Here is a 62,674-nt window from a genome sequence, read left to right as displayed (position 1 = left end):
TCAACTGAAGCCTTTTAAGAATCCCCGACAGTATCAGTTTCTCTGAGAAAAAAAAATCCTATTGAAACAAAGAACTTCCCAAATACATAATAAATGAATATAAATGTGAATTTTTAGTCCATTTTGTTTTCTAGTAAACCATTAAATGTAGCACATAGAAAAAAATGCACATAGGAAGCTCCTATTGCCTTACCTTTGGGGAAATTAAATTCATTACATTGAAAAGTAATTAGTCATGTTTACAGCGTTCAACTGGAATATAGTTTCTTATTTTATAAAGATGGTAGAAAAATATGAACGATTAAGGACTAAAATCTCTCATGGGAATAAAAAATAGAAAATATACACCCGATATATTGCAGTTGAAGGCAATATTCTAAACAAACAAAAATGTGACTTACCAAGAATTGTCATTCTGATCAACAAAAAAACAAACGCTATTACATAGTGAAATGTTTTGTATGAATGAATATATAAACCCAAGTTAATCATAGCCCTTGATTTTGAGTAAATATCTGGTTATATACATTTTTTTTAGCTTAAAGAACTGTTTTCATTGCAAAAGATGAATCGTCAAAGATACCAGTGAAGATATAAAGCAAGCTTCTACTAAATATTGGGTGCTTTAATCACAATCGAGGGTTTACAAGGTGATATGGTGGTTCTGGACAACATTTACATGGGAGGCCAGAGTGGAGCTCAGTACATAATAACAAACACACACACACACAAAACATGCAAGAATTTATAACTTAGCATTTTATCACTTATGTTTTGTCGTTATAAAAAATTCCTTTAGTATCATACAACAAAAACTTATCTATATGTAAAAATAAATGAGTTTATTTGCCCTTTATTTCAGCATGTAAATATGATGATCGACCAAAGGAATGAGTATTTATGCTCTTAAAAATAAGCTAGATGTTGGAATCCACTAACTCATTTGAAATACATTAATGGAGGTTTTGCTTCTTATTTTTAAGGAAAATCGTTTTATTCTATTACCAAATTGTCTACATTACCTCCTCAAATCCAGGGCATGTTATTTCAGCTGATTTACTTATATATCAATTCTTTCTGTGTATGCTTGCAGTAAAGGGGCCATAACATCCAGAAGCACCTGTGCTAGACTGGGGCCAACAGGGGCCCCTGTAGAACAGGCCCTGGCCCCTGTTATAAAGACATCATACTAAACCTAAAAAATAAATCTAATGAACACAGGGACATAATGACCATGGGTGGTTCTAGACAGGGGCCAATGGTGGCCAGTACCCCTGTAGATCATGTCCTGGCCCCTGTTATGGCCCCTGTACTGAAGACATAACATTTAAAGAGATTCTAATGATGATATGTGCTGGAACAGACATGGTTACTTATAGGTTCTTTGAATCTATTTCATTTTTTTTCTTTCCAAATTTTGTTTTTCTAATTATCTAAAAACAATAAGGTGATAGCTTCAGTGGTATTGAGATATGGCCCCAGTTTTCATCTGCTAAAAGATTTTATTTTTATTTTTACAGCCAAATGTATCAGTTTTTCTCGAGTTTTAATTCAGATTTTAAGGAAAACATTAATTTTAACTTAAATTAAGTCAAAAATAAGTCACATTCCTAAACTATGAATGTATATTGACTTAATAAGAAATAGAGTTTTAATTAAACCTAATTGAATGAAAATTTCACTTCATGCAGCTCTCTTAACATATTTGAATCCCTTGCCCTGTTTTTTATTTCATGCTTTTCTGTGTCCCCATAAAAAACACGCTGGCCCCCTCATGGCCCCTTGGTCTAGAACCACCACTGATAATGACTGATGGTCCCTTAAACCCATTTCCTTTTTTTTTCAATACAGATCTTTTTAATTAGGATTAAACAGTAATATTTAAACTCAGTTTATTTCTATAGCACCAATTCACAACATGTCACCTCAAGGCACTTTGCTGTTCACCAGAACATATAGTCATCCAGTTTTCTATCTAAGGAAAACCAGCTGATTGCATTGACTCATTGACTGGAATGCAATCCCTCACACTAAGCATGCTTATATCGACAGTGAGTAGGAAAAACTCCCTTTTAACAGAAAGAAACCTCCAGCAGAAACAGGCTCAGTGTGAGCGGCCATCTGCTGAGGCCGACTGGGGTTCAAGGAGACAGAAGCGGAGATACAAAATGCAACTGTTAAAGGCGGCACCGTCCAGGAAACACACTGCCAGGCAAAAGAGAGCACATCCAGCCAGTCACAATCAGAGAAACAGGACTACACTGAAAAACAGGCTGATCTCCAACATTTATAAACAAAGGTGTTGATGGCAGCAGCACAGCTGATATTTCTCTCCAGGATGGAGTCACAGCCAAACGGGAACAGACCGGATGAAGCTACTATGAGAAAAAGCAGAGAGAGCAGAACGTTAGAGATTGAACCAACAGATTCTGTAGAATGGAAGAATAGAGATAGAATGAAGCAGAATGATGAAATAGGGATGGGTAGGACCATAGTTTTCATATGCCAAATGTTATTTTGATCCAATAAAAAAAAAAAGACGTTTAAATTTCCCTTCACTCAATGCAGAACCATAAATATAGTCTAGAATCGCTCCTGACAGAGTATAAATATTTTTTTAAAGCTTATTTTATGCTTTCTGTGCCCCCCATGAAAACACACTGCCCCCCTCCTGGCCCCCTGGTACATTTGGTCTAGAACCACCACTGGGTACAATGTAAACTGTGTGTGTGTGTTAAAGGTTTTTAAAGCTTAAAAATATAAAAATGTCATTCATAATTAAAACTTTTTCTTTTAATACATCTGGTAGATTAAATGTAGAATAGTTTTTGTTCTACATTCAGCGTTTCCTCTCAGCGCACCTGTAGATTATCTGGATTATAAATGCACCTGCATAGCGGATTAAACTAGTGGATCATTTGTGTTTGGGGTGACTGGATGGGAGCAGATCCGCACCGAGGCTTCAGCCGCAGCGAGCTGCCGCTCCAACCGCTTGCGTAACACCACAAAGCGTAGAGCGCTCAGGCTACCCGGCTCATTTGCATACAGAACACCGCCCAGGGGGACGAGCATGATAATCCACCGCCGAGAGAAGCGAAGCCGAGGTGCGAGCAGAGCGAGAGGAAAACCTCCGATTATTGATATTTGTAAAAGTTTGGACGCGTCATTGATCAGGCGGAGGTTGAGGAGACGGACGGGCGCGCGGTGGGCTCTTCGCCCCACTTCTGGCTTCAGACATGGACGCTTTGAAATCCGCTGGAAGGGCGATCATCCGGAGCCCGAGCATTGCTAAACAGTCGTGGGGAGCAGGCAGACATAAAAGTAAGTGTGATCCTGTTGTGCTCCGCGCTGCTGTTATCTGAGCTGCGCTGCGTTTTTTCTCATCTTCACAACTTCTGATGTCGGCTTAAAAAAAAACAAAACAAAAAAACGCGTGACAGTGAGGAGAAGAGATGCCACCAGAGCGGAGCTTCACTCCAGGAAACATACAGACTTGACATTTAATCACTAAGCTGATCTTTTTAGGGCTTTTTTTTTTTTTTTTAAGTGAACTCCTTAAATGAGGTCTAACGTTAAGTTGGAGCGCGCGCAGCCGTCACGTCATTTTTCCCAGCCTGGTTTGGTGGCAGTGATCAGAGATCCAGACCTGAGAGACACAAGGAGGGAGAAATGTGTGAATGCCTTGGTGGCAAGCCTGTGCAGCCCTGTTGCCATGGAGATACGCAATGTGAAACAATAAAACACGAGGCCGGAAGGAGCGTCGGTAGAACTGAGAGACATTTCTGAGCAATTTAACTAACCTGAGGTGTATTTTAGTGCGTCATGTCAGAGTTTGACTTTTAGGCACCCCCCTCCCTCCAAAACACACACTCCCCAGGGGCGGTTCTACACCAAATGTACCAGGGGGCCAGGAGGGGCCCAGCGTGTTTTCATGGGGGCCACAGAAAAGCACTACATAAGCTTTTTTTCGCCCCCCAAAAACAAGCAATAATTTAATCCGCTATGCAGGTGCATTTATAATCCAGATAATCTACAGGTGCGCTTAGAGGAAACGCTGAATGTAGAACAAAAACTATTCTACATTTAATATACCAGATGTTTTAAAAGAAAAGCTTTAATTATAAATGACACTTTCTTATTTTTAAGCTTTAAATAATATTTATACCACCATATTTATGGTTCTGCACTGAGTGAAGTGAAATTTCCACATCATTTTTTTTAATTTGGATCAAAATAACATTTAGCAGATAAAAACTATGGTCCTTTCTCTTTATTAAAGTTTAAATCCTAATTAAGAAAAGATCTGTAAAGAAAAAAAAAGAAATGGGTCCAAGAGACCATCAGTTATTATCAGTGGCGGTTCTAGAACAAATATACCAGAGGGCCTGGAGGGGGCCAGCATGTTTTCATGGGGACATAAGGGATTCAAATATGTTAAGAGAGCTGCATGAAGTGAAATTTCCATTCAGTTAGGTTTAATATTAGTTCCTTATTAGGTCCACTATACATTAATAATTTGGGAATTGTATATATTTTTGACTTAATTTCAGTCAACATTACCGTTTTCTATAAAATCTGAATTGGAATTCAAGAAAAACTGATAAATTCAGCTGTAAAAGTTAGCATATTTTTCTATTTGTTTTGAAAAAACATTTAGTTAATGAAAAAAATGATCCTATCTCAATACCATTGAAGTTATCACGTTATTGTCTTTTAAATAATTAGTAAAACTCAATTTGTAAAGAAAAAAAAAGAAATGGATCCAAAAGACATATCAGTAACCATGTCTGTTCCAGCGCATATCATCATTAGAATTTCTTTGAGTATTATGTCTTCAGTAAAGGGGCCAGGACATGATCTACAGGGGCACCGGCCCCCGATGGCCCCTGTTTTGAATCGCCCATGATTGTCCCCCCATCTTCACAGACCAAACAGCATCTGGCTGCAAGGTGTGTGGAAAGCAGGTGATAATTTTCTCTGGATGCTCCTGTTTGCGGTGACTCTGCATAAAGTTGACACCGTCAGTCATTAATATCACATGCTGATGTCATCTTATTTATGCATGTCACTTAGAAGCTTTTGATCTTCCCCTTTTTTTATTCTCTTTGACGGTTTCAAAGTAATGATAGGCTTAAATTCCTGTCTCAGCTTGTTGTGTCATTCTTCAAAGTGCATATAACCCATTTGGGGTTTGTTTTTTCTTGCCCTCTGCATTAGATTGCTCTATTTAAGCTTAGGTAACTGTTTTTAGTGACACTGTTCTGCTGCAGTCCTTCAGTGTTCCCATCGCATGCTGCTACAACTAATAATTTCCCCATGTTAGCATTGCTTTATAACATGGTCATTATCCTTTATCTCCCTATTTTAAGTAGGGGTGGTGGATCTGTTTCCTGTTTGTTTTTGACTATCTGGAGCCATTGGAGAATGACTTTTTTTTTTTTTTAAAGGGGGGGAGAAGGTTTGTATCATCAGCGAAAATTTTTTTGAGCTTCTGTCTGGTTAAACTTTCTAGTAAGGGAACTGTGGTAGATAGAAAAGCTCTGTCTGCATTTATGTTGTGTTTTTTTATGTTGTCAGCATTAAAGCAGCTTTACAGACAGCTTTGTTGGTTTTGTGGAATGGTTGAGTTGACTCATTTGAATTTTCTACGGGGCTGGGAAATTGATGGCATTTGCATCATTTTTTGCAGTTTTTAAATTGCAGAAGAGCTCGTTTTGGTTGCATTGTCTTAAATAAGAGTAAAATGCTGCCTTTTTTACTCCATCCCTTTAGGGGGCAGTAGTAAGAATAATATGAGCTTTCCTTTGTCATGCATTGCAAAAAATGTAAAAAAAAAATCCACTGGACTTGGTTTCCAAGTTTGAAGATGTTTCGCTTCCCATCCAGGAAGCTTTTTCAATTCAAAATGTCAGAAATAGCGTTGAGTTTGAGGCTTGCATGCTTATCTTAAAGATACAGTGGAGGATGTTGTTTTCTAGTGATATTCTAGTGATATGTTTACGTAAGGTCGTCCTACGTGCTCGTCCCTATTTTCACTTAAAGGTGGTGAGTCTGACAAAGTGGAAAAATTGCAAATCTTCTATTGGAAAGTAAAGGCTAGTTTATGCTCAGAAACTAGCCCCCCGCGCCCCCGCCACAGACACTCTGCTGCACCTCTCCAAAATTGTAGGTGACTGCAGACAGGAGGCCTCTGATTGGTCAAATCTACATCCGCTCTACACCATGCGTATTTCCTGTTTGGTACCTTACCGGCTGGTTTTGTTTGGATGACTGCCATTGTGGAAAACAACTCGTGAAGATGGACCAGCTAGAAGAGTGAGGTGTGAGAGAACGCTGCCTTTTTCGCCCTCATGTCCCTCCGTTGCCCCCCACTTCCTGACCTCCTCGGCCGTATCTAGACCCACAGCTAGTTGGTGATACTCCCTCTCGCCTTGTGGAGTGGAATAACATCAGTGTATACAACCTTAAAGCTGTATAAGCGATGCAAACAGCTACTTTCAAGCAGAGCGTGCACAAGGAGAAATAGGCTTGTGCATGCTCTTGCACGCGTTTTATAGGCGATTCCTCATAGCGGTTATTTGGGTTTGCACGTGCATTAATTTTTTTTAACTGGAGAGGGTGGGTCGCAAAAACCCTCCACAATACCTTTAATTTTTCTCTGAGAGGTGTCAGGTTCTTCTTTATCTATGTCCATCTACCTGTTTGGCCCTGCAGTGTGGGCCCCTGTGTCCCCTAAACAAAGTCACCCAATAAGGGGAAAGCGGATGTAATGGAGATTGCTTCCTTCAGGGTTGCTTTATGGTGTAGTAAAATCCTTACAGATTTACGGCACTGTCGCCGACTGTTTGAAGAGTCGGCTGTGGTGTCATGTGGCAAAATCCTGCTTTGTCACAGTTTTTTTTTTTTTTTCCTGAAGGGCATTTTTAATCCTTAGAGGGGAAGATGAATGTTTTCTCTTCCTCTGGTTCGAGCTGACACAGCTGTCAAAATATGACACTCCATTATGTCATAATAGTCATTTTAGATCATTTCTAATAAGCACTGTGATGCACAGTTGTCGTATAATGATTATTACAGGCAAGCAGCTGAGGTCTGCGTCATGTTGCGTTTGGCTTTTTGAGTCTAGAGGGAAAACTGTTATATTCCGGGTTATAATAAGAGCATCTTGGATGTGCTTCACGTTTTCTACACTCTTTCTTCTTCTATTAAAGTTGGCAGGAAGCAGACTGGTTTGCTGCTTCTCTTTCATGGTGGGAAATAATTGATGTAATCTTCTTTAGCCATATGTCGAGACATATGCTCACGGACTTTATCAGCTCCACTGTCGGGGGATTTTGATTAGTGGAAGAAAGGAGAACTAAAACGTCTATGTTACTGCCCTAAATGCAGACTGTCTCCCCGGTATTCGTCACAGTGTTGGTGATTCATTGTTCTACAGATTTATACATCCTTCCCTTTTAACACGTTGGTGTATATTGATTAGCTGTGATTGTTTTTGTTGGTTTCTTCTTGGTGTTTTTGTTCAACAAGTTGGAAAGAAGCTTGGATTGTTCCTGTTTCTTTTCCTAAACCCAGATGATCAAACGTTTGGTGAAACTGTCTAAAAGTGGTCGACAGGTCAGAGGAAATCCCTCAGGCTACATGCTCTGTGTATGCTGAACTAATCATGTGTATGATGCTCATGGGAGTCAGAGATTTTTACACAGATAATTTCAGCTTTTTTTTTCCTTTTCCGCTTATTTACTTTAGCCAAAGGTAGCAGAGGTTGGGTGCAACTATCTGAGTCAGTGTATTTTTTTCCTCTCTGGAGCTGCTCCCGTCTCCCAACTCTCGGTGTAACATCATCAGATCTGTAACTTTGAGACATCTGATCTTCGGTTGCATATCACTGCTTAGAGAGTAGCTACATGGTTGGAGGAGAGACACACAGCAGCACTCAGTGAATATTATCCAGCAGCTACTTTAATGTTTAAATAAAAGTTGGGAGACAGGTTGGTTAAAATAATTACAGATGCCACCGAAATATCTGTTCCTTAGACATGCAAGATTTTTCAGCTAAAAATGGCAACAGATTGTAAGTTTAAAAAAGTTGGTATTATAATTCAAGAAGCTTGAGAAAACATAGTTTGTTCTTCTTTATTAAAAAAGCTTGGCTTCTCAGAGAACCATGACTCCCAGTTACAGGTTAAATTTTTTTTTCTTATTGTATAGATAGAATCAGACTGCAGAGCTTCCACATATCTTGAAATTTTGTTTCTGGCATCATTATATTAGCAAAGAGGTTCTTAAATATTTTAAGCAGAGCACAGAGAGAAGTAGGGAGAGCTGCAGATTTAAAGGTGAAACAGATTTACTGTGATATGCAACATGCTATATAATATATAGCTCCAAGTTTACCACAAAGTTTACAAGTAAAAATATGCTATTCTATTTTGAAAATGCAGCATATCCATATTTTTCTGGATGGAGTTGAACTTGTGCTTCTAGGGATGCACAATTTTAGCTTCGGAATCGGCTGTTATTCTTTATTTTTATATAAATGAATGTTTTTGGGCCCTATATACATAATGCACTAAAAGACATCTCTCTTACTATCTATAAATATAGATATCAGTGTATTACGATTCTCTTGTGTTCTCAACAACAAGAAAGCATTCAATAAATATATGTTTGAGCTCATTTTTAGAAAATACAAAAACCTAATAAAAGCAGTCGGGTGGAGTAACTGTAGGTCCATCAGCCCCCACCCTTAGTGTCCCCACCAATTTACATAACAAAGTTACACCCTTGGATTTGAGACCTTTTTTTGTGTTTCCTTTCCTCAATCAGTGTTTTTGGGCTGGCAGAAGTCAAAGGGTGTCGCTGTAAAGATGCATACAAGCATGTCTGAGTAGATTAGCAGAGGAACATATGACAAGTGTGATCCTTCCTGTCAACTGGTTCATCTGCTTTTTTTATTTCATAAATCTGTCCTTAAAAACAGATATTAGATCTTAGATGCCTTACAGCAGACCCCCCCAGCAAATTATTTAGACCCTTGTTAAATCTTTCATTATAACAGTAACACAAAAAGCCTAGTCGCAATAACAAATGTTGCAATAAACAATGAGACGGATATTTTGTAGTCAATTTGATAAGTAATATAACAGTTATGGCAAAGCAATGCAAGTACCCCTCACTTCAAGGTAAACAAGACCGTGCGCCTGGCAAGTGCCTGACGCAAAAATTCACCTTAAGAAAACTAGAAGGGTAGGGAGAGGAAACCAATGCCACGGTGTGAAACCTTGTTTTATCGAGTCTCTTTAGTAGAAGAGATGCAATGCAATGCTAAACAAATGAGCATTAAAGCACAAATGTTTATGAAAGACCCCAGGCCTGGAATCGAACCCGCAACCTCCTTTGCTGCAAAGCAACAATGCTGCAAACTGTGCCGCTGTGCAGCCCCATTGTTAGATCCAGCTGCAAACTGTAGATTTTTGCATATTTCAAAGTGGGATCAAGTTTGGCTGAATCAATTAATCGGATTAATTGATTATTGAAAAAAATCGTCATAATTTAGTAATCGATTAATCGTTAACTGGAATATAGAGAGTTTAAAACATGCCTTTAGCTGACAGAGCAAACCTACTTGGAGCAGTAAATATATCAAAATTGTGAAAAAGAAATAAATATTGTGCATTTAAGATAAAGAAAGCTTTTTCATCTGATTATATCCTCCATCCAGAACTCCTAGAGTGGAAAAAGTTTTAATTTTACCTGGTTTAATTTTGTAAAAAAAATCTTTGGCTAACCTTTGGCTATCTGATTATTAATGGATTAATTGAAAGCATAAATAAACGATTAATCGATTAGCATAATAATCGTTAGTTGCAGTTCTACTCTTAAGATTTTGGTCATGATGATGTCATGTGAGTGGTTTTTTTTCTCCATCCATCCATCCATCCATCCATCCATCCATCCATCCATCCATCCATCCATCCATCCATCCATCCATCCATCTAGAGCTGGGCGATATGGCGATATATATCGGGAGGACGAGAGAAACATGTCTATCGTGACCTTTCTCCTCTATTTTTTCTATCGTGATAAACTATTTTATTATTATTATTAGTGCTGTCAAAATTATCGCGTTATTATCGCGTTAAAGCGAGGCCATTTTAACGGCGATAATTTTTTTAACGTGAGATTAACGCTATGTGGTTTTATGGTACAATTTTCCAAGTACATCCCGCTGCAGCCTGCGAGTTGGCGGGGCTATTTTCCCCCAGTGTATGCATTTCTCATTGGCTTCAAGAGCGGAGCTCCTCAAGGAAAAAAGACGCTCATACACTGGGTAGCGCTAGTGCCTTTTCTTTAAGCCCCACCACCAACAAACAAGTTGAGTGTCTGGTAACTAGTAGCAACCTGAAATACGCTGAGAAAACAGATTACTGAGGTGAAATGGAATCTGCTACGGCACTTGCTGTCTGTGTACGCCACAGGTCGGTATCGTGTGTGTGTGTGTGTGGGTGGGTGTGTCTGTGTGTGGGTGGGTGGGTGTGTGTGTGTTCTCATTTTTGTTAAGAGGCTGAAAAGTAACTTTCTAGAGCATAGACTACCTCCATCTAGTGATGTCGGTCTATTGATTTTGATGTATTGATTGAAAATTGTTCATTATTATCTTGGTTAATTAACATCTAATGTTAACTGTACTACATTTTATAGCAGTAGGGTAAAATGCTTGTCTTTGTTCAAAAGACTGTATTAACTGTAAAGACTGTCTTTTACATCAGCCTGTTTTCAGGGCCTTTTTTTTGGCTACATATTTGTTATTTTTTGCTACATGCCTCCCCATCTTCTTGCCATATGTTTCTATGGCATAAATCAGTATCTGTGACCTGTCTTCATTTTAAAAAAAGAACATTGGCACAAACCTAGCCTGTATGTATTTTTTGCATGTCATCGAGAGTATTTAAATGATTTTCAATCAGAAAAAAAAATTGCGATTAAAATGCGATTAATCGCGAGTTAACTCAGGCATTGATGCGATTAATCGCGATTAAAAACATTTAATCGATTGACAGCACTAATTATTATTACTGCTAATATACATTTTAATATAATTTGTTAATATAACATTTTGCGTTTTTGCTATGCAAACTCTAAGTGTATATAACGAAAAAAAAAGAGAATAAAAAGATAATGTGTAGAGAACGTGGTTTTGCGACACTACACCGCTTTACGTCACGCGGCTTTGCACCATACGTTTGCGACATTACTGACGGAGAGAGCCCGCGAAATTTCTTTCTGGCTTGAAAAAAAATGAATGATGGACACCCAAGAAGATGTTACCACAGCAGCGGTTACAGAGTCCGAAACAGTAGCCAGGTCAAAGACACAACAAACACCACTTTTGCCCAAAAGGGGAGGCAGCTCGGTTGTTTGGTTATATTTCGGATTTCAGCCATCTGATAAAGAACAAATGCAGCCGATATGCAGCAAAGCCGTTCCAGCGGCTGATGCAAATACTTCCGGCCTCTTTTACCACCTGAAGAAAAATCATGAACAAGAAGACGGGAAACTACAACCACTCCGATCAAAACAAACAAGGGATGAAAATACAGGAAGCACTGGAAAGAAATTCTCACAGCCGAAGCTTAAGGAAGCATTCGCCCAAGGATCACAATATGAGAAGACGTCTCAGCGACACAAGCAGATCACAGGGGCTATTTCACGCTATATCTGTAAAGGCATGGCCGCCGTTTACATAGTCGAGAAAGACAGCTTTCGGGACCTCGTCCGTACACTCGATCCCAGATATGTGATGCCTAGTCGAATCATTTCAGTAAAGTGGAGCTGCCTGGCTTATATGCTAGTTGTCGGGCTGAAGTGGAGAGAGCGGTACGCAGTGGTGCGACGCATTATGCGTTGACTACGGACATGTGGATGAGTAGAGCAACACAGCCTTATATGAGTCTCACCATCCATTTCATCAAGGACTGGACCCTCCTAGTGGAAAACAAGGTAAGTGAAAGACAAGAGAAAAACCTGGCCTTGGAATTTTATAAAATGTCAATAACAAACGAATATTAAATGATTAATTACTACAGCGCAATAGCCAAGATTCTATACTGTTCACTGTCATGGCCGCAAATTGCGTAACTGGTGTTCTTGGTTTGGGGTTGGGATTCTCATATTAGGAAACAAGATGATGGGTAAAAAATAGGCGATGAAAGATTTTTTTCAACCCTGTCCATCTGACGGACTATGAAAACATAAAATGCAACATCAGTTGTGGTATATCGTGATATATATCGTTATCGTGATATAAAATAATCCATATCGTGATATAGTTTTTTTTCCATATCGCCCAGCCCTACATCCATCCATCCATCCATCCATCCATCCCCGCTTATCCTGGGTCGGGTCGCGGGGGTAGAAGCCTCAGTAGGGAGGCCCAGACGTCCCAGACACACTACCGAGAAAACTAATTTCATTCGCTTGTATCCAGGATCTCGTTCCTTCGGCCATGACCCAAAGCTCATAGATGAGAGTAGGAACATTTTTCCTGTCCTTTGAATTACTGTGTATTTTTGTTGTACTAATAAACTCCTTGCCTTCAGCCATTTTCACATTCCTCCCTCTATCCCTTCCTCTATCCATCCATCCTTCCATCTGTCTATCCGTCCCTGTCTTTCATCCCTTTTATCCCTTTCCCTGTCTGTACTTCCATCCATGTTCCCATTTCTTTTTTCCTTCTCCTCCTCCCATCTGTCAACCACAGGTTCCACAAATGTGGCAACAAGAATCTGAGCTTTTTTTGTTTTTGGTTTTTTCTTGGGAAAATTGTATATTTTAACATGAAGAGAAAAAATTCAGGCCTTCATTACCAGTAACTGATGCTTGTCTGAGTTGCAGAACATCACAGTTTGGTTCATCTGCTGCTAAAGGTGTATTGCCATGTCAGAGGAGCTAAGAGAGCTAGCGGCTAGCTGTTGGACCTGGATGTTCAGCTTAAAAATTTTCTATTGACAAGTAATGCCAGTTGACAAGAAGAGGGGTTTGATGTCAATGCAGCCTGTTGAGTATTGACGGATGATGCTGCCCTGAGTTAGATGTCCTATTTGGTTGATTAACCATCCCTTCATTTTCCCACCAGCTCTTCCTGCCTCAGTAGAAGAGAATAAATAATCCAAGCCAGTTAATATTTGTTTAAAAATAAAATCCTGCCCTCATTTGGAAAACGCGTTCTCATTTATTGCATCAGTGGAGTTGTTAGAGTTAGGCCCCTCCTGGTTGGCGAGCCTGCCAGCAGAGCGTGTTGAGGATCAGTTTCATAACCCAGATTCCTATTCTGAACTCAGCTGGTCATGAGTCCTAATCCCCGCACTGCTAAAGCCACTCATTTTTCCTCTCCTGGTTTCCCTCCTTTTGAGTGGATGTAGCAGATACTGTCTGAGTGTTAGAGATGTAAGACTCTTATCCTTGGCAAATCCCTGAAGTAAATTACCCTAAAAAATATGAATCATTAGACTTAATTTGGGCAAATTTGGCCATTATTGTCGATTAATCGCCCAAGGTTCCTGGGCTGTCCAATGGACGGAAAAAGACCCATTGGTTATATTTTCCTTGTTCACTTTGTTGTGATTCAAAGTAATGAAAACTTTTTTCATTCAACCTGTTTAATAGAAACAAAGGGAAACACAAGGAACACAAACAAGCATGGAGATGATCAAAGTCATTTAAATGTATCTTGTGATTCCTTTTTGAAATGCTGTTAATTTATTCATGTGTAGATGCAACACTTCCTCTTCATCTTGTCAAGTTGTGGAGGAACTGATAAGAGGCATTTCTTGCAAGAAAAAGGTTCAAATTCATTTTATGTCCTTAGATGGAGAGAAAAGCTCTGACTGGAGCAAGCCCAGTACATTTATTTATACAATAACTCCCAATACACACACACCCCCTCCCAGGGGAACCAACCCACCCCTGCATACAAAAAACTTCCTCACCCACCAACATTTGGAGGAAAAGGACTGCAGTTCATCAAGGAAATGCATTTTTCATTTTCCAGATAAACACTCAGAACAGGTGTCTTCTGTTTTACAGCATTAAGGAGGATGAGGAAACTTTAAACACTTAACTTTTATCACTTCTTTCTTTCACCCAAATTAGGCAGAGGAAAAACAGGCTTTCACAATCTAATCTAGCATCCGTATTTAAGAAAAGATGCATCTTCTGTTGTAGTGATGGAGTAGGAGAGAAAGAACCTTCACTGTGATAATATTACTGTTTATTGTGATTAAAGTGTTTGCACCAAGCTGTGGAGAAGAACTCTGATAAACCTTTTCTTGTCAAATGCACGGCGTCTAACCTTGTTTTAAAGCTCTGGGATTGTTTTTGCTGCTGAAGCGACGCACACGTCCCTCCCGTTAAGCTTAAGGCATCTCTCCAGGCCTCCCTTCAGGCATCCTCTGTCTTCTGAGTCGACACTTTCTAAATTAGTCCAAAGTGAGCCGATTGTAATCGAATAATGCTTAAGAAGAGGTTTTCTCCTTATTGCTAATGGTTCATCTCAGCTGAAGTGTTGCATTTAAGAACCCAAAGAGAACAAGCTGAAAGAAGAAATTAAGTTTTATAGAAATAAAAATAACTGGATTATATATTGATCGCTCAGACTCTCTGTTGATGTGATCTATATCTGTCTCAACAAGCAGGTATAGCAACAAGCAGTCTGTTTTTTGTTTGTGTTTTTACCAAATTCCACTTTTTTAATTAGTATTTTTCTGAATTTTGTTTTTTATTTTTTTCTCCCTTAATATTCCACATTTCATTCTAACCGCATTCATTAACCTGGAAAGTTTGTAATTATGAAGTAATACAAACATATTTAACCCATAATTAGCCTCAAAATACAAAATGTAATGACTGATGTTTCACTTTTAGTAGTTAAACAAATTGCTGTGGTTCAGCAGAGCATTATGTGCTTATTTAAAAGTATTTACCCGTCATTTTTTTTGGAATAAAAAACGTTCCTGATATGTAAGGCATATAATCTCACATTTAAAATGGTATCGTTTTATAAAAATGCTTTAGAGTTGAACATAAAAATATCTCATAAAGAAACATTAAAACCTCTGAACCACAAACACTTTGTGACCATTTAACTTTTAAATAGGATCCTTGATTATTTTTACTTCTTTCTACAGTCAGAGGTAGTCAAAGCAATATTTACCTGCTTTATTTTCTAGTATAAAGTATAAGTATAAAAACCCAGTTAATGTGTAAAATTAGCTCTGGTCTCGCCGACGCTGACGTATTTGAACGCTAAAGAGTTAGCAGGCGTCTAGCTTCATCACATTTATTCTTATTCATTATTTTCTCACAAACTAGCAGACAATTTCCTTTTTAAATGTATGAAAATAGCTGTATTTAATAAAATAAAATAAAATAGAGTATTTTTCTGCTCTAAACTTTGCTCTGAGTTCCATATTTGTATTTTTGGAGGACTTTAGTGCAGATACAGGAGCTGTCAGTGGACAAAATACCTCACAGACGACTACTTTAAGTTTCTCCCGGATAAAAAATCCTGAGATTCCATGTTTTTGTACTAGATTCCATTTCATTTACTAAATTCCAAGATTGTGTCCTGTTTTCTGCACACTGGAGAAATGTCCCTCTGCATTTAACCCATCCCCTTTGGCAGCAGTGGGCTGCCATTGTGGGGTGCCAGGGTTGGGATTATTCATGGGGCCCGAAATAATCTACAATGTTAACTAATCCAGAAGTTATGAACCTAAATTGTTGACCTAGCTATTAAGCGTAATCCCTTTTGGTTGTTTGGGATCATTTTCTACTTGGACTACCAAACTGTTCCCAACATTTCCTCAACACTTTTATTTTAAATCCACCCCAATCCACAGCTATTGCCAAGAATAAATCGGCAGCAGAGCATTACGCTGCCACAACCTGATAACCGATGCAGTTTTTCTTTAAGAAGGGACTGATCCACATCCTTTTCCTTTCCCATAAGAGGTTAGGATAGATGGCTGAATTTGGATATCTGTTGAACAGAGTCGTTGGATTAGGGATTGGCTAGTTTTTGTAATTTAACAGCTCAGTTTGGGTCTCCTTCACATCTGAATAACTTAACTGTGTCAAACAAAGCACAATACACAAGACTTTCTTTTTTATTATTATTATTTTATATCCATCAGATACCAGCTGTGTCAACATCTGGGTTGGAAAAGAGGATGTGTGTTATTCTACCGAGCAATAAACCAGTAAATTATGAGCCACGCCTTTGCATACTATAACATGTTTGTTTATTAGAAATGTTCATCTCCCTCTGAATCAATTTCCGCATTCACATTTCTGCTTTAAAAAAAAAAACAACCAAAACAAACAAAAGTAAGCAATGATCAGCAGCAAAATAAAATCTGCTGCATGAATAATAAAAAACATATTTTTTTCCCCAAGTATGAAAGAATGCACGGAGAAACCAAAACAATGTTTAATAAAAGCAATAGGCCTTTCTTGGTTGTGTTAACGGGAAGAAAAAAAAGTAAAACCAGACCAGGATTGTCCCTTAGGATTGCTCTAGATAGCAGATGAGCTCATGGTTTGTTTAGGTTGGCATTTAGAGACTTAAAGAGTGGTTAGTTTTTTTACCTTTGCCCACAGTTAAACAGCCGTCCTCTGAGGAAGGCATGGAAAAAGCAGCCAGAAAACACAAGCTTCTCCCAGTTTCCCAGGGTGACGCATTTCTCCAAAACAAGCAAAAACCGAGACCCTGTTTGTGTCCAGATTGGTGTGCTTGTTCATTTCTGTGGCCCCTGACAGGGATTTCTTTTTATACCAATCCCTGCTTTTCATTTTCTGTTGTGTTCAGGAGAAATCAAGTAACTGTAGTTTTTCCAGCAAATCCAGAAAAACGACTGGTCATTGGCAGTTTTAAAATCCTGTGGTTTCAAATAAACTTACAGAAGTTTCATCACTCACACTTAACGGGGGGAAAGAGTTTGAAGACTCGTTTTCAGATCCAATCCAATTAGCTGTGTTGTGCAGCTAAGTGGCAGCTAAGACTGCATGTTCACTGAATGCATCGACGCTGAAAAAAATCCCACTCTGTTCATCGAGTGGATGGATCATCAAACAGCTTGTTCCTCGATGCACTGCTTGTTGTGAGTTGAGGCACAAATGTGAGTAGTACCACCTTCTTTTCCTGATAAAACTACTACAAAACTACATATATCCCTTTTAATGTTGGGGTATAATGAAATTCAGTGATCTGTCAAAGTTGTTTTGAAGTCCTTTCAAACCTCAAGGAGAGAATGGGTCATTTAAAGGTAGAATTAACAGCATTTTCTAGCGTTTATAAGGAGTAGAGTGGATGTCACACTCTGTTAAACCTGTTTTATCATTTAAAAACAAACCTTTGCGAGGTTAGAGTCTGACTTCATTTAAACCTCCTCTCTGATACTGAAAGTAGCTAACATTAAGTGTCCTTCCTTCAGTCACCGCTTCAGTACAAAGACTTTTAGCTGGTAGCTTTAAGCCGAGCATACGCTGTACAATTTTTTCAATTGTGAACGCAGCTACAGCTCAGACTGTACGACGAAACCGCAGGGTTTAAAAGTTCACAGATCATGATGTATGTTCTCAAACTGTGCGGCCTGATGCGATCTACCTGCTCACTCTGAACGTCTAAAATGTCGGACTCAGCTCCGCAGTGAGATGGCGCTACTCAGACTCATCAATCTAGAAGCCAAACGTATAGAAGAGGAATATAAAGCTCACTAAAGTAAAACGCGCCGCCTTGGCAATTTGTGGAATTTTGTGCCCTAAAAAGAAAAGTTAATTACGAATTTGGTAGGGTGTAAATAATCGTTTTGTAACGATGCATCGATCCAACAGCCGACGATCCGATGCATCAACAAGTCCGCAAGAGTATCGAGGCTTTTTTCATCCATTTGCTCCTGGACGTAATTCTGACTCCAGTGCTGCAGTTGCACTAAACCTATTTTCCTTTAGCCACTACCCTCTTTCCGCTTACAGTATTTTTTTTGATGCAAGGCCTTTCAGAATCTATAACACGGAGGCATTATTATTTTTCAGTGAATGGGGTTTTCATAGGCCCAGTTGGAGCACAACTTTTCTACTTCTGGTATTTGCTGTTATGTCTAAAATAAAATGCATAACAATATTACAGCTTTCGTTGATTTATTTCAAATTTGACACATTGTCTAGCCTATAAGGTAAGAAAAAAATTAATCGAATCTTATCTTGGTGTATTTTTGAATATCGAAAATAATGGAATCGTGGGGTCAGGAAATTGATACTGAATCGAATCTCCATGATGAGTGTGATTTTAAACCCCTAGTATTTGGACAAAGACATGGCTGAGCTATTAAGCATGGCTACTACGGTCTGTCAATTTTACAGAAAGAACTCCATTTCACTCGTTGCACCCCCACCATGCTTCTTTGTTTACATCTTAGAGGAAGAAGACGAAGAATCCTTGTTTGCCCACTGAGCCATTTGCCCACGACCACCTTTTAACGGCTGGCTGAATTTCAAACATGTTTGATTTTTTCCCAGCCTCACGATTCCTGATCGGGAGGTGGTTGTCAGAGGCTGATCGCACCTCATTACCCCCCGATGGTGTGTCCACCATTAGGCTGAAAGTCGGCCCGATCGAAAAATTCTCACATGACTGGACAGGGCTCGATGTTAACCATTGCCCGTTAGCCCGGGGCAAGTAGTTTTTATTGTCGGGAGAGTACAAATTTTTTTTTCGATCATTGCACTTACCCGGTGGGCAAATGCAATGATCGCAAAAAAAAAATTATTTATCACTCAAAATTACTTTAAAATCACCGACATTCGCTGAAAACGACCCACAAGCGTTGCCGGCACCATTTTTGTTGTTTTGTACACATTCTCGCGTGATTTGAAAAAGCTGCGCGATTTTCCGCTAGATTGCGTGATTTTTCTCTGCTTGGGGAGAGAATTCTGCAGAACAGCAGCTGGATGATGAATTTAATCTATACTATAATACACACTAGATTAAAATTTATCAGTCAGGGATTAGGAAAATAATAACAATTGTGTGCGCACAGTGTAAATATTTCTATTATATGGCAGTCTTCTGTACAGTGGTCATACATTAAAAAATGTTCATAAAATTTTTTTCTCTTAGACATTGGAGTGGTGCATTTAAATGTTATAGAGCTTAACATGTTAAATTGGTGAGTAGTAGTAGTGTAAGTTTTTATTTTTTTTATTTTTAACACAACAGTTTAAAGCAAAGTTTAGTTTGAAAAGAATGTGCAGGAAGGATTGAAAAGCATGTTAACACGGTAATGTAGGCTTGGGTTCATTATCTGACGCATGCATATACACACCAGGAACCTGGAAACTTACTGAATTACAAAAAAACATTTAAAAAACAAACATGTTTCATTGATATATATACAAAAATTTATATTAGGAACTATATATATCAAACATTATACTGGGCAAGTAAAAATTGTTTCTGGGCAAATAAAATGTGAAAGCCTCTTGCCCAAATCCTTAAACTCAACCTGGAAAATGGGTCCAAAAAGGGCAAAAAATTGTACAGCGTACGCCCGGCTTAACAAACGTATGTTCTCTTCAGACAGGATGGGATATTTAAGGTTTCCTATTGGTTGGTCCATATCAGAGCTGATGAAGATGGTTGGATGCTGATCATCATTGAATATTCCCTCTGGCCTGCAGAGCTCCAATATATAAATTTATGACTAGCTGTTGACTGTACTGGATGTGTTTGCACGGCTGCAGTGTTGTTCTCACCTCTTGGAGGATGTGAAGAACAAGGACGTAAAAGTATTTCCTCCTGTTCCTGCGGGAACATTGACTCATCCTGAATCATTAAGGGTCTGACTCAGTCCAACTAGAAGTCCTCAGCTTTTTCTGAATGTGTCTGGATTTTGTTTTTTGTTGAAAGAAAAAAAAAAAAAAAAAGGTTAAGATTAAAGATATCTTTAATCTTTCCTTATCTGCGAACGTGTCCATTTTCTAATATCTAAGCACTTTGGACGTTGAGGGAAAAGGATTACTGTGATGAAACCATGGATGCTTCAGTGTGGCACTGATTTATGACTTTCGTTTTAAATGCCTTTATCCCCCCCCCCCCCCCCCCCCCCCCCCCCCCCGCTTCAGCTGCAGAGCACAAACATCATGATGGAGAGTTTGCTTCATAGCAGAGAGCTCCTGCTGTTTCCACAGTAATTACACTGTTGCTTCTCCCCCACTATGCTGGATGTGTGCGTGTTTCCTGGGTAGTTGGGATTTTCTTAGTTTATTCACACATTTTCTCTAATTTGGGACCATATTTTATGTCACATCTGCTATGTTTTTTCAGAAATCCTCCACAGTCTGTTTTTATCTTGTTTGCTTTGGGATCAATAAAGTATTTTTGAATTGAATTGATTTTTCTATTTTCCTCGTATCACATCTTATCTAACTGAGTTTATTTTTTTTCTGTCTCTACTGTCATCATCCGGGACAGAAAAAACTGTTGAACTTTATCAAACTTCCTGCTTTATATCATCTTTATTTTGGGTTTAATCTGAGCTCTCCATTAAAGCTGCATCATGTCACAGGCTTCTTTTCCCTCTCTGCTTTCTGATCCTTTTGATCGTAAGGCTTAAGACCTCTGCTCTGTGTCGCCTCTGAATCTCTTCTCGTTATCTCTGTAGTTTTCCTTTCATTGGAATTTAGTAGAAAGTCTCCTCATATCTATAGACTGAAAAGAAACAATTATAAATAAATCAATCAGTAATCCAAATAAACAGTTGAAGCAGGTTGGCTGTTTAACGATACATTCAAATGTTTGTATAAAAAGTTTAGTGGAAGGAAAAAGTGTCCTGATGGAGACTGCAAAGCAAAATCTGTTCAGGAAGAAAGTGCTATAAGTTGGTTTATACTGGAAGCATTCAAAGGGAAGCTTCCAGTATAAACAGTCGATCTTTTCCCAACTCTGAACAGGATTCTACCGTTGAAGCACCAGGTTGTGCACCTCTGCTTGCAGCGCTTTAGTATAAATGTCATGCAAACATTTCACACGTCATTTCTTCAAGACCAGAAGGAAGAGAGTAACACAGTACAAGAACAAGAAGCTGGAAAAAGAGAGAAACGTAAATACAGGTTATAAAGGCTTATTGTATATATTAAGTTTATATTTTTATTGTTATAGTAGGAAATTGTATCAAGTTACAAAATGCTGCCATCTTTGGTGTGGGACATTAAGCTTTTTTCTGTCCTATAACATATTTTAGGTCTATTGCTTCCTGAGTTTTCAGAGATTAAAGCTCTTGTTCAGGGCCGCTAGCAGCTCAGCGTCTTAGCATTGAAATTCCGGCTGTGGTTGGAGACCCGAGCAAAAACTGAGCATTTGTTTTTTTTATTATAGATATTTCTAAATAGATATATATATATATATTTTTTTACCGAATTTGAAATTTGAATTGTTAGAAGAAAGAAAGAAAGAAAGAAAGAAAGAAAGAAAAACATTTCACTTGTACGCTGTTTCTTCTAAGAAGTTTAGGGAGATGTAAAACCCTAACATCTCTGGTCAAAGGGTTTTAAAATAGAAACCCTTTGAAATACCACAAGAATAAGGAACTTGAAATATGCTGATCACGTTCTGCCTCGTGCATCATGAAACACGATTAGTGGTCGACCTTTTTTCCTTACTAGAAATATTTTTACTGTAATGACCCATTACATAGGCCAGGCATCCCCAAACTCGGTCCTCAAGGCCCCCTGTCCTGCAGGTTTTAGAGGTTTCTCTGCTTCAGCACAGCTAGTTATAATGATTGCAGTAGACCAAAAGCCTGTTAATCAGCTTTCAAATAAAATCAGCTGTGCTTGAGCAAGGAAACCTCTAAAACCTGCAGGACAGGGGGCCTTGAGGACCGAGTTTGGGAATGCCTGGGCATTGATTCACCTGGCTTTTCACAATAAAACTAACTTCTTTTTCCTTTTCACCTTCAGACAGTCAAAGGTTTGTTTAGTCTTACCTTTGCTTAAGATTATCTCATCTGCACATCTTTTAGTCTTTTCGTGTTGTTCCTCTCATCATTTCCTGTTTGGTCGGTGGGTTTAGGCTTGCAGAGCGAAGCTCAGTGATCGTGAATGACTAAATGTAATGTAAAGCACTTTGGTCAAGATCTCTCACTTGAAAACATGCTATAAGTACAGACCATTTACCATAACTTTACTGTTGGTCACAGCAGCGGTCCCCAACCTTTTTTGCACCACGGACCGCTATATGTCATACATATAGTTTTAATTTTTAATGGAAATTTCACTTCATATAGCTCTCTTAATGCATTTGAATCCCTTGCCCTGTTTTTTTTTTTGTTTCATGCTTTTCTGTGGCCCCATTAACACGTGCATCCTTTAAGATGTCCTGAGAAGAGTTTTATTTGAGTTTAAATCTGAGATTACTGGCTGTGAAGAGTTGATGCGAAAAGTTGTACAGCTTTGATGATTCAAAGGATGTTTTATGCATAACCTTATTTTCCATAAAGCTTGTCCAACCCCCCCTCTCCCTATTTTCTTTCACTCCCCTGTTTCCCTAACCAAGCTGGAAAGATATGTCACCTGTTCTCCCTTGGGTTTAATTCCACTCTCTGTCCACCAATCAGCAGCTCCCAGTGAGAGACCAGAGCTTCACAGGTTTCATTCATGCAGCCTTTGAAGTTTGCTCTGATCGTCACCACAGCTGCAGAGAGGTGCTACTAAAGCAGTGTGAGCACTGCTTTTGGTATGAAAAACTGGCTAAAATTAGCATCAAGACAGTTTTTAGAGGCGTCCTAGAATGCAAAACCGAGTTTCCATTGTCATAGATGAATAACAATAGTTCAGTGGGTGAAATGGACGTACAGAGAAGTTCCCCATCGACACCTCCTTTCTCTGCAAATCTCACAATAAAACGGGCGAATCCAAACGAAGCACCAAGTTGACGTCAACTCAGTGATGTTGCCTTATTTGGTTCTGGCCTGTACTTTTGTCACGCCCCAAGGGGTATGAGGTGGCGACTGCTGGGCCAGACCTCAGCAGAGAGTCATGATCCATCCGTCTTTAGCCAGAGGAGGGGGGCTGGGGGCTGGTAAGGCAGGCGGGGAGAAGCTCGGGGCCGCTGGTGTCCAGGCTACTGTCACCGGGTCGGGTTCCGTCACTCCATCCCCCGCTGGCTCCCTGCCCCGTCCACCAGGGTTCCCGGACCAGCCCCGGAGCTGAAGGCTCGGTTTGGTGCCCCGTGTGTTTCCACTACGTGCTGCACTGTAGTCGACTAAAATCCCAGACGATTTTGAAATTCCCACTGGATGTTTTTTTTAGAGATGAAAAGTAGGACATGTCCGGGAAAAGGAGGACGTCTGGTCACCCTACCATACCAACAATTTGATGTTTCAGTGAGTGCTTGTTGCTATGATCCATCTTTGCTCAGCAGCATCGCTTGTTGGTTTACAACGCACAGCTCATTTTAAATATTCATGAGCATACCGTAAAAGGAAGAAAACCTGTCGTTTCATTCTAGGGCTTATAACTAGGCTTGCATTAGGGCTCAGAACAGCAAATATGCCATTTTCAGCCCAACCAGTGTTACACACCCTATTCAGAGACCTTAAGGACCAGCACCAAATACCCTATAGAATCATTCTATGAGCCCTTTAAAGAAAGCTTCCAGATTCAGCACATCTGTTAACATCCTAGTCTTAAGGGCCCATATTTTTATTTTATTTTTTATCTAATCCCAGCAGTCAGAACAGACTGCTTGGAGGTCTTCCTTTTTTAAATGTTGCTGTAGACATCTGCTGCTCAGGTCTTTCCCCGGACCCCGTACTTCAGCCGCCCTGAGCTTCCTGAAAAAATGCATCCGCCTGTGAGAATTCCCAGGAGCTCTGCAGCCTGACAGCAGTAGGGTTTTTCCTTGTCGGTGCTGAAATGTTCAGTTCACTCAAGGTTCATCGTCCGTTTGTGCAAACACTGAAAGTAAAACATGCAAATGAAAATTTGAGCCTCTCCATATTTTTCTGAACACCTTGAGTTGCTCCTGCTTATAAAGGTTATTTATTACAGTCCTCTCTCTTCACTGAGGCCACAAATAGCAGCTTGGGTTTGATTACAGAGTCACTGAATGCAGCTGCAGGATCAGCAGAGGCAAACCTGCTCTGTTTGGAGCACAAAGACCTTGACCCTGCACTGGGTGTTCTCCCTCAGACTCATTACCTAATTATAGGCTGACGTTAAGCTTCATAGAAACCCATTTTAAGCCCAGTAACCCACAGACAGTCGGCTATGTTTGGCTTCAAAAAGGAGGAATATTATAGGTTTGACTCTGCTTCTATGAAACTAGTGATTTATGCTCTCTAGATGATACTGTACCTTTAAACTAAGCATCAGAGTTTACACTCAAAAGTAAACCTTGAAAGTGTTGAAAAACTAATGGCTCTTTGCAGCATGAATATTTACAGAAGCACATGGAAGAAGACAGACGGAGCAATGTTAGTTGGCGGCTTTTTAATCTAAACTAATCCATGATCCAGTCTGATTTTCTGCATTCAAGTAAAAGTAGATTAAGTTTTTACATATATAAATATACTTTGATTTTAATTAACATTAACTACTTTAAAAGTGGTTAAAGTTGATAAATGTGAATTAATTGAGAAAAATCCAAACAATTTTACTATATTTATTATATTTTATCATTATATAATAAAAAATATGTTAGAACTGTAAAATTTACAGTCATATGTTTATATTACTGTTTATATATATATATATATTTTTTTTTTTTACTATTTTTTAAGGTTGCACTTAAAAAAAAAATGAAATTGTCCAGAGAGCTGTTCCAAACGAAATTTCTTTTTGTTTTACACTTGTATAAACAAAATGACAAATCTGTCTAGTTAAGTTAATGATTGATTTAGCCAATTATTGATAATCAGGAGGTTTTTATTGATGCTTAATGTGAGAAAACTGCATTTTTCATGTCTTTGTGAATCTGGCCCTGAATTCACTTCAGAGCAAATCACTTTTTTTGTACAATGACACCGTTTTGTCCATATTTACATAAAGTATTATTCCTACAACCAGAGGAAGGCCTGACCATATGTCTGTATTTGTATGTAAATCACACCCTGAGGAAACAGTTTAACGTTTTTTTTTTTCTTAAGCAAACTGCTTGCATTAATCAGAGGGTGTGAAAAATGCCATCTGTTGAAAGCTGGTAACAATAATGGAGGATCCATTGAGGGGCCACATAACAGGGAGGGGAGGGGAGGGGTGTCATGTCATTAGAAAGTCGGGAAAACAGCAGAGCCCACTTTCCTTTAAAAAAAAAATCTGTATTATGAACAATTTAAAAGAAATAATATTAGACATTCTTAACTTTTTTATTTGTATATAATTAAAGGTTATTTCTGCAGATTTATATTGGCTGCTGATTATTCCGATTGTTTCATAACTCAAGAAAATGCTGCTCTCTTTCTGAGTAAGTCTTTTATAAAGGGTTGCATCATTGCAACGTGTTTCACAATCCATAACATTAAAGATATAAATCACCTGCTTTATCACAAAAAACTCTTAAATTTGTGCTTGATTTACATTTATATCGACTCACAAAAACGACTCAAAATAATTTGACCATTTCCTTTCTATCACGTAGTCTCGTGAATAAAGAAATGAAGACAAATCTTGAAGATAACGATGGGGATTGATGTTTTTCATCCATTGATCGATGTAGAGATTTACGTTTTTTTAAAGCCCCATGCAGATTAATTAGACATCAATCTAAGTAAAATCCGTTTTCATGACTATTACTAATTATGTTTGTTAAATATCCTTTGCCATCTTAAACAACCAACAGTTTATTTGTATTTTTAGACTTTAAAAAGGGGAAAAACATAAAATAATTAATAAAGATGTAGCATTTATTTTCTTCTATAGGATTTAATGTAAGAAGAAAAATGTAATTTCCAAAACAATTAAAAGGAAAATAGCTCTTAAAACTTTTAACATAATTCTGTTGTGTAAATTCAATTTAAATATTCTTTATTAAAAAAAAAAACTGAAGCTTCTGAGACTGTTATTTGTAATTACAGTACATTAAACTAAGTAGCTGCATAGCTCTGGTCTCACCTATCCCAGACATGTGATGCAGATTTATATTTGGGACGATTCTTAAGGCTGATATTAAGATTTCTTTCCTTACATGATAAAACTGATCCAGTTATAATAAATATTACAGAAGCTTATATAAATATAAAAGAAACATTAGATAACAAATCAAAGAAAACATAAAACAATTAATCAGATGAATCTATTAAAATAATAATCAACTGAATTAGTAATCGATTAATCATTAACTGGAGTAGAGATTGTAAAACATGCTTTTAAGTGACAGAACGACCCACTGAGAGAAGTAATTACAGCAAAATTAAAAAAATATATATATAGAAACTTTTTGCATTTAAGATTTAAAAAAGTGGGTTCGTCTGTCAATCTGATCTATTCAGAACTAATCAAGTGGAAAAGTTTTTTTCACCTGGTTTAATTTTGTAAAAAATCTCTTTTAAGGAAACTTTGGCTATCTGATTATTAATCGATTTGCAAAATAATGGTTAGTTGTAACTCTAGTGGTTAGCAATTGGAGGGAACAGCAATGCATGTGCTCCACCTGATCTGAAGGCGTGGCTGAATGCACTAATAAATCAGCGAATGTATGCAAATGTCGTCCAAACGACACACCGAGGTGGGGACTCGAGTTTGTGACTCATACTCGAGCTGCACTTAAGTCGCATATTTAATGACTTCAGACTCGACTTAGACTTGCATTTGAAGGACTTCAGACTCCACCGAGATTCGCGATTTCCGACTTGTGAACAATATATTTTTTTTAAGCGTTTTTTTTTTACTAACTTGTCTGATCACCGCTCGCCTTACCCAGCAGAGGTAAAAAAAAAAAAAAACGGCAGAGGGGCTGTCAAACAGTCATGGGTGGGTATTTCCAAAGAAGCCACGATTCGATTCGAATCACGATTCACAGGCCACGATGCGATTCTATCATGATGCATCATGATACTTGAATTATTGCGATGCATTGCAATATTGCAATATTTTCTCCTCCTCGTTTTTGAACGACTCGGCGCAGTATCCCGCAGCCGGAAAGGCTTGTGACACAAGGCAACGTGCGTCAACACATCCGCAGCGACATCTACTGAACTGGAAGCAGTATTACACTTGTTTTTGGCTGATGTTTGCCAACCATTCATGCAATTTTATTTATGCATTTTTTAAAATTAATAATCGATACTTGGTGTCAAGAATCGATGCAGTAGATCACGAAAATTAGAATCACGATGCATCATCATGACGATTATTTTGCACACCCCTACGCTGACGTCACTGACCAGTTCAAGATAATGATCATTCCATAGATATAATAGTGACCTTTAAGCTATACCGTCTCAGTGAAGGAGATGAAAACACAAGGAGAAACAAGCAAGCACGCAAATAGACTTGGACTTGAGCTCTCAAGACTTGGGACTTGACTTGGACTTGCATAAAATGACTTGTGAACATGTCTGCCACATATGATAAAAACACTAAAATCAACCCAAAATCCCATCGCTCCATCTCTAGATCTGTGTATTGATCCTCACTGATTTACTGAGGGTGTTCTGGGTTTGTTCTTGGCTGAAGAACTGGGACCTGTTTGTTGATGTGAGCTAAGCCGTAGCTGTTTTTCTGTTTCAAGGTTTTGCTAAATATTGTGGACCATACAGAAAACGTTAAACATCTTTTGTTTAAAAAGGGATCAAACGGCAGACAAGGTGCTTTCTTTTAAGTAGCTGAATCCTTGATACATGTGAAAATGATAAAGCATGGAATCAAAGTTTGATTCAAGAGGCCAAGCAGTCAGGCGGATGGCGCTGTCTGTTAAAAAATAAAATAAAAAAAAAAGCCAAATGGACTCCCTCTGCCCGTCACTCAATCACACAACATCCTAAAAAGGCTTTAAACCTTTTCTAAGCTTCAGAGAACGTCATGGTTTGAAGCTTTTATGTGGAAGCAAATGATTTGTGGTTCTGTTTCTAGTTTTAATAAGGCAGTTAAATGTTTGCTTTTAAACCTGATCAAGCGCTCATGCTTGACATGATGAGCTGCCTCCAAGCATCGTTTAAGATTCGCCTCTCTTTGCAGTAGTCGTCTTCAGAAGCTGCAGACGTAACAGTGAAGCGGAGAGCCTGGGGGAGCCCCTTCCTGCTGGTTTAACAGAGCCAAGCGGGGCTTCTGATGATATTTACTTGCTAAATATATTACAGGGAGTGATTGGAGGGAAGTAGTGATTTCTAAAGGGAGGGGAGATGGAGATGAAGTGTTTGCTTAAAGAGGTTAGTGGGAGTTTATTGGCCAAGGGAACATTTAAAACAAACATTGTGAACATTTAATTGCAAAAGAATCTAAAAAAAATCCCAGATTTTTAATGACTCAGCAGTTTTATCCAAACAGGATGAGCTGAAGAAGCCATGTGATCCACATCACCTTAAGAAATGTTTTTTTTTTTTTTTTTTTTCAGTTAATTCAACTAAACTATTTGGATCTTCTGATCGTTTCCAGTTGAACCAAGTGTCAAAGGTTTTGACAGTTTTCAGATTAAATTATGTTTAGGGTCAGATTACCTAATCAGATCAGTTTTAATCTGCCCTGGCCTTAATTTAGCAAATCTTTGGATTACTAGTAAGAAACAAGAGTTGTTCCAAACGATATAACCTCTAAAAGGTTCCACAATAAAGTCAACTGTTTTTAAATCTAATAAAAAATCAAGAAATTAAGAGATTATTTCTTTATGCTTCAATCTCATCTTTATTAAGCTCAGATAAGTGTATCAAACAAAGTTCAGGTTTCTGGTGTGTGTGTTTTTTTTTTTCCTTTCTATGATGTATTTAGGGCTGTTCAGTGGAACAGTGGGTAGCACTGCTGCCTTGCAGCAAGAAGGTCCCAGGTTTGATTCCGAGTGTTTCTGCATGGAGTTTGCATGTTCTCCCTGAGCATGCGTGGGTTCTCTCCGGGTACTCCTGCTTCGTCCCATAGTCCAAAAACATGACTGTTAGGTTAATTGGTGTCTCTAAATTCTCCATATGTGTGATTGTGTGTGAATGGTTGTTTGTCTCTGTGTTGCTCTGCGATGGACTGGCGACCTGTCCAGGGTGGACCCCGCCTCTCGCCCGTAGACAGCTGGAGATGGACACCAGCACCCTTCGTGACCCCAGCTGGGATGAAGCGTGACGGAAAATGGATGAAATATTTAAAGACTAGTTAATATGGTCATTAAATACAGTTTTATTCTGTATTTCATCTCCCTAATGATCAGAACTGATCAAGAAAAGATCAGTCAGATCCAGAAATGTAGCCGCTAGTTTCTGGTAACTGGGGTTTTCCCAGTAAAACTTTTTCATCTCAAAAATGATACCGATATTAATCAGGTATGAGAAAAACTGACTAATTTCTTATTCACCAGAGAGTTACATAAATAAAAAGCATAAGTGAAGTATTTCTATGTGGTTTCTAACGTTTTTAGAGTCTTTAGATTCAGATATGCATTTTTTGGCTGATATCAGACCGATTTCCATTTTCATATCCGATGAGGAGAGGACAGCCCTAGTATTAATGCCACCAAGCTATTCGTTGAAAGGTTTTTAGTTATTTGGATGTGATCTGGGGTTTTCATGCTCTATTTTTGTTTTTTTTCCTGCAGAGCTTTCAGAGAACTGGACGGACACGAGGGAGACCCTGGTGGAGGGCATGGTGTTTCACCTCAAATACCTGGGGGTGACGATGGTGGAGCAGCCCAAAGGGGAGGAGCTTTCCGCTGCCGCCGTCAAGAGGATAGTTGCCACGGTGAAGAGCTCCTAAACCTCCTCCTATTATATAACTTCCCTGCAGAAGACGAGTTTCTGTCAAGCACTGATAATATTCTCATCTTCTGCCTCTCCGGTTGACTCTTTAGAAAAAGGAGACGATTAGTGTGGAGTCTTAAAGTTTCATTCTGCAGGACCTGACGGCTCAGATTAATAAACTTAGTGACACACAGTGTTCAGATTTTTATTAAAGAGATAATTATGCATGTAGAGGGAACTGATTTACCTAATCTGCTATCTGATGTCCCTTCTAAAGCAGATTATAGCTAATCTGGTATGTTTTCTGACATTTTGATGAATACTAAAGCTTAGGCTTTGGGATTATAGGCTTTATAGAATAGTTTTACATAATGGTTTTAATATAAACCCTACATATTGGCAAGCGTGTGAAAAGCCTTGAAATGAAAGCATCTAGTATCACAGTTATATAATCTCTCTCTGGAAAAAAGGTAGCTTTTCATTTGATGTTATTTATTTATTTAGGGAAAGGCCCACAGCATGACCGTACTTCCACCGTAGTTCAGAGTGGACATGATCAGAGGTGGTTCTAGACCAAATGTACCAGGGGGCCAGGAGGGGGCCAGCGTGTTTTCATGGGGACACAGAAAAGCCAGGGTTTTAAAAAACAGGGCAATCAGATATATTAAGATGCATGAAGTGAAATTCTATGTCTTATTATGTCAATATGCATTCATAATTTAGGAATTTTACATATTTTTGATTGAATTTAAAATTTAAATTTTCTATAAAATCTGAATTAGAACTCAAGAAAAACTGATAAATTCAACTGTAAAAATTTTAGTATTTAAAATTTTTTTTTTTTTCGAAAAAATCATTTAGCAGATGAAAACTGGGATCTTATCTCAATACCACTGAATTCATCACCTTATTGTTTTTTAATAATATGTAAAACAGAATTTGTATAGAAAAAAATAAAATAAATCCAAAGGACCTATCAGTAACCATGTCTGTTCAGCACATATCATTAGAATTTCTTATAGTATTATGTCTTCAGCGCAGGGGCCATAACAGGGGCCAGGACATCATCTACAGGGGCACTGGGCCCCGTTGGCCCCTGTAGAGAACCATCCATGGACATGATGGAAGTTCATTTCTATAGCAGATATCAGTGTCCAGATAAAATGCTGCACATGGGTGAAATAAAAGAAAATAGAGCCAAAAAAGAATTCAGATAAAGGATTATAATAAAAAGAGATCAATTGTTTGAATTTAAAAAAAGAAATAAGTGAAAGTTTACACAATAATCCATAGTAGGACTGAATGTAAATGATATTGTTCTGCTTTGTTCTGCACCAGACCCAGCTGGACTTAACTAGAATATCTGGTTCTGATAAAAAAAACATTTCCATTTGTTATAATAGGACAGAAAAGACTTTTTGTTTATCGGTGAGGTCTAGTTTATAACAAGGGATGTGAGAATGGAAAAGCTGCCGCAGTCAGTCACTCCTTCTTCTCTCTGTAACATTTGTTTTGCCTCTTAAATGTCCAATCATTATGAAAGGCTTGATGAAATCCGGCAGGTTTAGTTCATCTCTGTGGTGGTTTTCCACCAATTAGCTCCTCCGGATTTGAATCATAGAGATGCAGATTTATGTTGTTCTCTCGCTCTCACACCCTCTATTGTCTCCTCTGTTAAATCCACCCTTTCCCCCGTCTCCTCGCTGTCTTGTTTGCAGGCCAAAGCCAGTGGGAAGAAGCTCCAGAAAGTCACGCTAACGGTCTCGCCGCGTGGAATCATCCTTTACGACAGTGCCTCAAACCAGCTGATAGAAAATGTCTCCATATACAGGTCAGCTATCCTGTGACCCGATCACCCTGTACTAAAGCAGAGCTCTTCTTCCCGTCTGGCTGCCATTAATCACTCGCTGGCTGTGTGGTATATCTGCGTAAAGAGGATGAATAGTTTCCCTCCCAGCTGTTTTTTTTTTAACTCCCTCTGGAGCTGCAGCAGCTGTAGGTCTGAACTTTCACCCCAGGTGTCACAGAGGACCACATCTGTCTTTTCTTGTTAAAAACTCACCTGCCTCAGCCTGTAGGTCTGGTTTATGAACTGAGGAGCTTGGCTGCAACAACTTCTAACTAAATCCACTTTTATGAGGCTACAGATCAAGAAAATATGGCACTAATCCTTATTTTTTCTGAGAATGTCCCTGCTTACTCTGTTTTAGTTTCGTTTTCTGATGTTTTTCATTATAAGAATTATGAGGTTTGGTATAAGTTTTTTTTTTTTTTATCTGAAAAGTACAACAATAGTTTGCCGACTAGGATGGGGTGCTTTATTTTCCCTTCACCATTCAATTCTGTTTATTTATATAGCCCCAATTCACAGTACATTCTACCTCAAGGCACTTTACAATTCAGCCAGATCATCCAGTCAAATTGATTGATGGATTTTCTATCTAAGGAAAACCAGTTGATTGCATCGACTCATTAACTCCAAGGTAATCCCTCACACTAAGCATGGTTGTAGCGACAGTGGAGAGGAAAAACTCCCTTTTAACAGGAAGAAACCTCCAGCAGAATCAGGCTCAGTGTGAGCGGCCATCTGCAGAGGCTGACTGGGGTTCAAGGAGACAGAAGCAGAGAAACAAATGTCAACTGTGAAAGGCGGCCCCATCCAGAAAACACACAGCCAGGCTGACGAGCTCAGAGCCAGCTCCCATGTCAGAGGATGAAGAGAGCACATCCAATTAGTCACAGTCAGAGAAACAGGACTAGACTGGAAAACAGCTGATCTACAGCATCTATAAACAAGGGTGTGCTGATGAAGGTTCTCAGTCATCCAGGTCATAGTCATTCCGTAAAAATTCAAAAAATATCCACTGGACTTGGTTTCCAAGATTTGAAGACGTTTCGCCACCTCTCCAGGAAGCTTTCTCACATTGGACTTTTGAATTGAGAAAGCTTCCTGGAGAGGTGGCGAAACGTCTTCAAATCTTGGAAACCGAGTCCAGTGGATATTTTTTGAATTTTTATGGTATAAACAAAGGTGTTGATGGCAGCAGCACAGCTGATATTTCTCTCCAGGATGGAGTCACAGCCAAACAGGAACAGACCAGATGAAGCTACTATGAGAAAAAGCAGAGAGAGCAGAACGTTAGAGATTGGAATAACAGATTCTGCAGAGTGGGAGAATAAGACAGAATGATGAAATAGGGGTCCCTATGTCCTCCAGAAGTCTAAGCCTATAGCAGCATAACTATAGAGATAGTTCAGGATAACCTGACCCACTCTAACTAAAAGCTTTATCAAACTTTATCAAGCTAGTTAGTAACTTGCCTTATCGCTAACTGATAAAACCAATTTCTGTTCATTGAATGCCCCCTTCCTGTCAGTGACAGATAATTCAGGCTGTTAGGGAAAGCAATGTTTGAAAAATATAACAGGCTGAACGGAGTATTGCAAAGATGTTCAGTTTTATTTTTTTCCAAGTCATAAAATAATGTTTACAACATGCATTAGTAATGCTAACCGCTTTATTTGCTAATATGAGATACTAAAGACTATTTATATTATCTAATTTTTAGAGAGAATATTACTAAATCTAACAGCAGATCAGAATTTGGCCAAAAAAACAATAATTACATCCTGTTTTTTCCCACCTGTGAGCCTCTACCCTGAAAATCCTTTACCTACAATGGAAGCTGGTAATTTTCCAAGTGACCAAACTATGCATTTGCTCAGAAATGCAGTTCTTTTTAAATGCAATTCATATCAGATTGCGTTAGGGGTGTGTCCAGCGGTGACTCCTTCATTGTGTAGAAACCTAAAACAGCTGCTCAGAGTCGACTGCAGTGTTGCTCTTTAAACGTTTACTCGAAAAATAATAGTTTCTTGTTATTTCCAGTCTCCCTAGCGCCGTCCAACTTAAAGATCAGCTGTAAATCATGTTGCTCAGACCACATCTCAGATCCCTCTCATTTTGTTGGTTGATACCCTCCAGGATTCGCCGCACAGTGGCTGTCAGAACAAGAAGTGCAGAGAGAGGGCAGAGGTTTATAGAGATCCTTCTTGTTATGCTGGCCCTGGCACTGAGCTCATGGCTTTGATATCATGCTGAAATGATGGAGAAAAGCTATTTGTCAGCCATTATTTCTTGATTTAAAAGCCGAGTCTGCACCTGGGGCTGATGAGCAGACCTGATTACCCTCACATGATGTAGAAAGGGCACATCCACTTCCCCAATAATATTAAAAAACGTCTCCTGCACCTCTATGTGCATGTTCTTGTACTGTTAAAAAAACAAGGTCTGATCCAAAAACTATGACCTCATAAATGTTGCTGGTTCAGATGATGTCCAACCTCTGTAATTGTATTAAAGTGTTTGCATGTGTGCATCTGTTTGTCAGAATATCGTATTGCACTGCCGACAAGATGCACGACAAAGTGTTTGCCTACATCGTCCAGAACCAGCACAACGAGACCCTCGAGTGCCACGCCTACCTCTGCTCAAAGAGAAAAATGGTGAGCATTTAGGTCTGTGCTTGAACAACACCCTGTTCCAGTCCAGCATGTTGCAGCAGAACAAGCTCATCTCAGTAAATCAGAACGTGAAAAATTAATTAATGTCAGTAAGTCAATTCTCTGAATCATTTCTCTGTGTTTCCAAGTGTTTATTACTGTTACATTTATTGAGAACATATTAGGAAAACTTAAGAATTAAGAGTCCAGTTTCTCTGAGAATTCAAATCCTGCTTAAAACAAATAAAATGAAAATAAATATATAAAAAAACTCCAATTACTATGCAGTATATGTACTCAGAAGCTCAGTTTTTTTCCCTATCAAGTGCAATGATATAACCAGGATTAAAGCAAGTATTGGTACTTATGACGCTGTTGCCAGGGGTTGAAGTCCTGCTGGAAAATGAACACAGAATTTCCATTATATTGCTGCACCCATGGACGTAATTTGGGAGGGAACGAGGGAGGGCATATCCCCTGCAGTTTTTCAAACGTGCGTTTTGGTCTCCTGCACATTTTCCTGTCCAAAAACAACGTTACGCTACAGTACACAGACATTCGCCGAGCACTAGGACCAAGTGGAAAACCACAGCCCAAGCTGAAGCCTGCTTCCCTTTAGACCGCCCACAAGCTCCTGATTGGTCCACCATCTTTATATCAAAATATAGGTCCCCCCCCACTTCTGAAATCAAAATTTCGTCCATGGCTGCACCAAAAATGTAAGGCTCCTCAGAGCCTACGTCTCTGCATAAACACCTGTATTTTATTTCAGTGTTAAATTCTGTTAAATATTTATGATTTTCTTTATTCAGACCCAGCTAATTTTCAATTGTTTACACCTGTACTAGAGCCTATGATTATGTTGCTTTTGTTTTGTTTAAGACTAAAACCTTTTCCCTGAAAGTAACCAAGCTTGCCTTTAAGGCCTCTATGGGTGGGAGCACTCAGAAACGTTAACATGTCAAGCATGAGAAAAGGAAATGAGTCATAAACACTAAGAGGAGAACATTCTAGCTGCCAGCATAGATAACACTCCTCCACTGCTACATACTGATACTTAGATTTTCACCATGCAAAGCAGTAAGTGTGGAGTCAGAAGAAGGTGGAGGAGGCTGTGACACTCCTCTTGGCCTTCTCACATCCCTGGAGGTTTTCTGAATGACGGCACCACTCCCTCTTCTTCCTTCCTCTCACTAATTTAGCCGTGGAGAAAAAGGCCACATATCCTCCCAGTCTCACAAACAACTGATCTTGGAATCTGCTGCTTTCTCTTCCCTCTCTTCAAGTATCTCAGATGAAGCCTCCTTTATTTGTGTCAGAATGGCCGCTCCCACGCTGTTGATGAGATGCCTGCTGTGTTATTCCTCCCCGACTGACCTCTGTCTGTCCTAACAGGCGCAGGCCGTCACTCTGACAGTGGCTCAGGCTTTCAGAGTGGCGTTTGAGTTCTGGCAAGCCACCAAGGAAGGTACGTATGGTTGCCCTCGACAACTTCCTAATGATAGATGAGTGAAAAACCCTTCATTAGGGGCACATCTCCTTCTTTATCCAGAGGTTATTCAATTCAGTTTATTTCTATAGCGCCAATTCACGACACACGTCATCTTAAGACACTTTATAGTTCAACCAGATCATCCTGCCCAATTGATTCAAAGTTTTCTATCTAAGGAAAACCAGTTGATTGTATCGATTCATTGACTCGAATGCAATCCCTCACACTAAGCATGCTTGTAGCGACAGTGGAGATGAAAACTCCCTTTTAACAGGAAGAAACCATCAGCAGAACCAGACTCAGTGTGAGCGGCCATCTGCCGAGGCCAACTGGGGTTCAAGGAGACAGAAGCAGAGATATCATGTCAACTCGGAAAAACTTGGAGACTAGTTAACCATAGAACAGAGAGTCATTTAGGCTATGATTAGGTCTGGACTAAAATTTAAAAAGTATGGAAAGTATGGAAAGACATTCACGGATCAAACTTCCTGATTTAAGCTGTTGTCTCTTGTGCATTAAAACCAGAGCAATGCAAGTGCTAAAATGTCAAGATTCTATTCAGCTCTAAGGGTTTGTTTATTTGTTGCTCAGTGGTTTGTAGCCTAAATAAAACTCTCTGCATTGGTTTGATTGCTCTTCTGCATGAGCTATTGAAAGGAAACTATTTCACAATGGTTCTGAAAATCCTATTAGTGTTTATCTTTACCAGGTTCTCATTCAGATACATTTATCGTATTGCATTTGCTTCAGTTCACTGATTTTTGCAGGCCTGTGTAAATGCACGAGTGTCTTCAGAGCCCCAACCTCAGCATTTCATTGAGGTTAACGCCTGGTTTCCAGTTGTTTTAGTTAGTTTTCTATTGTTTTAGCCGTTCTGTTGTTTCTGCCGTAATAATCTCAGTTTAAGCTCAGCTTCAGCTGTTAAAAACACAGCCTCATCTTTGTCTCTAGATTGATTTGGATACAGACTTGTTCCAGGGGCAGAAAGTAAGCCCTAAGCATCCCCCCTTCACCACCGTGCTGAACAGTTGGAATGAGTTGGTGTCAGACAACATTGTTTTTATTTTATATAATAGTTCAGTTTTTTTTAGACAGCATACTTAACATTTCAAAGTTTAAGCTGATTTAAGATGCCAGCTCTCACTCGAGCATTTTCAATACTGGGTTTTTAAAAAGCAAATTAAAGACAAGAACAACAAAATGCATTACTATCAAAGCAGGAAATGGAGGCATTAATCCTGTCCTCCTTTAGTAGCTGATTCAGTTTGGCTTTAAAATGATTCCTCTCAGGGTTCATGTTTCCTTCTTGCAGTAAGGCTTCCACTCCTCAAAGTAAAGGCTGCTTATCCCACAGACGTCCTACCCGGCCTCTGCTAGCCTATTTCCACTAATTGCTCCAAGTTACTAAACCAATAGTTTAAAACGGTAAACAAATGGTTAACGGGTCCCTGATGAGCGGTCCCAATACATTATTTTTTTTTATAGAGAAGTGTTCTTCTTTCAACCTTTTAAAGCCCTTTAACCATCAGGATTTTACTTAATGGGCCAGCTTTTAGAGTTTTTAACGAGGAATATCCAGCATTAATGATCTGTCAGGGTGGTCTCTGAATTATCTTTCTAACTAATGTTTAAAATTTTAAAACCCTGGGTGTCCTTTGGTGGCGCAGTGGTTTGCGGACACGACCCATGTATGGAGGCCTTAGTCCTCGAAGCAGCCGACCCGGGTTGGAATCCGACCTGAGGTCCTTTGCCGCATGTTTCTCCCCCTCTCTCATACCGCTTTTTCCCGTCAGCCTACTGTCCAGAGCCACTAGTGCTGTAAAAACAAAAAAAAACCTTTAAAAAATTAGACAGTCTCTTTGTTTTTACCTGTTAAAATGTCAGAATAAAAGCTTTCAACCACTTTGTAGAGGTGACATTCAGATCTGGATATAAAAAACATTGATCCTCCTCCTCGTACATTCATGCATGTTTTATGTCTGTCTAGCTGGAGCTTTCATATTAAGCAGCAGGCAGTTGGAGTTTGGCTAAAAGCAGCAGCTCAGTCCTTTTCCTGAAGCCTAGCAGAGCCTGTGTGTAATTTACTGGTTGACTCTGATGTGTATGTGAGCATTTCGTTTCAGCGGCCACACCCCTCACTTTACTGATTTTTTTTGGCATGTATGTTACCGTGTTGGTCTTCTGAGTTCAGTGATTATTGGGGAGTTCCTGTTGTCGGTCCTCATCCTGGGTAGCGAAATGCGAAAAGGGTGTTGCACGAGGTCCGTTGAGAGAAAGTCAAATAATTGTATGTTTGTGTGAGTAGAAGCTCAGCTCCATGACACATTGAATGTCAGTCCCATGGTTCCCGTCACACATGAACGCTTATTTATGCGTTTCTTTCAGAGAGGCGCGTCTGCTTTGAAGGAAAAGCAACATTTCTACCAGCTTGTCTTCTGATGTGTTGATTTTAGTACATTTTTATTAATATAATGTTTTTTTTAATGGTTTGTTTACATCAGGGCCAGGGGTTCCTCAATTTCCTTCTCGTCTGGTGTTTTATTTTCGTCTAAATGTTTGAAAAAAAAAGGAGAATTTAATGCAAACTTTTAACTATTTCACACGCAAAATGTCTCAAATTTTCTCCCATTTCATCCTCCAAACATAGGGGAAGTAAAATCAGTCTATTGCAATTAAAGTTTCTTGATAAACGGAGCCCTGAAGCAGTCCTTTGAGTCTGGACCCCTAAGGATTAAGACGGGGAGGAAGATGAGATCCACCGTCTGGTTTTCTCCTCCTGCACCACCCACTGTGGTTCTCCTCAGGACAACGCTCATGCTTGACCCACATTCCTCCGTATATTACATCTCCCAACTTTGTTCTCAAAGCCGTGCTGATAGAATATTCTCTATAAACATTACAGCAGGCTGGAGACAGTGTTTACAGCAGCTTCATGTTTAGTGCAGCAGGAAGGGAGCTTTAAGGCCTCTGGGGGAACTTGTTATGTGTTATCATTGCTAAGTTACAGTGACTCAGGGGAATTTTTTTATTTTCTAATAAATGACGGGTGGTTATTAAATAAATAAATAAATTTCCCCGCTGTAGCCTTGCAGGGCTTATAGCTACTGTAAGCAAACAATCACAGCCTGTTAAGAGAAAAAAAACACTCAGGCTATGAACCACAAAAACTATTTCTGACCAGTAAAAAATAAAATTAACAACCTTACAGAAGTCTTCATCGAGTTTGAACTTGGAGACAGTGTCTGTCTTCATGCTAAGAGCTTGTTTCCGGTAATTTGACCCAGACAGCTTGCATGACTAATATCAATAGAGAACTGTGTAACTGCTATAAAAGTGCTCACTTAGGTGGTGTGAAACTAAATGCTTCTAAGAACAGTGGTGAGCTGGGACTTTTTTTTTTCTCAAAATGTAGTATTTTAAACTCCATTAGGCGTTAGAATACAGTAATGCTAAGCTGCAAATTAGTGAAAAATGACTCTAGATTCAGGCCTCTAGAATAAATAAATAACTTCTCATGAATTATCTAATATAAATCTGGGTTTCCATATCCTCGAAGATGCGCCCTGCTGGTTGAAAACCACCAGTTTGATCTCCAGCAATCACTTCGTCATTATTAGCAACCATTAGTGCTTAAAGGAATAGTACACCCAAAACATGATTAGCCTTCATTTTCTACTCACCTCCATGCTGAACAACACTCTGGAGTACTTTTTTGATATCTCAAATGCATCTGGAGATCTGGGAGGCTTCTTGCTGTCTGCTGACATTCAAATAATGGAGGTCCATGGCGCCCGAGACAGAAAGGTCCATAAAAGTCCACAAAAACGTGTCAATATTCCTCCATACTGCTCGTCCAATGTAATCCAAGTGTCCTGAGTGGGTAGCATCCAGAATTTACTCGAAACGAAGTCATTTAGAATGTTTTTAGAGCATAAACAGTAGTGTATAGGATTTCCTAATAGCGCCCCCATGCGCGCTCACGATTCTACGGAAGCCGGCAGACCAAACCGGAAGGAAGTGCGCATTCAGCGTCTGGTCTGCCGATAATGCAAGCGTAGAAGAAGAAATGTGCTGTTTACCTGTGCAAAGAAAGAAACAACGAAAGAAAAATGTCTGAGGACTTCAGTGTTGAGGAAGAGCATGAGTTCTTTGCCGAGCTGAATGCGCTGGTTTGGTCTGCCGGCTTCCGTAGAATCGTGAGCGCGCATGGGGGCGCTATTAGGAAATCCTATACACTACTGTTTAGGCTCTAAAACGTTCTAAATGACTTCGTTTCGAGTAAATTCTGGATGCTACCCACTCAGGACACTTGGATTACATTGGACGAGCAGTATGGAGGAATATTGACAAGTTTTTGTGGACTTTTGTGGACCTTTCTGTCTCGGGCGCCATAGACCTCCATTATTTGAATGTCAGCAGACAGCAAGAAGTCTCCCAGATCTCCAGATGCATTTGAGATATCAAAAAAGTACTCCAGAGTGTTGTTCAGCATGGAGGTGAGTAGAAAATGAAGGCTAATCATGTTTTGGGTGTACTATTCCTTTAAATTGGGTGCAGAACTGCTGATGGCTTACACTGCTGCTTTGGTTCGTTGCGTTGAACAAAAACTGCTATAAAATGAGAACGACTCACTTAGGTGTGAAACTGAAGGCTGCTAATGCTGCAGGACCGATAAGATTTGAGGATAAATAAACATTGGGTGTGTCCGAGTGTCCGCCCTAATTACTATATAGGGCACTTTATAGTAGTTATGCTATTTTAGATGAGTGTCAGAACGTCTAGTGAATGAAAAAATAGTGGACTAGAAATTTCCCACAATGAACCTTGAAAAGCATTCATGGTCATTAGAAGAGCATATATATCCCAGAATGCTTTGGGAGAGCTCTACTTGACAAATAAAGATACCAAAGGCATTGTGCAGGCAGACACGCCTGACCAACGGATAGTGATCATCTCTCCCAACGGTCAGTTAACTGAGTTCACTATAGAGTCCCCGCCCTATAAAGGGATATGGCGTAAACGTTCGGACACAGCCTTTGTTATACCTGTAATTTTTTAGGATATAAAGAACAAAAGTTTTTCCTTTTTTTTGATTTGTCTAAAAACGTAAGGATCTGCTTCAGTAATAAGTAAAAGAAGTAAAAATCTATTTTTTGTATCACATTCTAGCAGCAAAAGTCCCTTACATTGTAAAAGCATTAGAATAAACAGGCTGTAAAATCATTAAACATCAATCCAGCCGTATATATTTACTATATAATATATACATATTTATATGCATATATAATTTCAATAATTTCTTTATTATTTTATAATTGCTTTTGTCAATCTCAACTTATTTTACCAGCACCTGAATGTTTTCTGTCTTTAATGGAAGGTATATAAACTTGTAAACTCAAAAACAACTATATTTAGATGTATATGTGAAAATACAGACATTTTCAGCTAATAAAACAGATAATATTAATAAAAGAAAGTCTAAAATAAAATTCAAAATAAGCTGTTTAAAATTTTTATTTCTTTTTTGGGGTGGGGGGACTGATCTCTGTTTATTCCCTAAATATCCGTTGCTAGTACACATTGCTATGAGGTCGAAAGCCGCCATATTGGTACTCCATAGCTTCCGTCTAGTCGGAATGTAAAAAATGTGTGCACTAAAGCATCGAGCAATGATGATTTTCTCATTTTTAGGGGCGCTTAAGAAATGACATTGCATAGTCAGTATGAAGTCTATAAATCATGTAATATAACATATTATACAAATCCATCGCAACAAAGTTAGTGTGTTAATGGAGCATAAAAATACTGTACTTAGATATTTAGAATATAAACTTCAAAGCAGTTTTTTTCATCAGTATAATACTATTAGTACATTTACTGAATTACCTGTGAAATATATTCCCAGAGCCAGAAAAATGCTTATTGTTGCAGCTAAATGCTACGGACTTCGGCATGTTTATGGTGCGGCTCCTTAAGAGTAGGGAGGATCAAGATGGTGGCAAGTGACGTCAAGTTTTCGGCCTATCGGTTATCCAGAGAATAAATATAGATCAATGGGGACAGCAGGTTCAATTGCATCTTTGAAGTATGTGCCGCTTTTGATGTTTTTCTGTCGTAAATCGTCTTAGGCAGAGTATTCGACTTTTATATTTTTCACATGTTCAGTTGAACTTTTGGATATTTTTTATTTTTTAATTTATGGCACCAGTGGCCCGTTTTTCTGACAGTAGGCTGACAGGAAAAGCTGTATGAGAGAGGGGGAGAGACATGTGGCAAAGGAACACAGGTCGGATTGGTCTCTGTATCACATCCCCTTAAGTAGTATATAATATTCAGCCAAATGAATCAGAAAGTAGGTCCTGCTGTCAGTTTCACTTTAAGTTTAGGCATCCGGGAGGCTGAGATAAGTGAATCTGTACCAGTGCAGAGATTAAGCTCCCATTGCAACATCAGTTACTGTACTATTGACTCATTGCTGCAGTATTTTGGATGCACTTTGTTCAATTCTACAACCGTTGCAAACATGCGCAGCATAGATGGCATTTGATTGCTCAATGTTTTCCACTCATCAACAACAACTAAAAAAAAAACATCAAACTGTATCAGTTGAAAATCTAACCTTTCACCCTTAAACACAGCTGCTGCTGCTGCCATATTGTTTGCCCTTTAGATGTCCCCACCAGACTGTAGGAGAAAAACAATACATAATCCATCATGAAGTCAGCACGGTGGAGTGTAGTGCAAATGCATTGTCCAGCTTGGTGCTATGAATAGTCCTTTGTCCTCTGGGAGAAAAGTCTCAACCTCTGCTCAACTTTGGTGCCATTCATGCCAGGCATTGTGTAGAATGGTGATAATCCAGACCTTAAGCTGCTTTGCAACATGAGGTGTAACGGTAGCCGTCCAGGAAGTCTGGGGACTGCTGTCAGTTCTAAGTGTTGGTGTTTAGCACTTAACCTACAGACGTCTCATCAGGATACCGCAACTAAGATTTCCTAACCCAGGGGTGGCAAACTGGTTCCAGAAAGAGCCGTGTGGCTGCAGGTTTTCTTTCCAACCAAGCAATGGCACACCAGACTCCATTCATCTCATCAAGTGAGTCCAATCTGAACATGATGACTTGATGAGATGAATGGAGTCTAGTGTGCCATTGCTTGGTTGGAAAGAAAACCTGCAGCCACACGGCTCTTTCTGGAACCAGTTTGCCACCTGTGTCCTAACCTCTGACCACATGTACTGAAACGTCTGTATACTCAGCAGAGGCAGTGGGTGCGACCTCTGCTGGAGGCTCAAGTTGCTCAATGCACAATGCTGTTGTGCATTTTTGCAAAAGTATTCATTCCCTTAAAGCATTTCTTTATTTTCTCACATTATTACCACAAACTTTTATGTATTTAATAGGGATAAAGCTAAAAAAGTAGGGTACAGTTTCGAAGCATATGCATGATGAAGTTTCACAAGTCTAAAATTTGGGAGAAAAAAGATTCACTGGATATGCATTTTATTTTTTTAAGTGTAAAGGAAGCAGTAAAAGTCCTGATCTTTTTTTTTTTTTTGACCTTCACTGACTTCTCCTTCTTGTTCACAGAGAAAGAGAAGCGAGTAAAACCCAACTCGGACGTGGAAGGAGCCAGCAGCTCTCAGTCGGACAGCTCCACCAGCCTGGGCAGCTCGAAGGGAGGAGGTGGTTTTTTTTCGCCCATCATCGCTTCTTTCTCACCCTCCCTGTCACAGCATTCACGTCCTCTGGGGTGGGGGGGAGTTGTTCAGCCGCTCGGTAAAAATGTTGACCTACATCCAAGCCGGAGGTCAGTTGGATTCTCACGGTAAAACGTCATTAATCTGAACAGGAAGTGACAGTTTAAGGTGATCATGTTTTGATGATAATCGCTTCTGTAACGTGAAAACATCAAAGGCCACTGGAATAAATCCCACCTCAGTCTCATGACGGTAAGAGAGCTATTATCTGTTTAAAAAGAAAAAACTGAGCATGTTTGATCTGAATTAGATGCAGCCCTAATGTAGACATCTACTGATCCAGATTAAGATGATGGAGTTTGTATTTATCTGAACTGCACGGCAAAAATGAAGTGTGTTTTCTCTTAATTTGAGTAGATAAATGATATGGTTTGCCAATGGAATGAGTATTTTTACTCTTAAAATTAGATAATTAGATAATATGCACTTGAAATAAGAAAATGCAATTGTGTTTTCTTATTTTAAGTGTAAAGTGTCTTGCTCCATTAGCAAAACGTCTCTTTTACCTCCTCAATCCAAGAAAAATGCACTTATTTTAAGAAAAAATGACTTATCTAGATTCCGATTCCGAGCTGCATCCTCCGCTCAGCCATCTGGGCTCCAGCCAGAGAGACATCTCTGTGTTAAATCCCTGCTGACACTACATGTGGCCCTAAATGTGAAACGTTTCACGACACGTGGAGATTTTTTGGGATGATCCCTCGAGAAGCAAACCTTGAACTTGCTTTTTTTTTTTTTCAGTTAAAGGCAGAGGCCCTGCGTCAACACATTTAGACTTGTCTGGTCACCCGGTTGCCAGAGGAAAGGAATTTTCTCAAGGCAAATTGACATAATTGTACTGTAGCAAGAAGCTTTTGAGTGATTGCTGGAAAATAGGCAAAGCAATCCTCTGAAATTGAGGTTGGGGAATGCAGAGCTTTTACATTGGTACCGTTCCCTGTGGCTGATCAAATAACAGCGGCGCCGCTGAAAGGTGAGTCAGCTTTATTGATGTGACATGATACCTTCAACTCTCACTTGGTGCAGTGTCCCTCACTCTGGCTCGGATTTATCGCACATCCTGTTTATGCCTAATCGCCGGGGGATTGCTCCCGCTGGAGTATCTTCTTTCTAACTAAATCTCTGCCTCGACATACAGCTGAATGTCAAGCTTTGTATCCGTTTAAGGATAATTTTTTTTTCCTTTCAATATAATATTTCGTATAGAAATTGGAATACGGGGATAATTTCTCTCAGATACCAGAAACTTCAGAAACATCAGAATCAGACTTTTTTTTTTTTCCTCCTTCACCTTATTGATTGATTTCTTTTAAATAAAAACGTCCAAAATACTTCGAATGAAAAATAATGATTTTGGGAAAAGAACAGAATCAAAGTAAACAGAAGACATGTAGGTGTGTCCTTTGCAAACTATGGAAAACTGGCACATAATGCACATAATGCACAAGAGTAAATAATATCAGATTTTTACACACAGAAAAATCTGTAATTTCATGAGTGTCCATTTAATCTGGTGCAGATTTGACTTATATGAAATGAAGCTAAATAGTATCTCCAGATGGAGCAATAAATGCTTCTCAGATGTCCACAAGGTTGTAAAAGCAAGAAAATCTACAGATGTTATTCTGGAAACATGTGAAATTTGGTGAAGGAATCTTCATTGTTTCCATTTTGCACTGGGATGGTTGCAAAGAAGGAAATGTGTGCATTACTGATATTGACTCTAAAACACTGCAACAGAATGAAGTCAATCTGTGAAGTTAATTTTTTGTAAGTCACCATGTAGTCTGGCAGTGAAAAGGATTAGCAGATATTCCCGCAGGGCAGATTGCCTCTCATATTGGATTTAGTTGGTGCGGATATTAAAAACCAACCCTGATCTATGCATTATTACTGGAGCAAGATTAGTGTTCATACACATTAATCACCGGGTGTGCCATTACCAGAGGTGTCAGAGGTCTTAATGTTTATTAATCAAGTAGAAGTACAAATCCTAATGTTTAAAAACATATTTGTAGAAGTTAGAGGATCTACTTAAGCTTGTATCAGTTTTAAAGTGTAAAAGTAAAACTAATGCAGGTAATTAAGGACAGAAGCTTTACTGCATTACCCTATTAAAGGAACATTTTTCTACAATTCTGGATGAAAACTTCCTTATTCTTTATTTTCTTAGTTTTATAACTAATGGTAAATTTAACTTTGCATCACCTTGAAAAACCATTTATTTTGGAGTCTAACCACAAATGAATTAATGTCCGAATGAAGCAATTTATTATGATGATTTTCATTTATTTTTAAATACCAGCAGGTCATAACGAAAATGAGCTTAACTGAAACAAACCTAACTTGTCTATTTTTAAAATGTAAAGTGTATAAAGTAGAGATAATTGTTAAAAAAAAATGAAAGGAGAAGTAAACGGTCATCTAAAAAATAATTACTCTAGTAAAATTTCTACTTACAATAGCAGCCCTTAAGAATAGTCCTTCCCAGTCAAACGCCACAGAATGGCAGCCCACTTCCCTGCAGCTTCCAGCGAAATCCCCTCCAACTTCCAGCCACTGGACCTTCTCCTGGGCGTACATATTGTTTTACTCTGACTCCTCCCTTTCTCTGAATTACAGGGTCTGACGAGGAAATTATGCTTCTCTTAAGATCTTAATGTCCAAAAGTCATGACAGAAAGAATATTTTATACAAAGATTGATGTTTAAAAAGGAATTTTAGGAGACCAGCCAAGGGCCCATCAAGGAAAGTGGTGAAATTTTGAATGCCTACTGCCGTAAATAAGGTAACAAAGTAATTGCACTTTGTTTCTTGACACCTCTGGCCATTACGGACTAACGTCATCCTAAAAGTCAGATAGGAAAGGCAGGTGGTTACCTTCTGCAGCCCACAATCCACAGATGGTTGAGCTGAGTTTCATTTCTGCTTTACTGATTCATAAAGGCCTGCTTCTAATATCGGCTCTATGTGGGATCCCTGCCCCTAATCGCTTTGAGTAAACCTGGCATGTTCTGTGTTTGCAGATGTAGCCACTGGGACTCTCCTGGAGTTGGCAGAGGGAGCCAAAGCAGCACAGACCCACTCAGGAACAAAGCAGACAGAATCGGATCCCTTTGCGGTGCATAATCACGCGGCAGAGAACAACAATACCGTTTGGGTAAGACAAAAGTAGCATCGGCCGGCACTTCTCAGCTGCTCTGGCTCGATAAGAAGAAGAGAAATATTCTGATGAAATGCTACCGAGTGATTTTCTGCACGTGTAGCCCTACTGAGGTGGACAATAGCCTATTGAACAGAACTGGCCTTATCTTATGCATACATGGCAGAAGAGGGTGTGGGGCTTTGATAAGAGGGATGAAGGCTAGTCCTGCCTGTACGCATGTTTTACCGTATATTCCTCTAACGTCTGTGTGTTTTGTGTCTGGCAGGAACTGGAGGACGGTTTGGACGAAGCGTTTTCAAGGTGAGGAGAGCCGAGAAATTTAGAGGGTTTCATAAAAGTGAGGACTAACTGGGAACAAAGGCTTCTATTCAGGGAGAGGCAGGGTTCAGTTTGGGCTTGCCTGACAAAATAATAAAATGCAGCTCAGTTCACCTCCAGCAGGGAGGAGAGAGTAGCTCTGTTTATGGGCTGATGCTGATGTCTGACCTCACCCTGTTTTTGTCGGCTCTATTTCAGGCCCTTACAGTGATTTCCTATTGAGAAATCATCTGATACTCAGCTTCCGGTTAAATAACCCTGAAGTAGCTGCAGAGAAAGACTCAGATTACACTGTAGTAAACCTACCAGCTTTCTGTTTTTAATGAGCGCTCTGATTCTGCAATGTATTTGTTTTTAATATTAGGGTTTTTATTTCCTTCTTGTCCTGCTAAAGAGAATTAGATCCTCAGTGTTTGTTAACAGGCTCCATTCCAGACCCGTTATCAGATGATTATTTGTCTGCACACACTGTAATTACGACGTGACGCCGTTATTCTCCGGCTCCTTGATTAATGAGGGCGCTCACAGTGTGGGCAGAGATGAAGCTGCACGCCGGGCCGAGTTGCGGTACATAGACTGAATATGTTGATGCTGAGCTAAGACCCGGGTGAAGGATTAAACGCAGGTTGTTGGTCCATCGATTTGGACTTTTGGAGAGGTTAATTAGGAGGATATTTGTTTACTTCTGTGGAAATCCATTCACAAGCCAGTAGTGAAGAATTTTAAGTCTTTGCTGCCATCTGCTGGTTGATTGTGTGCACTTTTTTTTTTTTTTTTATATAAATGAATGAAGTTGCCTACAAAAGGAAAAAGAATGCTGTAGATGGGAGGCAAAAAGTCTTAAAACTTGGAAACAAAGTCCATTGGATTGTTTTGTTTGAATTTTAACCCTGCACCAGCATAAAAGCATTAAACTTTTTTTTTTTTTTACTGTTTTTCTCTTTAAAAACAGAAGCACAGTAGTCCAATGCTAAGTAGCACCTAGTTGGGACTGTTGGCCTAGTGGTTGGAGCAGTGTGTTGGTTGCAAATACCTGATTCGATCCCTACAGCCTCCACTCTGGGTTCCTGAGCAAGACCCTTAACCCCACACTGCTCCCCAGGCGCCGCACAGTGGCAGACCTTTGCTCCCCAAGTGGATGGGTCAAATGCAGAGATACATTTCTTCAGGGTTTGATTAATAAAGTTGAATTATCATGTTTATTGTAAAGTAAGATGGAAACAAAAGTTTTGTTTTTCCTCATTTTGTTAAGGATTGAAAATCTGAAAAGTGTGGCAACCCTCCTTTTCCTGCATTAACAGTGCTGAGTGGTCCAGGTTCTCTCTCCCCCATCTTTGTACAATTAAAAACAAACTTGTTTTTTAATTAAACTCCCCTCATTGTGGATTTAGCAGGAATGTTAAGGTTGTTAAGCTGCTGGAGGGTGGATTTTCTACAGCAGCTTCCAACTGACTTTCCTTCAAAATGCATCTAGTATATTTAATTTGATCCACCTCCTCCTAAACTCTGAGCAGGATTTTAAGTGGGCCAAAGTAATTTAACATATCATATCAGAAGAGCATCTTCCCCATGCTTGCTGTGTGGAAAACTGTTAAACTAGACTTCTTGAAGCGCCTATTTTAAAACTTTACTAGAAGCAAAAATGGTGGTGGCTGCTTCTACAATACATAATCTCCTTTCCCAGACTGTGTTTTTAGGTAGGCAGCTATGGTAGGTTTGCAGCTTTGGGGTGTTGTATAAGCTAACGTTTGCATTAAGCCCCTGTCACACCTTGCCGATTTAGCATATTTAGCATATGCCCGACGAATGCTGGCATACTTTGGATAAGTTATGGGTCAGTTTTGTTATGAGCGCACTGAAGCACGCTGGCACACGTCGACAACAGCAAGTACGTTGAAAAATGTTAAGGATGCTCAATATTTCTTGACGTATGCCCGCGTAGGCTCATATGCAGGCCATAAGTTACAGGTAAGTTCTTTGATCGTTGACATACGTTAAGTGTAAGTTACTCATAAGTCGTGGCGTCTAGCTTATCCAAAACCTATGATTAACTTATGCATAACTTATCAAGAACTTATCTTCAACGCATATCAACGTATTTGACGTGTTCCAGACGACTCCTGAGCGTGTTTCTAACTTACAGCTACTGTTTAATGGCGTATTGGCAGCGTTTTAGTATAAGAGGGGTTCCCAGGAGGAAACCATTAGTTCTCCTCCAGACTTCATTCCCATCATAGGGTGAGTGTGATGGATCCTCCCTGCGTTCACGCCCACGGCCAACAAGGTCCTAATAGACATGACGCTAAATCTGCTGTGACTGCAAACCTTTCTTTTTTTTGTGGCAGGCGTTAAACAGTAGGCGTTTTTATGCAGACCCCGTGCCTCCGGGCGCATCACTGCCCCCCTCAGGACACTGACTCGTGATATTTCACGGGCATTACGCTGCCGTGCGTTATGCATAAGTTAGGCTGTCTTTGGACATTAGTTCTGAACTCGTTATGAATACACTATGTATACGTCCAAAATTGAAAAAATAGATAAAGTTTAGCATAAGGTGTGACAGGGGCTTTAAAGGTGGTTGACATGATGCAATAGTTAACTCATGTTCTCCAACAAACCCTCTGACTTCATACAGGATGCAGATGTGATCATTATATGGCTTCTACAGAGTAGCCAGAACATTTTTATAAGGGTGGCCAGGCAATAACCAATGTACACTGAGGGGTGGCCGAAAGTGGATCGTCGCCAGAAACTTAGGGTCAATCTGCACTGTTCCATCAGGAAAATTAACTAGCACAACATCCATATTCTTTAAATAAAGACAATCTATACTTTCCTGCAGCCTTTCCTAACAAATAGACGCATATATTTAAACATCCGTGCATTGTAGATTAAAGGTATAGTGGAAACAATTCTTTCAGGTTTGAGTTTTGGGCGAACATCTTTTCCATTATTACTTACCTTCTTTTATCAATAATCATTCTGCATAAAATTGATATTTACAAGTACTAATATCTACATACATTGATTATTTAATACAATTTAACTAACATAGTTATTTATCTATGATTTCACTAAAGACTCCTAGATGTCTGCAAAGACACATAATTTTCTCTTTCCTCATATAACAGAAAATCTCGTTCTGAAAAGAGCATGAATTCTGTACTTATCATCTTTAATATTAGTACATTGATGTTGCCTAATTAGGAGTGTTTTATTCTTTCTTCAAGTACTTGTTAATGTATGAAAATTAAAATGATTTGAATATTGCACTTGAGAGTATTAATGCTGCCAACATCTGTATTAGAAGGGAAAAAATGGTAGGGGTTGCCACAGGGGTGGCTAACGATTGGATAAGGGGGGCCATGGCCATCCCTGGCCCCCCATCTACAGTAGCTCCACCCCTGGCCGTCTGAGCTTTCAGCACCTTATTTGAAAAGATTCATAAATCTCGTTTGTTGTGTTAAAACCTGTAACAATGAGATCAAACTTTTTTTATGTGGAAAATGACGTCGTTCAGAGAAGCCGTCAGCTGAATTAATGCCTGACTTGTGATGTTTCCTTTGCCCCCCCCCTCAGCCGCAGTCTGGATAGCTTTGAATCCTACTCAGGTAACTGTTACCATGAATCTCCTCCCCATCATCCCACCATTCCAGTCTCCTCATCAGTGTTGAGCCACAACATTTTCAGCATTTAGCTTTATGTTTGTCTACACTTTAACATAGATGAGGTAGATTTAAGGAGCATCCAGTCACTGTGTCCACATCTTCATCTCCATATTCTTCTTGTTCTGCATCACATCCATCAGTGTTGCACAAAATATGAAATGTGGTGTTTTGACACGTAGTTCTAACAGTTAAAATAGGCACTTAATGTATTTCAGTGTAATGAGCTGAACTCTGCAGTGATTGGTTCATCTGGGCAATCATTGTTAGGGTTTACTGTGACTATACTTTCATAAACAGGTCGTCTTTGTTATCCTGTGCAAATTTTATTTACATATTTAATTTCCCTTTGGGATTAATAAAGTATTTTAAGTTATTTCTGATCAGTAGTACTCCAGATTTTTTTTTTCCCCTAAGATTTATAAGTACAGTGTTATTAATCTAACTTTATGAAAATAAAAGCATGTTCAGTTTGTTCTGTTTTTACAGAAAAGCTTTTTTTTTTCTAAGTTTTGTAACTCGGTTGTTTGCTGATTTTAGCTTCTTACTATCTAAAAAATTTCAGTTCTTTAAAATATTAAAACTTTGGGTCCATGACATCAAAGCCTTTTTGGTCAAACTGAGTTTTCTTTAAAACTTTTGGAAAAAATCTGATAAAAATCTTAAGCACTAACTGAGGGTTGTACTCGCATAAATATAGAGCTGTGTGTAATCAGCATATAGATGCTATAAGATGTTTAGGGCAACAACTTGGGAAAAGTCTGCAAAGAGACTCCACAATCCATTATGTTATTCTGGTTAGACGTTTTCATTAGAAGTTTTTATTTTTTATTTTCAGTGACTAGATGTTCTTACATGATGATTTAGACGCCAAAAAAAGCGTTGCTACTTTTGCAATTTGAAAGTTTGCAACCAGAACAAAAGCATCATGATATGGGCTCTAAAGCGTCTGAAGTAAAATAAATTTTATTAATATTTTTGTACCCATTACTATATCATAGAAAACCAAGTCATACAAATAATAATTTTGCTTTATGACAATAATAATATAAAGTATGATATTTGAATCCGTTTAACAGGGCACATAAAAGTCCACTTCGACTGTTTCCAGTCTATTAACCAGTAGTAACTACAGTGTGGAAAGGATTATTCAAGGCTTTAGATGCAATATCTGCACACCTGTACTATTTCTATAATCTTTCAGTTTCAGAAGATTATAAGAAGCTCTGATTAATTGGAAGCCATGAAGGATGGACAATAAAACCATTTGTATCAATTCATCCTTGCTTTATTTGAGCTTTAATTAAAGCTGAAAAGTTGTATAAAAAATGTCTTGTTTCTCTTCATTTTTGCAGACTCGCTGAGTCTCGCACTAACCCCCAGGTCCTGGACATTGGGGTAAATCCTCAGGACTTGAACAACGAAGAGTGCCTCTCCCCGGGCAAATGGGACCAAGACGACCAGACTCAGCTGCACAAAAAGACACATTTGAGTTCTAACCTGAAGCCTCTGCCAAGAAGAAGAAGGGAAAACCAGGAAAAAACAAACAAACAAACCACCTTCTCCCTGCTGCCTGGTTCACTAACCGTCAGTCCTGTGGAACTCTGATGCTTCTAAATCCACGCAAGAAGAGATCAACACAAGCCGACGGCTGCCACAACAGGCCAAAGCAATAAAACCCTCTTCACCCCTTTTTAGTTTTTTATAAAAAAACAAAACAAAACATGCAGCCCACCCCATGTTTTCTTCCAGCCTGATCTTATGTTCTGTGTTTACCCGTTCACGCTCACTCATATGTATTTTTACACTGTGATACAGAAAGTGTGCAAGAGCTATTGGTGAGGTCAACAAGTGCTTCTAATCAGCTGGGATGCTAACACACCAGTTCCCCTCTGGGTTTAGCAGTGAAGTAACTACCTATGTGTGTCACAGCTCCAGCTTTTATGTTGGGCCTAAAGCTTTAAAAAAGAAAGTGTTTGTGTCTGAGCAAAGTTGACAATCCTACTTTTTTCTATTGCAAAACCTATTTTTGCACTCAGCGTTCATTCATCATTAAAAGCACAGAATTCATGGAAAACTCATTTGTGCTTTTACACTAATCACATGTGGTCCTGAAACTGCAGAGAAGTTTTAACAAATCTGAATCGTAGAGCTAATGTGTTGTTCGACTGATAGGATGATGATGTCATACCATCTATTAATAATTAAAATGTATAACCTGAAAACCTCAACAGGAAAAAGGAGCTAGCTGTCAGTTTCTTTAACTGATTTAATCTCTTAGATTCAGACTTGTTAAATGAGTCGTTAAGTAAGCAGATGAGGAGCTTTTATTGGCACTCGCACACTCTCTGTCTAAATATGTTACAGTGGCATTCAAAGTTTACTGAGTTAAATTTTTTCCCCCACAGGGACTGTTCCCAGTGTTATTTTTGGTGTTTGTTTTTACATTAATTTAAACTTACATTTTAATAAAATATAATTATCCTACTCTCTGTCTAGGTGTTTTTCTTCTTCCAAGTCTCTCTCTCCCTCTCTCTCTCTCTCTCTCCCTCTCTCTCTCTCTCTCGCTCTCTCTCTCTCTCTCTCTCTCTCTCTCTCTCTCTCTCTCGTGGTAGCAGTAGTAGCCGCCATTCAAATTTTCCCCACTTTCATATTCTTTCTGTCATGAATCTTAAAGTTTGTGTCTGTATACGCTCTAACTTTTTAAGTGAAGTAATGCTGCTGAACCATAAACCACACTACCAAAGTCTATTGCTGATCTTATTAATCCCGTATACTGCATATAGCTTTTAAAGCGGTTCTGTCTGCTTCCCACTCACGACCAAATAGACACCTCACAACATTCAAAACTTTTCGATTTTTCCACAAGCTAACTGACGTTTTTATAGCCTGGGTGCCATTCCGAACTTAGTCCCGCCCACAAGGTTTGAGGTCGGGAAGTTCGGTCTGGCATTGCTCCATAGTAGCGCGAGTATGATCGCCCACTCTCTGGCGATCCAATCAAATTGCCAGGGCAGGCTTTATACGATGATGGACAGGTGATCAACAGTAACGTAATCAACCACATGACCAAAGTGCGCTTGGGCGACAACAACAATGGCCGCCGCCGGAGAGTTGAGGTGAGTAGATTCTGCTATTAGGTCTGTTCTAGAAGATATCGACAGCAAATTAATTTTAAAAGAGGAACAGAGAAACGCGATCAAGGCTCATCTTCTTATTCTAGGCGTGCAACTGCACGCTTTGATTTTTGTTGACAACAACTATGCCTCGCTTAACATACGTCACGCACTCCGTTGCTCTTATTGGTTGTAGGTCTATCCAATTGAGTACAGAGGCCTTTTTTTTTCCTGGTTCGTTCGAAACACGCCCCATAATCCCAGCTCTATGGAGCAGTATCAGACTCATATTCTGACTAGAATTGAGTAGGACTACGTCAGGCTAACGTTTTTAATCCTATCTGTTTAAAAAAAAAGACATCCTCATTCAACCCCAACCATTGTGTCATGTGACCAAATGAGCTACTTTCATTGGCTAGAAGCTGCTCGACTCTATCAAGTGTAGATTGCTTTGGCTTGTGTTCACCAAAAGGTCAGCACTTTTGCAGCTGAATTTTTGCAATTGAATTTTTTTCTGGTGAATTTTTACCAGATAAAAATTGAGTGTAAGGAATTCAATGTCTAAAAAAATCAGTCTGCTGCATGCTGCATGCGTAAGCCTAGACTGAGCACAGAGAGCTTATCTGTGCTCAGGCCGCCAAGGAGTTTTCCCGTCTGCAGTGGGAGAGACACTCTACTCAGGACTCGTGAGGAATTGGTGCCTCTGAAACAGAAGTTTAGAGGCCACCAGCTCACTGTGTGTGGAGAAGGTGCGAGAATGAAACTGCAGTCAGCTCGTCCGATCTGACTGCAAGGCTAGAATCTGATGGAATCTTGCCCTCAGAGCATTTTTTGTGTTTTATTTCAAAACAGTTGACAGATTCAGAATCACACATATTCCCCCCAGCATGTAATTTCTTGGGCTGCCTCCTCTGTCCTCTCAGCAGATGACAGCCTCTTGGGGCCGCAGGCTGCTGCCTGGAAGAGGAGTCTGGAGACGGAGCAGAACAGGAGAATCCAGGAACCGTGGAGCGCCTGAACTCCTCTAACTGGTTACGGTGGTCCCGCCAACCAGACGAGCGAGGAAAGCAGGAGCCGGGGCCGAGGCTGCACCAGGTCCCGAAGCATCACCGAGTCCTCTGCAAATTTGTGCAGCTTTTCAAGCGCAGACTTAAAGTAAGGCCCGAATAGGTGGAGCCAGATGTTCGGCTGGATCATGTTCTGCCAGGCAGAAATGCAGGCAGAGCAGACTGCTGAGTCCGTGCACAGGTTGATGATGGCATCAGCAAAGCTGCAGAATTGGCTCTTCATCTCCGACGTCACATCCAGCTCTTCCGCCACTGGTTTAGATATGTGGATGACACATTTGTCAAAATCCATCTAAAGAAGTGGAAGCTTTTACAGGACAAATCAACTCGGTTGACCACAACTTTAAGTTCACCAAAGAGGATGCCAATGACAACAAGCTACCTTTTCTGGACTGTTTGGTGAGCATAGAAGGAGATGGTACGCTCAACATTGAAGTGTATAGGAAATGCACCCACACAGACCAAAACTTTCTGTCATCAGAATCTTAAAACATCGGGCCGAGCACATCCCTACTAGAACTGAAGGGCAGCACAAACAACAGAAAAACATCAAAGATACTCCTCAAACCTGTGGAAACCCAAAGGGTGTTTGTCAAATCCAAAAGACACGAAGCAGAACATAACGTTAAGGAGATTAAACGCAAAAACATTGCCATCCCATACGTTGCTGGATTCTCTGAAAAACTCAAGAGGATTCTCTCCAAACACAAAATCCCAGTACATTTCAAACCAAAGAATATCCTTAGACATAGACTAGTTCAACCTAAAGACACCCCCCCAGTCACCAGCAGAGTGGTGTATGCAGTTCAATGCAGTGAGGAATGCTCTAATCTTTATGTTGGAGAAACCAAACAATCTCTTCACAGACACATAGCTCAACACAAGAGAGCTACCTCCTCCTGACAAGACTCAGCTGTACATCTACACCTTATGGACAAAGGACACTTATACACACAGACTGTGATAGAAAGGGGTTTGTTATCTTTTTACATAAATGTAAACATGAATCAAACATTTGGTTATTTCAATTGTTGGAAGATGTTAAATGATTAAACAACTTCTAAATGTTCATGGCCTGATCTTGGGCCCAAAACTGTACAGGATTTACAGAAATGTAGTGCAGCAGGATAGATGGCACACGTCATCACAATGACTAATTTAGTCTCCATACTTTTGAAAATAACAAAATAAAGGCCACTGGAGGCGAAAAAATTATCTTTAAAAAAACAAAAACAAAAAAAGCCGGACTATTAAGGATGATTAATTCAATTTCAATGAATGGAATGTGACGGTATATGAGCCTCTATACGTTTCCCTGATGATCAAGTTTTAGCCTGGCCAAGCAGACATCCAGAATCAGCCCACTAGGGCTGCAACTAACGATTATTTTAAAAATCGATGAATCGGCCGATTATTTTTTCGATTAATCAATGAATCGGACAAAAAATGTTTTTCATGTTAAAGGGACACTATGCAACATTTTTCAGTTAATTAATGTGTTCCATAACGTTTTGGATGATTAAATGAGTCATTTCAGGTTGAACAAAGGTATTCTCGGCGGCCCTGGTGGTCTGTGGGGGAAATACTGCACTTGCAACTGCAGGAGCACCGACCCGCACCCACAGGCTCAGAAGTCTCGTGAGAGTCAGTCTTGCTTTACGGCGAGAACTGCTACACGCCCCCAGTTAAAAGCATTCTCGTTGCTAGCACAGTGGCGATCTTTGTGCAGTTATGCTACGTTCACGCAGCAAAATCGCGTCTGCTGCTTCCTTTTTGCTGCTTGTACCAGTTAGTTCTGACGCGTGGCTGAAGCAGCTTTGCTGCTCCGGCTGTGTCTGAGGCGCGTTGGGCGGAGCTTCACTATCCTTTCTCTGCCTTGCAGCTATATTTGCTGTGACCAGTGGGAATAAAGTAGTTTTAATATGTGTTTAAGTGAGAAAATACACCTGAAAACGTAATCAGTGCAGTCAGTTCATTCAGATTATTATCCTGCCTTCAATATTTTTTCTGTCGGAGCCGCTCAGACCCCCACATACCAGCGGGGCGCCAACAGTATGGATCCCTTCATCAGCAGCGGTTCACCGCGGCAGCTGGTAGGTGTTTTTCATCTAAATAATCCAAACTGCATATTCTGCCGGCAGATTTCTGCATTTTAAGTTAATTTAGGCGTCAATAAACTGTTTAAGAGGAGTGATCATCAGCGCTGTGTCTCTCTCCCTGCGTTAAACGCACCCGACGCGCTGCTTCAGCTGCTCAGACGTGCTGCGCCTGGTGCTCAAAACGCGCAGCGGGACCTTTTGCTGCGCCTTGACGCGCGTCAACCATTGACTTTGCATGTAAACTCGCTGCTTCTGTCGCGCCAGCTACGTCCAGTGTGAACGCAGCGTTAGTCATTCGCTGCTAAGCTCAAAACAACCGCGCATGGCTTGCCGGAGAAACCAGGAGAACAGCTGTGCATATTTACGACAGTGCACTTTTACTTTCGCCCTCTGGAGGGAGCCTCACTGGAAAATCAACACCGGTTGCATAGTGTACCTTTAACCTCTTTATTCCAAAATAAACATTTTAGACAGAACAAACAAGCACACAAGTACAGGTTGCTCATTAACTGTACTGTTGCAATATGAAAAATAAATGTTTGTGTTAAAACTACGCAAACTTACATGAGAAATGTAGCTGTACATCCACAAAATATAGGGTACTTTGTTTCATAAAGCGCAAAAAAAGACAGGCATTTTTGTTTTTAAAAACCCCTAAGGGGTTCAAACAACTAATGAGTTTTTTTTACTAGACTAGAAGAGTTCTGCTTTTTAAGACAGGAAAGTACAGCAGTTAAAGTTGCTACTAGAGAAAATATTTAACCATAGAGATAAAAATAGCCCCGTGATTCAAATTATAAATTGTATTTGGAATAAACATGAGAGAACTAGGGGTGCTAAAAAACGCATCCTCCAAAGACAGATATTGACATGGAAATGTGGCATATAATTAATTGACATATTACTGATCTTGCTGGATTTTATTCTGCTTTACTTCCATAAATTGCAGGATCTTCTTTACTTTATCTTTGCCAGAAGATTTAAACTTTAAAAGCCTTGCCCTCATAATTTGCAAGTTAATTTATTTATAAAGAAAATATAAGCGCTGCCTAAGCTAATTCAAATGAAATTAGAAGTAAAATAAGTAGCCAACCTTGTCACTGTATGTAACCTACAAGCAAGGTAAGGAAAGCATCAGATGAGCTACCTGAGAAACTAACAATACGTTTCCCCACTTTAAAACGAAACAAACATGGTCGCTCACCCTGCTGATCAGCTCTCTTCACTGCCATCGAAGGCTCCAACGTGTTTCCATTTCAAGTGCTGCATCATAACAGTGGTGCTTCTGTGCCATGTTAATTTGTTTTTACAAAAGTTGCATGTTACGACTTTTTTCCCTTTACAAAGCGCAGGCTATTTTAATTATTGTGATCAATTTGCGCCGTCAATCCCGGCGCATGTGCGCTTCATTTGCAGTCTGGACGCTGAGGGTAAACATCCTGCGGCTCTGACTGCAACGCTGAGAGGGATTCCTGCGGGAGCGGGAGAACGGGATTGGGATGGGGGAGGCGCCCCACGGCAGCAGCTGCCGCTGGAGGAACGATACATGCTTTCACGTAAGAGTCTCCAAAAGCTGCCAGTTTTGTCGCTAGTCGCTTTTTTGAAAAATAGTCGCTGGAGGGGTCTGAAAAGTCGCTAAATATAGCGACAAAGTCGCTGAGTTAGCAACACTGCACCTGCGGTGCTTCCGTATTTTTTTTTCTTCCCCGTTTCAGTCAAGTGGATGTGATGACGACGGCGGCAGATGACGCATTAATCGCGCGACACAACTAATCGATGATGAAATTCGTTGCCAACGCTTTTAAAAGTCGATTTTAATCGATTTTATCGATTCGTTGTTGCAGCCCTACAGCCCACACACCAACACCTTCACTGAGCTAAAGGAGGAACAAACCATTTCATAATAGTGAGTCGATTCAGTTTATTCGTGTAAAAACAAATGATGAGTTTGTTTGAATAAATCATTAACAACACAACATTAGCAGGAGCAGAGAGGAGGGAGACCCGAGGGGACAGAAAAACCTCCAGTAGTTTGGTCAGAAAAATTAATTAAGTATTTTGGAATTTAGAATGAAATGGTTCTGTCCAGCTGATGATGTCACAGACCACACCTTTTTTCTAGTCATGTGATGATGTCATCAAGACTGAAGCCCCACCCATTCCCAGGCATTCCATAGCTGGCACAGACAGTATACCAGTTTCATAGAGAACTAGCAGATCTAACACAACAGGAGACAGAGATGCATCGCATTGGAAAGTCTTCCAGAATGGAGCAGGTCAAAGGATCAGGGCCAAAGGACAAAGCGCCCATTACAAAGACCAGAGGAGCTGCTTTGAAAGAGCATCAAGAATTCTATAGAGATCAAAAGGAAATGGAGAGACTAGATGAAAAAATTCAGAGCAATAGACTCCATCATGAACAGATAGTGGGAAAGTATAAGAATGTCATGGGCATTCTTGCAGCTGCAAGAGCACACAGGAAGAAGGATAATTCAATTAGTTGCTTCCCCATTAAATCTATTCCACTGCCACCGCCTAGACTACCAAAGAAAAACCGTAAAGCTAATGATCATATGGACCCATTACCTGAACCTGATTCTTCTGAATCAAGGAAATGCGTACTGGTTGGACAGTGTACGCACATTAGACCACTGGATTCCAGTTTTGTGCTGAAAGGTAAAGCTCTTCAATTGCCACCGCCTAAAGTACCGACCAAAAGCCGCAAAGCTAATGATAATGTTGACCCATTACCTGTACCTGATCCTTCTGAATCACAGAAATATGTACTGGATGGGCAGTGTACGCACATTAGACCACTGGATTCCAGTTTTGTGCTGGAAGGTAAAGCTCTTGAATTGCCACCGCCTAAAGTACCGACCAAAAGCCGCAAAGCTAATGATAATGTTGACCCATTACCTGTACCTGATCCTTCCGAATCAAGGAAATATGAACTGGATGGGCAGTGTACGTACATTAGACCACTGGATTCAAGTTTTGTGCTGGAAGGTAAAGCTCTTGAATTGCCACCGTCTAAAGTACCAACCAAAAGCCGCAAAGCTAATGATAATGTGGACCCATTACCTGTACCTGATCCTTCCGAATAAAGGAAATATGAACTGGATGGGCAGTGTACGCACATTAGACCACTGGATTCCAGTTTTGTGCTGGAAGGTAAAGCTCTTGAATTGCCACCACCTAAAGTACCGACCAAAAGCCGCAAAGCTAATGATAATGTGGACCCATTACCTGTACCTGATCCTTCCGAATCAAGGAAATATGAACTGGATGAGCAGTGTACGCACATTAGACCACTGGATTCCAGTTTTGTGCTGGAAGGTAAAGCTCTTCAATTGCCACCGCCTAAAGTACCGACCAAAAGCCGGAAAGCTAATGATAATGTTGACCCATTACCTGTACCTGATCCTTCCGAATCAAGGAAATATGAACTAGATGGGCAGTGTACGCACATTAGACCACTGGATTCCAGTTTTGTGCTGGAAGGTAAAGCTCTTGAATTGCCACCGCCTAAAGTACCGACCAAAAGCCGCAAAGCTAATGATAATGTTGACCCATTACCTGTACCTGATCCTTCCGAATCAAGGAAATATGAACTGGATGGGCAGTGTACGCACATTAGACCACTGGATTCCAGTTTTGTGCTGGAAGGTAAAGCTCTTGAATTGCCACCGCCTAAAGTACCGACCAAAAGCCGCAAAGCTAATGATAATGTTGACCCATTACCTGTACCTGATCCTTCCGAATCAAGGAAATATGAACTGGATGAGCAGTGTACGCACATTAGACCACTGGATTCCAGTTTTGTGCTGGAAGGTAAAGCTCTTCAATTGCCACCGCCTAAAGTACCGACCAAAAGCCGGAAAGCTAATGATAATGTTGACCCATTACCTGTACCTGATCCTTCCGAATCAAGGAAATATGAACTAGATGGGCAGTGTACGCACATTAGACCACTGGATTCCAGTTTTGTGCTGGAAGGTAAAGCTCTTGAATTGCCACCGCCTAAAGTACCGACCAAAAGCCGCAAAGCTAATGATAATGTTGACCCATTACCTGTACCTGATCCTTCCGAATCAAGGAAATATGAACTGGATGGGCAGTGTACGCACATTAGACCACTGGATTCCAGTTTTGTGCTGGAAGGTAAAGCTCTTGAATTGCCACCGCCTAAAGTACCGACCAAAAGCCGCAAAGCTAATGATAATGTTGACCCATTACCTGTACCTGATCCTTCCGAATCAAGGAAATATGAACTGGATGGGCAGCGTAGGGACTATGGACCACTGCCACCGCCTAAAGTACCGACCAAAAGGTGCACAGCTAAAAGTAAAGTTCAACGAAAACCTAAACCTGTACTGGATGTCTGCAATGGGCCGGGGATGGGCACCATCACCCCTTGTGACCCCGCTTTGGATAAGCATATTAGAAAATGGATGGATGGAGGTACTGGATGGGAAGACTATATATAAACTACAGGGCTTGTTTATTCACACTAGTTAGAGAATTATATGAAATGTGTTTGTATTAGCAACTCTTTGTGTAATTGTTTTTATTATTATTTTAATGTTTTCTTTTATTTTACTTTAATTATTACCCTCTAAACTATTTTGCACTTTTCCTATTCTGTTTCTTTAAATTCTTTTTGTACAGCACTTTAAATTCTTTCCTTTTGTGGTTCCCTCCGGGTTCTCCGGCTATCCAATAAAAGTCCTTGTACAAGTGTGGTACATATTGTTGGTTTCTGTTTTTGTCTGTTTCTGTAAAAGACTTGGTGGACATCTCTCTAACGGTGGGCACCACGCCCCTTACTCTCACCGTTCAATGGATTAGTTTGCCAATAGCGCAGGGGTTAGCACTGCAAGAAGGTTCCGGGTTCAATTCCCGGCGCGGTCTTTCTGCAAGAAGTTTGCATGTCCTTCGTGCGCATGCGTCCAAAGAAAAAGCACTAATTTGATTAAACAAAACTGTTTATTTTTTTATACTCTACTCCAACCGTTTGAACCCATCCATGTTTTTTTTTTCCCCATCACGCTTTATCACAGCTGGGGTCGCGAGAGGTGCTGGTGCCTATGTTTTGAGTAATATGTTTTCAGCTGTTGTTAAAGCTTGGACACAGTGTTGTCAACTCCTCAGTAAGGAAAGTAGATATTGGCTGTGCTATAAGTCGCCAGAAGTCGCTGAATGACGCCATTGCCTAATTTGCATAATCTTTTTTTTTTCTTTTTTTTACTTTTTCTTTTTTTCCCTCGTGGTCTAAGGAGCTTAAAAAGCATGGTAAAACATGAACATTTTGAACCATAATATTTTTAAAATTACATTAACATTAACAATCTAAATGAAACAAAAAAAAGGCTACAAAGAATCAATGACAATGTGAACAAATAATGGTAATTATTGTTATTTTTTTCTAAACTAATAAGATTTCCCTCCACACACCCGGGTTGTGCTTGAGTACGTACTCACAGAAAGAGTGGGTCATTGTCATGTTGGTCAAGGCTCTCTATGGCAGGTTCAGTAACTGAGGGAGCTGACTCCAGTG

At 39.7% G+C, this 62,674-nt stretch overlaps 1 protein-coding gene across 1 annotated transcript; it reads left to right on the top strand.

The window, feature by feature from the left end:
* Positions 1-3,054: 3,054 nt before the first annotated feature.
* On the top strand, positions 3,055-53,322 carry ldlrap1b (low density lipoprotein receptor adaptor protein 1b). Its single transcript, XM_038292752.1, is given in 10 exon segments — positions 3,055-3,321; positions 29,792-29,934; positions 31,652-31,764; positions 34,325-34,439; positions 35,832-35,904; positions 43,517-43,612; positions 46,713-46,846; positions 47,118-47,152; positions 52,191-52,294; positions 52,297-53,322. Coding segments are annotated over 10 exon segments (936 nt in total). The 5' UTR covers positions 3,055-3,236; the 3' UTR covers positions 52,335-53,322.
* The last annotated feature ends 9,352 nt before the right edge of the window (positions 53,323-62,674 follow it).

Source organism: Cyprinodon tularosa, unplaced genomic scaffold, assembly GCF_016077235.1.
Source record: "Cyprinodon tularosa strain WSP-4 unplaced genomic scaffold, ASM1607723v1 ctg316, whole genome shotgun sequence".
Taxonomy (NCBI): Eukaryota; Metazoa; Chordata; class Actinopteri; order Cyprinodontiformes; family Cyprinodontidae; genus Cyprinodon; species Cyprinodon tularosa.
The sequence above is the reverse complement of the archived record's forward strand: the minus strand, read 5'-3'. Positions and strand labels throughout refer to the sequence as shown.